This window comes from Dendrobates tinctorius, unplaced genomic scaffold, assembly GCF_039654945.1.
Source record: "Dendrobates tinctorius isolate UK_male_01 unplaced genomic scaffold, ASM3965494v1 ptg000051l, whole genome shotgun sequence".
NCBI lineage: Eukaryota > Metazoa > Chordata > Amphibia > Anura > Dendrobatidae > Dendrobates > Dendrobates tinctorius.
The window spans coordinates 787,386-859,474 of NW_027361719.1; positions in this window are offsets into that span (position 1 = coordinate 787,386).

Sequence of the window (72,089 nt, forward strand, 5' to 3'; positions counted from 1 at the left end):
CGGAGGCAGGTATTTGTGTGAACTGCAAACAGTGAGTAAAGCTTTGGAACCGCATACTCTAGGTCCGCCAGTTATTCCAGCACCGCTACACCTGGGTACCAGCATCTATACCATTCTGTGCCTCTCCTCATCCATTGCACCTACACTGCCCTTGGACTACAGCTCCACCTGTGGGGAGCTACACCATCTTTGCTACACCACACCATCAGTCCCAGTGGATCTGCATGCAGCGTTGGCTCAACATCTTACTTGCCAAACACCACAGGTGGCGTCACGAACTATCCAAATAAACTATTACACCATTAACATCACCGCCATTGATATTGGGCGCCCAGGGCCACGGACTGGGTCACCGCTGTTGTGACACACATTCCCCTGACACCGGCCCGGTACCGAGTACCCCGCTGCCCTGGGTGTGAGGGGCGACCCAATTTTGGCATCACGAACAGGATAATGAGACCCGCTGCCATCGGGTTCTGTGTGCCTTGGATTTACAACTTTTGAAAATGTGCAAGAGACCAAATTTAATAGACTGTGACATGAATCTCAAAGATGGCCGCTGGCGCGAAGAAGAAGGGCGTGAAGAGATGGGAGGTCCTAAGAAAAGACCGCGAAGAGTCTTGGGCCTTCCCTGCCTGAATTACTATATGACAGATGCATGGCCCACCCCCCGAGGGGTTCGTATACTGGCTTGGTATGGAGGCGCTGGAAGAAGACGCCGCCCCCAGAAGGAGGGGCAGAGGAAGCCAGTGGCGAGCAGAAGGGTGGAGCAAGAAGAAGAACACCAGAACGCCATTTTGGAGAGTGAGGGAAGGAGGCCTGCGGAGCGCGGGGAAGAACAAACCCCCGGCGCCATGGTTGACGAACCCTGAAACTTGCATGAGTTGCCGGCAGCTACAGGATGAGATAACGGAACTGACTACTTGTCTGCAGCTAAGAAGAGAAGCGCTGGAGAGGCTGAGACGGCAGCGCGCCCAGGCGGGACCTACCAGTGAGGTACCCAGTTCACCAGTACTCGCTGCTACACCGGACTGCCCCCGGACGGCGCTGACCTACACATCCACCCTGACCGTGCGATTGAGCACCACCTGCCCGGAGAAATTATCGGAGGACCCGGGAGTGGAAGCGGAGCTCCTGCATGGACCTGACGCGGCTGCACCGGTCCCCACCGAGACCCCTGCGGATCCAGAGTCCGCACCTGCTCCTTCATCACCTGCACCGGAGCAGAGGCCGCATCGCCGGGAGACCTCAGGTATGTCCGGCGCCCCTTCACCCGAGAAGACCCGGGGTTGCCCCACCGTTGCAGTGGCTGGCCAGGTTGTACTAGACCTGGTCTGGGACCGGGAAGCCAGTCCCCGAGGAGAGACACTGGAACCCCCAACGGTGGTACCGCAGGCCACAGTAGGCAAAAGCAGGTCCCGGGAGGAGCAGAATGAGGCCTATTGCCGAGCCACCATTAAACAGCTGGCAGCTGAGTACCGGGAGAGGGAGCAGAGGAGATTGGCTGTGCTGGGCCCGGATTTGAGCAGGAAAGAGAGGGCCCGTGCTGGGCATTACAGTTCCCAGGATGTCGCAGGATGGGGGCAGGTCCTTAACGTCAATCAAGAACGGGGGTTCGGATTTATTGCAGACCCCAAGAGGATAAGTGAATTATTCTTTAACCGGAGGGACGTCGAATCTCACTTGCACAAAGGACACCCTGATAGAAACCTGCAGCCTGGGGAGTATGTCACCTTTACCCGCCATGAGGGGCTCAGAGGATGGTACGCCCTGAATGTACGACGTATCCCTACAGAGTTTATTGAGCGGTACCTGCCAAAGAGACCTGTAATGCTCCTCCACCTACAGTTACCACCCAAGCTGCTCAGGTGCCTAGGAATCCAACCATTACCACATCAATTCCAACCCGGCAGCCTAAAAAGAAGATCTCTGGCTTGACACCGTGGAAAGAGGACTACCTAATTGTCAATGATTATCTCGAATATGGTGATGGTTCAGCTTCCAGAACCCCAGCAGGGGATCACCATTAGAAGAAAAATACTTTTCCAAATCTCGCTACCCAGGAGGGTTTGTTGCACCAGTTGTGCCTTTGTCTTTTTGTTCATCATGTTGCCCAGTTTTTTGATTGGCAGCGTTGTTTTTGAAATGGAACTGTAGAGATCATAGACGCTGATTGGTCTAAAACTTTATTGTACATAGTTTGCACCTCTTTAGGTGCCCTTTCTTGGTTTTACATATAGGACCCCTTTTGTGAAGATAATGGTTACACAAAGACACTTTGCGAAGATGATGTTTTTGAATGGACAATTTTTGAAGAATGATGTATACCTCAAGGGACACTGCAAGAAATCCCAGCTGGGAGCAGTGTTCAGCACTTTGCAAGAATCTTTAAATGTTTTATGATGACGTATTTGATAATGTTGTGTCTTATGAAAAGTAAATGTCTTTTATAGCATGTTTGATACAGAAAATTAGAAAAGTTTTGAGATAGAATGTGAGAATTGAATAAAGAGTAAAGAATTGAAAGTGACAGGTGACAGGCCAAGTACAGATGGTCAGTGTCTTGTGTCCAGTAGAAAAAGAGAGAAAGAATAATTGCACTTTGAACTAGGAATTGCACTTAAAGAAAATTTTTGATACTAAAATAGGAAGCTAGCCTGTTTGTAACGTTTAAGAAATGTGCCTCCTACATTAGGAAGATTAGATAAGTATTGCTAAACAGCATTTAAAATTTTTGTGTGTTCCTGTATTGTACCTTTTGTTGTCTTGCACCCCGCAGATGCGCTGTGTTTAACGGGGGGGTATGTGGCGCCCCTGAGGCTTCAGTTGCCACAGAGGTACTGCACCTTCTCCTAAGGTGTGGTGTTATGAATGAGTCACCGAAGGAGGAAAAAACAAAAATACAAGCTAACTCCAGAAAACCGGAGAGGTTGGTAGCTATCGGATTGCAGACCCCTGATCCTATCCACAACAACTAACAGTAGCTGTGGGGGGTTCCTACGATGCCCTAGACCCCTCGATCACAGACAGAGAACTAATTAGGCCTAAAGAAAGAAAGGGGAAATCTAAACTGCCCCAGAGCAGACCCCAAAGCAATAGGCAGCCCCCAACATACGATGACGGTGAAGCAAGATGAAAACACTAACACAGATAGAAAGATAGGTTGAACAAACGATGGGGCCCAAGCTAACTAAAAAGGACAGGATAGAAAAGCTGCTGTCTGCAAGCCACAAAAAACCCTACCAAAAAATGTCCCAACAGTCTGATAGGAAAAACAGGCCCTGAAGTCGCTAGGACTTCAAAAAGACTATATCAGCACTCAGGTAAATTCTGAAGACAGAGCAAAGAGACAAAAATGGAACTCAGCACACCTCCGACCGAGGATGGCTGAACTCCAAAAAACAAGGTAAACAAAACAAAACTAATAAGTTCAATAGCAGAGCAAAAACTTATCTTTGAGAAGCAGGAATCAGACTGGTCTCCAAGAATCCAGCAGAGAAATCACCAGCGACTCAGAAGGGTGTCGGCTGCCTTATATCCAGTCAGCAGTTCCTGTTACCCAGTCATCATCTACCAGATCAGGTGTTTGATAATCAGCCTCACTACCTTCCTTCACCAGAAGAGGGAGTTCATCAGACATCGACGGTGAAGGGGAAAATGAACTCACAACAGTGTGGTACCCCACCATCCAGGTAAGGTGGGAACTCCCTTTTGCATTCAAACACCTGCACCCCACACACAGGATAGTTCAGCAGGGACCCATCCATGCTTTATGCTGGAAAGGTCATAGGGTGCCTTTTGTGGTCCCTGACTTCGTAACACGGGAGGTGCTGGGGAGGCGGGTGGAGTTAGATATAAAAGAGAGGGAAGGTGTAGGATTTGAGGTCAGTCAGACGGGGAGTCTGAGAGAGGAAGTCACTCAGACAGGAGTGAGGATCCCTGGAAGAGGGATGGAGGAAGGAGTGCTGCAGCTGGCTCAGTGAACTGAGCCAGCTGGCACGGGAAAGGAACAGAAGGAAAGAGACGTAGACTGGAGACTACAGATTCCATAAGAGAGATAGAACAGATCGGAACGAAGGAGAATAGAAGGACGGTGGGAAGCAGGTTGAGAAAGAGAGAACCCTTCCAGTCCGGAGCGCAAAGGCCGGCGCCCAGTCCCCGAGGTTGATTGGATCTTTACATCCGGCAACAGACACTGGAGGAGTAATGAGCCACTAACGCCTTACTCCCATCATAGACTTGGGACACAACAGCAACTGAATAGAGAGCCAGGATGCAGAGAGGAGTCCCCGAAGCAGGCTACAGCTGTCTGTCATACAAGTAGAGACTAGGAACACCTAGAGAGAGGCATTCCAGGGTAACTAAGTACTGGAGTGCTTCGCACCTAAAGGCACATTGGAGGAGTCGTTCAGTAAGGTACATATTGGCGACGTGTGGAGGGGAGAATCCTATCCTGCCTGGAGGTTGGCTGGGGCCCTGACCTGCAGAACACAGTGCGGAGGCAGGCATTTGTGTTACCTGCAAATAGTGAGTAAAGTTTTGGAAACGCATACTCTGGTGTCCTCCAGTTATTCCAGCACCGCTACACCTGTGTACCAGCATCTATACCATTCTGCGCCTCTCCTCATCCATTGCACCTACACTGCCCTTGGACTACAGCTCCACCTGTGGGGAGCTACACCATCTTTGCTGCACCGCACCATCAGTCCCAGTGGATCTGCATGCAGCATTGGCTCAACATCTTACTTGCCAAACACCACGGGTGGCGTCACAAACTATCCAAATAAACTATTGCACCATTTCCAGCACCGCCATTGATATTGGGCGCCCAGGGCCACGGACCGGGTCACAGCTGCTGTGACACACATTCCCCTGACACCGGCCCAGTACCGAGTATGCCCTGGGTGTGAGGGGCGACCCAATTTAATGCTTGATTTCTGTTGTTCGGTAGACGTGGTCTGTGGGTTATGAAGGGAAGAGGTGCGACCCAGCTGTTGGTCTCATCTTTTACAAGTCCCTTGTCCGTTACCTCTAAGAACAACTTATCCTCTACCGACATTGCTACTTGGTTGTCTTGCTTAGTTCTCTGGAAGACTGTGCACCCCAACTGTGCCATGAGTTATTCAGGATTCTGGACAGATGGTGCAGGGGTTAATAGGGAGAGCCTCTCTTTGACACCAGGGGATGGTTTTTATAGCCTTAGGTGAGCACCCCTCCCTGTCGTTTATACTCCTAACTAGAGTGTGCCCGACTGTTGTGAGTTAATTTTCCCCTTCGTCACTGAGGTCTGGTGAACTCCCTATTCTGGTAAGGGAAGGTAATGAGCCTGATTATCAGGCACCTGAGCCTAATGAGGATGACTGGCTGAGTGGAGTCACGGACTGGATAGAAGGCTGCCGACGCCCTTCTGCCCTGCGAGTGATTTCTCTGTGGACTTCTAGGACACCAGTCTGATTCCTGCTCCTCTAAAGCTAAGTTTTCTGCTTTGCCTGTTAGCATTTGTGTTTTGTTTTTGTTTTCCTTGCTTTTCTGGATTCTGCCATTCCCTGCTGGGGTGAGCTGAATCTCCTTTTGCTGGTTGCTCTGTCTTCAGAATATTCCTGAGTACTGACATAGCTTTTTTGAAGCCTAGCGTCTTCAGGGCCTTTTTCACTGTCAGTCTGTTGGCTCTTATTTTTATAGGGTTTTTCACGGATTGCAGACAGCAGCCTTCCTGTCCTTTCCTATCTAGTTAGCTTGGGCTCTGTCTTTGCTCAGTCTATCTTTCTGTCTGTGTTAGTGTTTTCATCTTGCTTCACCGTCATTATATGTTGGGGGCTGCCTATTGCTTTGGGGTCTGCTCTGGGGCAGTTTAGATTTTCCCTTTCTTTCTTTAGGCCTATTTAATTCTCCGGCTGTGATCGAGGGGTCTAGGGCATCGTAGGAACCCCTCACGGCTACTGTTAGTTGTGTGGATAGGATCAGGGGTCTGCAATCCAATAGCTGCCAACCTCTCTGGTTTTCTGGACTTAGCTAGCATTTCTGTTTTTGCCTCCTACGGTGACTCAATCATAAAACCCGACCCTGCATCGCTAGTGCCTCTCGCCTGTTCCCTTACGTTGCTTGGTGTATGATCTGTTCTGGACTTAGTTTACGTCTCTTGGTTTCTGATTTGGTACTGTACTGCTCGACCCCTGTATGACCCTCTGCTTCCCCTGACTGCTCTCTATCATCCTGATTCTGTACTGCGTTGCCCGACCCGTGTCTGACCCTCTGCTGCACCTGACGATCCTCTGCCATTCTGAGTCTGTACTGCGTTGCTAGATTTGTGTATGACCCCCTGCTTTATCTGACTATCGCTGCTGCTCAGCCCCTGTGTGACTTAGTCTCCTGCCTGTCACCGCTGCATCCTGAGGGTAATCCCCGCCACCTCCTCTGACAAGCGGTCACATGGTGGAAGGTCCTGTGGGTACTGAGTGCCTCTCCATCGATCCTCCCCTCCCGCAGGTCCTGTGACTGTTTTCCTGATCTCAGATACTGCGCCCCTGCCCGGCCACCAAGAGTTACCTTCCCCTGGAGTCTCAGCATCTTCAGGGCCTGCTGACACTCGACTGTCAGGCCACTCCTTACAGCTACAACAGGTGAGTGTGACAAACTGATCCTCATAGCTTCCTGACACTATACTGCTGTCTTGAGTAAAGTTTATTAAATGATTGGATAGTTGGATGCTGTGTGGTAGTTCCTTGACATGGAACTCGTTGTTGCAAGGTTGAAACAGAGATGGGCGTCCTTTCTCCAATGTATTTGTTAGCATACTTGTCGCAGAAGATGGGGCGTGCATTTGTCCGAAGCATACGCTTCCTATTATGACCCATCCTAGGTCTAGCCTTTGGGCATAGGGAGCATTGTGGAGTCCATTGATATGACTTCTCACTTTATGAACCTGTAGGATATCTCTTCCCAACAGGAGTATTATCTGTGCCTGATGGTCGAGTTCCGGTATAAGGTGTGCTATGCGTTTCAAGTGAGCATGATGCATTGCCACATCTGGTATAGGGATTTCAGACCTGTTGTCTGGGATCTGATTACACTCGATGAATGTAGGTTGTGGTAGGCAGAATTGTCCGTCTAAGGACTCAATTTGGTAGTCAGTAGCTCTCCTACCTGCTGTTGTCACAGTACCTGCACATGGCTTTAATGAGTAGGGAGTGCTTGGTCCTTTGATGTTGAATAGCTCAAAGAATGTAGATCTAACCAAGGATCGATTACTTTGATCATCCAAGATAACATACAGTCTTGCAGCTTTGTCTCTATGACTCTTTGAGTACACTCTAACGAGGCATATTTTAGAACAGGACCTACTGTCTATTGTCCCTTTACAGACTTCAGTACATTGTGAAGTGATCTCTGGCTTAGCTGCATCAGTGTTCCTTTCCTCCTCGCCATGCTCACTGCCAGCTGGTGTGTTTTGTGCACTCCATGGAGCTGGGCCAGGGTGTAGGGCAGTGTTATCATCTGTGGTGCCACATTCTGTACATTTTACACCGATCTTACAATCCTTGGCGAGATGACTGGTGGATGAGCAGCACTTGTAGCAGATACCGTTCTTTTTCAGGAAGCTTCTGCGATCTGGCATAGATTTTCCCTTGAAAGCTCTGCATTTCAGGAGAGGATGAGGCTTCTGATGGAGTGGGCACTGCTTGTCAGGGTCTTGTACCTTTGGCTCTGATTGGGAGCAGCCAGTAGACCTGTAATTGGAACTTGGAGGAGAAACATTAGTCTTGTGCACTGCCACAGATGTTCTGCGTGGGTTTGCAGCTGGTGGTGGTGCGGCATATGACATTGCAAAGTCAAAGCTGAGATCATTTCTGATTGTCGCTTGTTTGTGTATAAAGTCTACAAAAACAGAGAAGGGAGGGAATGGAACACCGTGCTTGTATTTGTACGTGGAACCATGTGTAAGCCACCTCTCCTGTAGATTGTAGGGCAACTTTTGGTCTATAGGATTAACACCTTTGGCTGTATCAAGGAATGCAAGTCCTTGTAGGTCACCTTTACATTTGGCAACTAGGACTTCCTTTAGCAGGTCACCTAGTTCTCTAAGTTTCTGGAGACCTTTGCTAGATATTTTTGGAAAGTCATAGATTCTTTTGAAAAAGGCTCTCTCTATTACCTCTGCTGAGCTGTAACACTCATCCAGCCTCTTCCAGATCTCTTTGAGGCTGATTTGAGGGTGGTTTATATTAATGTCTCTGATCCTTACTGCTTGTTTGACTGATTCTTCTCCTAGGTTTTTGACTAAGAGGTCTATCTCTTCCCTGAGTTGTAGCCCCAAGTCTCTAGTGACATTTTGGAAGGAAGCGTTCCAAGCTCTGTAACCTTCAGCGTGGTCAGTGAATTTCATGAGTCCCTTGGCAACCAGATCACGTCGTGTGAAGAACTTAGCAAATTCTGTTGTGAACTGGTTGTCAGCAGAGTATACTGGTGATGGGTCACCCTGATAGTGATGTGAGGTGCGTTCATACCTGTTAGTATCCTCAGTATTGCTTCTGTCTGAATTGCGGTGTGTCAGGAAGGTGATTCATGTTGGTTACCTGGTTAGGGGCAAGGTAGTCATTAGCAGATTTGTTTTGCTCCACATTTTCCTGGAGCGGAGCCTCATGATGACTCTCACTCGCTTCACTGGATGTGTCATGTTCTTGGTTATAATTTGGATCAGAAAGTTCATTAACATACAGAGATGTACGTTGTGGCGAATCTTGCAGTGGCAGCTTCAGACTTGACATACTGCTTCGGCTATGCAGCTTAGGGTTTTGCGCGGCTTCTAGCTATTCTGCTTCAGCTAGGGTTGCGGTGGCTTCTCTTTTTGCTGCTAGGCTCTCTAAGGCGGCATCCACGCATGCCTTCTCTAACTCTGTCTTTCTCTCTTGCTCATCTCTTTCTAAGCGTAACCTTCTCTCTTGATCCTCTCTCTCTATGCGTGACCTTCTCTCTTGTTCTTATAGGCATGCTTTCTCTAATTTAAGTTGCATCTCTTCTTCAGCATAGCTTGCTCGCATTTTGGAGGCTTCAGCATTTGCATGTGCAATGGCGACCACGGGTGCAGTTTTTAGAATGGTATCACTTTTGGGTATTTTCTGTCATATAGACCCCTCAAAGTGACTTCAAATGTGATGTGGTCCCTAAAAAAAAAATGATGTTGTAAAAATGAGAAATCGCTGTTTAACTTTTAACCCTTATAACTTAATAACAAAAAAATTTGGTTCCAAAATTTTGCTAATGTAAAGTATACATGTGGAAAATGTTAATTATTAAGTTTTTTGTGTGCCATATCTCTGTGACTTAAGGGCAAGAAAATTCAAAGTTGGAAAATTGCAAAAAATTTTAAATTTTCGCCAAATTTCCATTTTTTTCACAAATAAATGCAAGTTATATCAATGAAATTTTACCACTAACCTGAAGTACAATATGTCACGACTCGAGAAAGCAATGTGAGAATCACCGGGATGCATGGAAGCGTTCCAGAGTTACCTCATAAAGGGACAGTGGTCAGAACTGTAAAAATTGGCCTGGTCATTATCGTGCAAACCACCCTCGGAGGTAAAGGGGTTAACAAATTTTGTGCAAATTGAAACTTTTGATGGAAGTTTTCAGTGGTTGTAACTTAAATGAATTTGTTCAAAGCCTTTTTAAGAGAGCTCTGACCTGTCTACTATATGCAACTTTTAAATGACTTAAATAGAAATGTAATTGTAAATGTCCAATCTGAGGCCCAAAAAATAACCTCACCCCTCTACCCCATTTTCTTGTTACTTTTACACAGGTGTTAAAAGTGGTTTAAAGGGAATCTGTCAGCAGGTTTTTGCTATGTAATCTGAGGACAGATTTCAGGGATATTTCACTTATTGGCCTACGTGTTGTAGGTTCAATGAAATGAGTGTTTTATCACCAAGAGATTATCACTGACAGGACTACAGCTCCTGTGATCCCTGGTCTGACCACGCCCCTCCGCTGATAAGCAGCTCAGTGTCAATAGACAATGTACACTGAAAGCTGTGGCGAGGGCGGAATTAGGTTTATAAGCTCTGCTACACGCTACATCTAAAATTCTGATTGTGTCTCAACTGCTGCACCCAGTAAACTGAGTGATACATCCCTGGAATGATGGTCTCAGACCCTACATTACCCTGCTGTCAGGTCAGAAAGCAAAAATCTGATGACAGATTCCCTGTAATGGTGTAAAACATTAATAAATTTGGCTTAAGCATTTATGACAATGAAATCTCACAATTTGTGCATTTATTTTTGTGCAACTGCAAGCGCAATGATAAATCTAACAAAAAATGTCCTTGTTAGTGGATAATTCAGTCTTTAAAGCCACCAAAGTCCATGTGCTACCAGTATTAAGGGTGGGAGGATTTTAACATCTCCTTTCTTATTTTCCCAGGAGAAAAAGAAACAGTATAGGTGACCTGCAATGCTAAACACAGCCTGTAAGCAACAGAGGTGCTGTTTCTGGAAAAAAAAAAAGTAGACCTTTTTTGCTAATCCTGAATAACTTCTTTTTTTTTTATCAGTCATTTAGAGAACATTGAAATGGGAACAGAAAAGTGCGAGCTTGTTTGTATGCCAACAATCTGGCAGGAAATAGTCTGTTTATTGATGAAATCATTGTTTACTGTACACAAGCCCTGCAACTGAGAAAACATGGATGCAAGTATGAAACGCCTGCAAAACATATCCAACTATTTTATGGATCTTCAGTCTTCAGCCTACAACATAGACTGAACTTGAAATGATTATATCAGTTTTTAGGGGGTCTAATCATGGTCTTTAATAAGCAGAAACATTTAAAGGGAATGTGTTCTCAGAAAATAACCTACTCAGGTTTTATCCTAAATGTAATTTTTTTTAAATTACGGTCTTTTTTTAATTATTCATGTCAGGATCTGAATTAATGAAAATAAAAATCTTGCAATATTCACACTGGCCACTTAGGGCTATTCTAGACTCATACTTCCTGTTCTTATAGGAAATCTACATGTACTTTTTTTATTTTACTTATTAAATATAGCATCATTAATTTCACAGCATTGTATAGACATTATAATCACTGTCCCCATTGGGACTCACAATCTAAATTCCCTATCAGTATGTCTTTGGAGTGTGGGAGGAAACCGGAGAACCATAATACAAGCACAGAGAGAATCATAATAATAAAAATAATTTTATTTCTGTAGCACTTTACAATTAACAAAACGCATTGAACTAGCCAGAAATGCGGAAAAATCCGCGAAATTAATGAGCATGCTGCGTTTTTTACCGCGATGCGTTTTTTCGCGGTAAAAAACGCATCAATATGCACAAAAAGTGCAAAATGCATAGAAATTAATGGGAAGCTTATTTTTAGCGGTTTTATTGGCAAAACCACTAAAAATACCGCTAAAAAAACGCTGTGTGTGAACACAGCCTTAAGCAAAGACATGTATAGACAATAAAGACATTACAGAGTAACATATAATTCACCAGTTACAGTAGGCGTGAAGGCCCTGCTTGCAAGCTTACAATCTATAAGGAAATAGGGAGGAGACACTAGATAGAATGTGCTTGTCCTATATGGTCCAGCCATCATGGTAAAAAAGGCATTTCAAATAAGCTGCATCATCCGGTCATCAGCCAGTATCTAAGTGCAGTTACCATCTGTTATTGGTTACATGGAGGATGTAGTGACAGATAAATAGGAGGGACCAGATCCTGATGAAAATTTAGAAACAGGGAAGAGGGGAGAGTTAGATAAGTGAGTGATGTGATAGGCCTGTCTAAAGAAACAAACCCCAACGCGCTTCTCACGTCTTGTATATGACTGCTTCATCGGGGGGCTTTTATTGGGAATATTTTACATAACGTTTGGGCTCACATTTATCCTGCGCTCTACACTGAGCACTTACACTGGGGTTTCCATAAAAATCTCAGCATTACATAATTCAGATGTCACACTAGATGGGTCCATTAACTATAATGAGACAACAGAGTTATTTTGGACTCTGTTTGGCCTCTGTTCACTGTGTCCTTCTTTTCATTAGTGCACAAAACTGTAGCAGACCACGCTTTTATGCACACCTAATAAAAAGGGCACCACCAAATCACAGGACAGATAGCGTCCACAGTGCCTCCATCTATTTCATTATAGGGAATCTTCTGCCGGAGGTTCCATCTGAATCACATATTTCAGAGATTTACATGGAAACCCCAGTGTAAGTGCTCAGCATAGAGCGCAGAATAAATGTGCACTGAGCCTTACTGCGATATTTGAGAGGCAGAATGAACAAATTAACAGTATGTGAAGAATTGGTTTTATTTATTTTTTATGCTGTTCCTCATGCGATATAAGTGATTAGATGCCTTTGTGATTCTGGTCTGTGCAATTACAGAGGATTTATATAGTTTTTTTATGTTCGCTTGCTGTCACACACTAAAAGAAGCTTTTTTATTGTGAAAACTAGCTTTTGCATCGCCATATTTTGAGAGCTATAATTTTTCCATAGTTCTGCCAAAAGAGTCATGTGATGTTTTTTTTTTTTTGTGAGACGAATTGATGTTTTTATGGAAGCATTTTCAGACACATTTTTTGATCGCTTTCTATTCCGGTTTTTGGGAGGCAGAATGAACAAAAACAACAATTCAGGAATTTTTTTTTTTTTTAATGCCGTTCAGCATGGTGTAAAATTGACAAAGCAGCTTTATTCTGCGGATCAGTATGATTACAGTGATATCACATTTATATAATTTTTTATGTTCTGGCACTTTTACATAATAAAAACATTTTTATTGAAAAAAGAATTATTTTTGCATCACTTTATTCTGAGAGATATAACTTTTTTATTTTTTCAATGATGAAGTTGTATAGCAGTAGTATCCACATCTTTATATAAGATTGCTTTATTTGTTTGAAAACTAGCTTTAAGTGACAGAGAATTACAGTATGTAAAAGGCTGATGTCAAAAACGCATTGCATGCGGATGTGATATGGATGCTAGTTGAGAAAAGTCACATTGCACTCACATGACACTCGTCCTACTTTTGTGGATCAACATCAGAGCAATTTTTTTTACATTTTTTTTTACCCACATGAGAGTGAGCCCTAAGAGAGCTCATGACGGAATGTATTCAGTCTTTATCAACCAATCCTGACTGACAACTGCAGTTTGTACTGACAACTCTGAGATCTCAACAGCAGCAAGGAGGATGGACACTGTGTAGCTGTCAACACACTGGTTTGGTTCAGAATGAATTAAACTTTCCCCACCTCTATGGAGCGTACTTCTTATTGTGGTCATATGGACGGATACTCCAGTCTCTGCTTTTGAGCTCTGCAGCTCCTTTAGGGTTACCTTTGGTCTCTGTGCTGCCCCTCTGATTAATGCCCTCCTTGCCCGGGTTTAGAGTTTTTGATATTGGCCCTTTCTTGGCAGATTTGTTGTGGCACCATGTTCTTTCCATTTGATGCTAATGGATTTGATGATGCTTCAGGGGATCATCAAAAATTGGGATTTTTTTTCTAACCCAACCCTGACTTGTACTTCTCAAGACTGAACCCAATAGAAAATCTTTGGGTCAATGTTGCCCAGCAAAAGCCCTGAAACTCGAAAGATCTAGAGAAGATCGGTATGTAGGAGTGGGCCAAAATCCCTGCTGCAATGTGTGCAAACTTGGTCAAGAACTACAGGAAACATCTGACCTCTGGAATTGCAAACAAAATTTTATGTACAAAATATTAAGTTCTGTTTTTTCATTATATCAATTACTTATTTCATGCAATAAAGTGCATTTAATTACCGTATATACTCGTGTATAAGCCGACCTGAGTATAAGCCGACCCCCCTAATTTTGCCACAAAAACTGGGAAAACTTTTTGATTCATGTATAAGCCTAGGGTGGCCCCATATAATGCTGCCCAAAGGTTAATAATGGCCCCATAAGATGCTCCATAGAGTAATATACCCCATATGCTGCTCCTTAAAGGTTATGGCCTCATAAGATGTTCCATAGATTATGCTCCATAGATCATGCCCCATATGCTGCCTCATAAGATGCTCCAAAGATTATGCCCCCGTAAGATGCTCCATAGACTATGTCCCATATGCTGCCCCATAAAATGCTCCATAGATTATGCCCCCATAAGATGCTCCGTAGATTATGCCCCATAAGATGCTTCATAGATTATGCCCCATAAAATGCTCCATAGATTATGCCCCATAAGATGTTCCATACATTATGCTCCATATACTGCTCCTTAAGATGCTTCCTAGACTATGCTCCATAGATTATGCCCCCATAAGATGCTCCATAGATTATGCCCCCATAAAATGTTCCATAGATTATGCCCCATAAGATGCTCCATAGATTATTCCCCCATATGCTGCTTCATAGATTATACCCCCATTAGATGTTCCATAGAATAGCCCCCATATGCTGTCGCTGCTGCTGCAAATACACAAAAGGCATACTCACCTCTAGTCGCTTGGGGCCAGGTGCCGGTGACCTCTGCAGGCGGGGACACCGGTGCGCTATGGGGAACAGGTGCCAGTGTCACCGCCTTCTCAGGGACCTGGCACCTGAGATATTCACCTGTCCCCGGTCCATCACAGGGTGCCACTCTGTCTGCCGGGTCCCTCTGTCAGTGCCGTTCAGGCAGCAGAGGGCACGGCGTGCACTAAGTACGTCACTCCGCCCTCTGACCTAAACATCACAGCCAGAGGACGCAGAGGACTGATCAGCACGCAGCAGTGGACTGGGGACAGGTGAATATCGCATATACTTACCCCCTCCTGTCACGGTCTCTGCAGCCCCTCCTGGCGTGGTCTCCGGCAGCTATTCCTTCCTTCAGCGGTCACATGGTACCACTCATTAAAGTCATAAATATGTGCATATTCTTGTCTTTAATGAGCGGTACCACGTGACCGCTGAAAGAAGGAGCCTGAGACCGTGAGAGAAGCTGGGGGGCTGCAGAGGCATGCCAGGAGGGGGTTAAGTATGATCTGACACCTCTGCTCCCCCTCTCCCGCCAACCCCCTGGCGTATATGACTCACGTATAAACCGAGAAGGGGACTTTCAGCCCCCAAAAATGGGCTGAAAATCTTAGCTTATACGCGAGTATATATGGTATTTAAAAATCATACAATGTGATTTTCTGCTTTTATTTTTAGATTCTGTCTCTCATAATTAAAATGTAGCTACGATAAAAATTACAGACCTCTCCATTCTTTGTAGGTGGCAAAACTTGCAAAATCGGCAGTGTATCAAATACTTATTTTCACAGCTGTATATATTGACAGACCATGTGACACTTAGATTGCACACAGGTGGTCTTCCTGTCACTAAGCATGTGACTCATGAAGGCAATTTCTTGCACCAGAAATTATTAGGAGCTTCATAACAAAAGGGGTGAATAAATATTCACATGCCAATTTTTAGTTATTTGATCCCATAAATGTAATTTATGCCTGTATTTTTCTCACTTCACGTCACCAACTTAGACTTTTTGGTGCTGATGCATCACACACAAATCAGATTACAAAATATTTAAACACAGGTTGTAATCTAAGAAAATAGGTAAAAAAATTTAAGGGGTTGAATACTTTCGCAAGCCACTGTATATTTAACTTGTGCAAATGTTTTGCGCCAAAACAGGGGCATCTACTACTGATCAAGAGGGAATAAAACTTCTCAAACACGTAAATTTGACAGTGACCGTCAAGTTAATTTTTATCACAATTTATATTTTGCTATGCAATTCAGTGTAGAACAAAGATACTAAAACGCATTGGATCTTTGGACCTAGAGGTTTATCTAGTTATCTGTTATCATTTTTATGCCTAATAAATTCAGTTTCCCCATTATTCTGCTGCATGTATGTATTCTCATGCACGCTATATGGAGAAAGTCAAAGCCCGAGACGTTCCTCCATTTTCAGGGTTTGTGAGTTTGGTCATATTAACAAGACTTTCTTTCTTCTTCCCTTGTCGTTCATTCTTTTGGTTTTGCCTGTGGCACATGGTGAACCACACTTAAATGTATTAAGGAAAATGTCCTTTATATCCAGATTTTTAAATTGTATCAACATCCCTCATCCTTTTTCCATTACAATAACCACTACGATATGCATGGATCACAAGTACTACACACTGGAACACACAAAACATTTCATTTTTCGAGGGCAACAATAAATGAATGTTCTTTCCAAGAAAAACAGTTTATTGTAGTCAACCAACTATATATGCCAAATGGAAATTTATTGTAAAATGTCGTTTTGATTGTTTTTTTGTTTTGTTTTTTTTTGCCATTTTCTTATTGCAATATATTTTATTGTTTTAGAAAATTCATTATTTCTGGTTCTGCTCCTTGCTGGTATAATTTGCTTTGATCTAACTTTGCCATTGATTTAGGAATACATAAAGTTGCTTACAATCTATATGTCAGAGCTGTTTTAAGATACAGTATCAACATTTCAGTTCAGTATGGATGAAACATGAATCTTGTAAAGATGATGAGTCGTCACCCCCCCTTTCTTCCAGATGCAGATTGTGTACCCAACAATTCAGCTGATGACAAGACGTGAAATGAAAGAAGCTGCGGCAAAAACGCAGTTTTGCTGCATTTATTTATTTTATTTGCTGCAGCTTTTGTGTATTTTTTTATGCAATTTTTTCCTGCGACATTTGTCTCTTGTACACGGTGGTAAAGTTTAGTGACAAAAAATAAATCTCATTGTATTTAATCAGATTTTGGCACAAAAAAACACTGCAAAATCTGATACCTGTCTTTTTGGTGTGGATTTTCAGTGTTTTTTCTCCATCTATTACTATCAATGGGTGAAAAGGGCAGAAAAAACCCTGATAGAAGTGACATGCTCTATTGTGCAAAAAACATGCAAATCGCAAAATCCTGATGTCAAAAAAACAATGTGTGTATGAGATTTCTGAAATTTCATAGACCTTGCCGGTACTGTAAAATAAAGCTGAAAATTTGCATAAAAAATGCCTAAAAAAAAACCTAGCATGAGCATAGACTAAAGTAGGCAGCGTTTTTTTTTTTACATATCTACATTTTAGATTGTAAAGTTGCGAGCTTGGCCTTCATTCCTCTTGCTTGAATTGCTGAATAGCGTACTGCTGTGTAATGTCTTCAGAGAGGAAGAGGACTTGAACTCTATTGTCACCTATTTAACAAGCCTTGCTACATGACTTAGTATGAAAGCCAAACTAGAATCTCATAAAGAAATTCGGTGTTTCAGGGTATTGCACCTCCTTAGTGCATAGCATGAGATCTGATTTGGCAGTATGAGTGGCCTCTGACTGTGGTCTAATAGTTAATGTTTCTCCTTAGGGAGAATGACTGACAGGCCTGTCATAGTGCCAAATCAAATCTTATGCTATGCAATGAGGAGGAGTAACACCTCAAAACATGTGTCTGGATATTAAGATTCATGTTTGGCTTTTATCCTGAGTCATGTGACAAGGCTCGTTAAAAGGTCAATATTAACTTGTAGGATTGCTACTTCCAATAGTTGGCACTAGAGTTGAAGTCCACTTCCAGTCTGTAGAGGTAATTTGCATATTTCTTACCCTAGTGTCAACAGCTTCATTGTGTATGGTTCACGTCATTAGCTGTTGGTTGGAACACTTACTTTCTTTTAGCTTAAAATGTCATTAGAGGCTTTGTCCGTTGCTCTGTCTTCAGGAGTGCAGTGCTCCCAGCCTCCCACCTTCCTGCTGGCCAGGAGATGTTATGCTTCTGATGACTAACAATTCAAACAAGAGGCATGGTTGAGCCTCTAACCCGAACTGTTTACTTTCCAATGCTGCAAGGAAAGGCAGCTTTGTCTATGAAGCATTGGAACAGCACAGTGGCACTGAAGCTGGCACCATCCAGCGATTTGGCCAGCTTTAGAAATGTGCTTGCAAGGGCTAAACATCATCCCAACATGTTAGGCTACTTTCACTGCACAGACCTGTGTCGGTCTGCGCACGGCCGCCGCTAAGCTCCGCCCCTGCCACGCCTCCTCCTGTTAGCTCCGCCTATGGGCGCATGACGCTGCATGCGATCTGCGCACCCTATCTTTAGCATTGGGTACGCAGGCCATGTGCAGGTATGCGTTTTCTGGCGCATGCGTCCCTTTGACGGTGCACCGACCTGCTCCAAATGCACCGTGTTGCATTTTCGTGTGCTCGGCACACTGTCAAAAGGACGTGTGCACCGGAAAATGCATGCCTGCACATGGCCTGCGCACCCAATGCTAAAGATAGGGTGCGCAGGTCGCATGCAGCGTCATTCGCCCATAGGCAGCGCTAACAGGAGGAGGCGTGGCAGGGGTGGAGCTTAGCGGCGGCCATGCACAGACCAACACAGGTCTGTGCAACGCAAGTGTGAAAGTAGCCTTAGCAAAAAATTTGATAGACTGCTATATGCATCACAGCCACATAAATTATCAACATTAGGGATCAAACACCAAAATGCTTGTATACTACTACTCAGCATTCGAATCGAGCAGGCCGCTCACTCGGACGGGCTCGACTCGAGTAACAAGTAAGAAGGAAGTCAATAGGAAACTTGAGCATTTTACTGGAAGACCCTAATAGGAGGGCTGGGGGGGGCAGGAAAATCACTGAATGGATGAAAATATAGCTTAAATGGAATGGGAACTATATGGGGAAAACGCCTGGATGCATCTCTGACTCTCAGGTTGCTGCTGGTAACAATGATGTCAGAGTATTACGCAACTCTTACGGACTGACAATAAAACATACAAAACCAAAAGTAAAATGGATTTTACAGGGAAAAATGTTAAGACTTGTATATAAGGAAAAATAAAAGAGAAAAAAAGCCTCCTTCACCCTTAATAGCCATCTCTCACCGTGGCCAATGTCTACAGTAGATGACATAGTAGAGGGGCAAGTAAAACTACACCCACCAGTAGTCACCGGTAAATGTAATTTTACTACCTTATCTGGGCATGTGTTGTGTGTGTGACATGATCAGATACATCCTGTTTAATTTATGAAGGAGGGACTCTAAAACTCACACAACCTATATGGACAGTGCAAGATCTGCCAAAAATTAGAAGGAAGAGGGACTCCGATACACCCTGTATTAGACACAAAGGAAGGCCTCATACAAATTCTGCTAAAATTGTTAGGTAGTGGGACTCCTAGACTCATGACGTTAATGCAGTAAGTGCAAGGGCTGCCAAAAATTAGGAGAGACTGTAATACGCCCTGGAAGACACGTAGATGAAGACCATAGAAAACAGTTATTTCCCATTTTTAAGGAGTGGTACTCCTAGTTTGATGGTACAGAGACACTGCGAATGGCTCATTAAATCAGTTACGGTTCCTTTGACTTGGACAACTGTGGTAGTTCTATAGCTAATACGTGCAAACAAGCGCTGACCGCCAGGGATGCGTGCATTTATCAGCCCATAACCAATCCAGGGAAACTGAGAACAGTGTCAGGATGGTCCTCAGTGACCTCACCCAGGGGCGTAAACACCACGGTCGCAGCAGTCGCAGCTGTGACCGGGCCCGCAGTGCTTAGGGGCCCGATCACGAGTTAGGGAAGTAGCAGGCTCTGGGAGCTACAGCTTCTCATTGGCTGTGCAGCTTTGTGCGTTGCGATGGCTGCTCTGTGTGCACAGGACCTGTGATGAGGTCACAGGAGGGGAGGAGTCAGGGGTCACATGATCAGAAGCCTCAGTGATGCAGGACTCTGCTGTGCTGGTTGCCATTTTGCCGGATGAGGGTAAATTTATGTGTGAGATCGGGGATGGGGGGGTGTACAGGGTGGATGTAGCAGAGCTGTGTGTGTACGAGGTGTACGGAGCGGAGCCATGTGTGTACGAGGTGTACGGAGAAGAGCTGTGTGTGTACGAGGTGAGCGGAGCCGTGTGTGTACGAGGTGTGTGGAACAGAGCAGCATGTGTATAAAGTGTTTTCAGAGCGGAGCCGCATGTGTATAAAGTGCACGGAGTGGAGCCGCATGTCTATAAAGTGTACGGAGCGGAGCCGCGTGTGTACAAAGGGTACGGAGCGGAGCTGCGTGTGTACAAAGTGTACAGAGCGGAGCCGAGTGTGTGCGATGTTTATGGAGCGGAGCCGCGTGTGTAGGAGGTGTACGGTGCGGAGCTGCGTGTGTACGAGATGACGAGGTGTACGGAGCTGAGCTGCATGTGTGCGAGGTGTACGGAGCAGAGCCGTGTGTGTACGAGGTGTACGGAGCGGAGCCGTGTGTGTACAAAGCGTATGGAGCAGAGCCGTGTGTGTATGAGGTGTACGGAGTGGAGCCGTGTGTGTACAAGGTGTATGGAGCTTAGCCACGCGTGTACGAGGTGTACGGAGCGGAGATGTGCATGTATTTTGGCATGGGGGGCCCATTTGAAAGTTCGCACCGGGGCCCATAACTTTGTAGTTACGCCACTGGCCTCACCCCTACCACTGTTGCCCCGTAAGTGTTGCGACTCTGGATAACCTTGGAGATGTTCCATTCGGGTGTCTGTACTATCAACTTTTGATGGTACTCTCTGTGTCTACCATGGGGACCATGGTCACTCAATGCAAGTAACAGCGGTTTTACTACAGAAAGGAAAATATTTAGCCCTGACAAGGACTGTTGTGTTAACGGTGGCTCAGCAGTGGTTGACAAAACTTTCCATCCACTGAATGCAGGTGACAGCAGTTTTACAACAGAAAGGAATATATTTAGCTTTAAAAAGGATTGCTATTTTAATAATGCAAGAGCAGTATACAAGTACTCAGATAGCAATATTATTATACCCTGACTATATCCCTGCTCTAAACTATGCTCTCCCTCCTATAACAACACTCCCTTAACTGCTTCCTGAACACACTGTGCCGAGCATCGCGTCACGTCATGCAATCTTATATATGACCTGATCGCGTGATGCGGCCGGCCAATCACAATAATTCCAGTAGCCAACATTGCTATGGCATTACCACGCATGGTGAGCAATTCCCACATGTTCATTGGCTGTATAACAGGCACCAAAGATGCAAGGCAGGGACTCAAGCACCCGCGATACTCGATCGAGTACCGAGCAGTGACAAGCACGCTCGCTAATGAGTAATAAATATTTCTTGACAGAGTCTTGCAAAATCATGTTGTTTTTCAGCGCCTACTCATTTCTCACCATACATTTGTCAAGCACAGATGAAAAGGTTAGGAAGAACACATCTGTATTTAGACATGGTTCTGTATTATGGATCTGTGCAGAATTGATTTGTAATATCATGTTTAAAACAAAACCATTTTGTTTCAACCGTTATCTCGTCACAACAACCCCCTTATAACTGAAACTGTCCCTTGAATCGGCCAATCTCTGAAAACTGGCTTAAAAATAGTATCAAAAACAAATCAGCTTTATTTAAAGATTAGCACACCAAAAAGAGACAAAAAACAGTGTCAATAATGCGTTAAAATCACAAGTAACCTAATTTAAATAATGGGTGCCAAAATGTTGCAGCGTTAAAAACTCACCAAAAAGCTTATACTGGAAACTTAGCCTTAGTGCTACGGAAAGTTCTGTTTGGCCATAGATTTCTTCTAGAGCATTTACTTGGCTAATATAGGGGTGTCTAGCTTAAGTACGGCATATAACATGTCATAGTCCAGTGAAAGAATCTGGGTGCACATAAAATGACCGCTTTCAGAATATCGTGGCAAAATATTATCCCGGCAAACAGGTTTTCTCCTATTTTGGAGACTACATTGGAATCCTGAACCAACTCCCTACAAGGCAGATGGCAGCAATTAAACAATAATCAACAACCATGTAAATTTATCAAGAAAAATGATTTATTATGGAATCACTTTGATGTTTGGGAAAGTTGAAAAAAATAACTCAACATTCATATTTTATGGGCATAATGAATGCCCGATTCTACAAACATTGCTGTGAAACTGGAAAAAACCAAGACAGACTGAAATGTTTTATACCTAGGTGGTCTCTAATTCTAAAATTGGAAACTTGACTTTCAATATGTTTTGTATCATAAAAGCGTATCATCCAACCCTGCGTGTAAGGATGGGGGATGTTTATTATCAAGGACGACCTGGAAACTACAGTTATATTGACTCAGTGCAAATGTCGGATGAAAAATGAAAGCTATATCAGTCATCAGAATCTATTTGCATCACATTACACTGCTGTGAAGCCAAGCTGTCAATCAGTAGGACTATTCATATCTGAGCACTTATCCAGCTGCTTCTTTCATTTAAGGATTCGGCTTCCCAGAGAAAACGGACCTAGTTCTCAATGAAATAAGCTTGGTTCCTTCTCTTGTGGCACAGATGTAACATTTCACTCTGCATGTGACGGGGTTATTACATTCTATCTGTATCAGATCTTCCACGTGCCAAGCAATAATGGTGAATTTGGAATGAGACAGAACGGTAAAGAATTGATGTCTGATGGGTTCTTGTATTGTTTGACTGCTTACAGCTGTATCCATCCCTGTGAGTGAATACATTATGAACTCATAAAGTGTAATGCAATTTGATGTGATATCTATTAAAGTTTATTAATTTATAATAAAACAATGACGCATCTTAAAGAAGTTCATATAGAAAGCTAGATATTGTGGTTGGATCAATATCAGAGGCAGGGGCATTATGTTTGTGGGTGCAGAGCATGCGACCGGGTCCAGAGAGCTGGGGGTCCCGCCGGTGTCAGAGCTATTGTCCTCTGTTGCATATCCAGTTGAAAACTAAAGCAGTGCAGAGAGCAAGTAGCTCCCTGCCCCACAATACCTATACATGCCACCATATTAGAGGCCAGCAGCTGAGGTCTGGCCATCACAGTCATCCTCATGATGTCACCGCATTTCACCACCATCGCTAGGCAATGGAGGATGAAGAAGGTGCTGCTCGTTGTGAGAGCGGGGACAGGTGAGAAAGCATGGCAGTTGCTTTTCTTTTGCTGTGTTTTTTTACTTTCTCTATAAAGCTGAGGACATTTTAACCATATAACCCTATTGAGAGCCAGATTTGTGGGACATTACAAGTGTCTAGGAGCCGTAGTTTAGGATATTATTAGTGTATAAGGGTCAGAATTTGGGATATAATCAGTATACTGGCCCACATTGGGGGACATTAGTAATGCATATGACAACAAAAGGGGACATCAATAACATCTCCCATTGTGGCCCTATCCATTAATAATATCCCTTGTTATGGCCCCATATACTAATAATATGGCACCAAACTGAAGCAATGTAAGGGGCCAAAATCAGGGATGTTACAACAGTAATGAGGCTTAAAAGTTGAACACTATTACTCTATGGCGCAGAAAAGGTGTAAGTTACTACTGTATAGGTGCTACTGGGGAGCTGGGAATAACTGCTCTATTTACGCATAAAGACAGACATTACTATTGTATGGGGGAAAGAAAGGGGAAATTTACTATTGTAAATGGGAGTGGCCGTGATGGCGTGGTCCAACGGGATTACACTGGAGATGTATCTTTAGGACGTGTCTCCATGGTAACCGCCTTATGCCCACACACGTGGCCCAATGAAAGAGTGCATTTCTAGCACAGTATCATGAAGCATCACCATGTAAACGGATCTCAGCACAGCTGATGAGTGGCCAAGTCCCAGCAGACGTCAGATGCCGGGTAACAGGATCAAAGATGGTTCACCTATGTATATATAAGGCCCAAGTGCTCAGCTTCGTTTGCCTAGACACTTATATTTATATACTAGCCATGCAGAACTCTGAAGGTCACTTCAGGGTATCCTGCCGCTGCAGGTACCAATCCCCTTCCCCCAGTATTCAAGCACACTCCCCTGAGTCCCCATTCACCAGAGACGAAATGAGTTGAGAGGAACACTAGGGGCATTGTTAGTTGGACAGGGCCACAATTCAGTACTGTCCTTGTCAGGACTGGAGATAATTCCTGGGGCACGACAGGGAGATTATTACCCATGTCCATTCTCTTCTATCTTGATATACTGTGCTTTGGACTGTCTCCATCGACATCTAAAGCATGACATACAGCCATTTATTTTTCGGCGTCGTTTTATGAGCATCTTATATGTGATTGAGGTAATTACATGCTCACTTATTGTGTGTGTCTACATTTGATCTTACTGGGCATTGTTCCCACTTTTAAATCTATAGAATAAAAGTTAGGTTCTAATTTCAGTCTTCGACTTGCTGCGTACCCTAGCTGATACACCAATAAGACTATTGCTGGCTCTATAAATACATTTTTCTCACACCAAATAAACATTGTCTGATTACAGATAAAATGCTTCTTGTATCTTTGCTTGTCATTGTATAGCAGAAACCATTAAGTAAAGTATGCGATCGCTATGTCATTGCCTGTTACTCACCCTGTGTTTTCTTGCCGCGCTCTTTTCGTATTTAATGTTCTGCATCCAATTTCTCCCTGGGAAAACAAAAACCTGGAACACTAAAGACAGATAGAATTAATGTGACAAAGATTAGTGAAAAGCATTCCTACCCCCTGAAGAGATGGCGGATGGCCTAGAATATGAGTGGAGATTAGGGAGGAAATATTCTGAGCAGGGGATCTCCATTTGAGGTTTAGGCCAGACCGTTACAGGGCGGGGATACCCACAATACCTAAAGAGAGAGGCCAGCAGGAGAGCAGCAATTGAAGGCCATGCCAAGAGCATTTTAGTGTTTCACAATCTGTGATATATAAACCAGACTGGCCTTTCCTTGTGCAAACTGATATATTACTGTCCCATAAAGTAAGAAAATGTTTAACCTCTCTTGAGTTGTGCCAACAGTCTATTCTGAAGTAAAATGAATGGGACAGACATTAACACTTGCAGCGCCATTATTTTGAGAAGTGAGCTGAATTAGATTATCATGAAATGAAATAGCATTTTTTCATGTGTGATGCTGCCCAGTAATCAATATCAGCTATAGCATGGATGCACAACTAATTTTTGGCCCAAGAGACACAATATCAGATTCAAACAAATATATCAAAAGTAAATAGCAGAAATGGAAGAAAAGTGGATGATGATCTTTTTCTCAGACATTTACAAACCCAAACATTCTCTGTCAATTTTGCGAGATGTTACCAACGTTTAAAATGAAAAATTTGGTATGCTTATGTGGCGCCCCTGAGGCTCAGTCGCCACAGAGGTACTGCACCTTCTCCTAAGGTGTAGTGCCCCACCATCCAGGTAAGGTGGGAACTCTTTTCCACGCTCCAACACTCGCACCCCACACAACAGGGTAGTTCTGCACAACCACATTGCGGCTCAGTGCTTAGAGAGTAGCAGAGCACCTCTGGTGGTTCCCTGTTTGGAACACTGGATGTGCTGGGAGGTGGGTGGAGTTGAGATATATAAAAGAGTGGGAAAGTATAGGATGACAGGTCAGTCTGACAGAAGGTCAGTCGGGTAGGAAGTCACTTGGACAGGAGTGAGGATCCCTGGAAGAAGAGATGGAGGAAGGAGTGCTGCAGCTGCCTCAGTGATCTGAGCCAGCTGGCACAGGAGAGGGAACAGAAGGAGAAAGACATAGAACTGAAACCTAAGCTTCCATAAGAGAGAGAAAGACAAGTACAGAACGAAGGAGTAAGGAGAACAGAGAGGATGTGGGTTAGAAGAGGAACCCTGCCTATAGGTTCTCAGCGCAAGGCCGGGGCCCGGTCCCCGAGGTTGTATGGACACTTATGGTTCTGCAGCAGACACCGGTGGAGTAGTTGGCTGTAAATGCACTACTCCCATCTAAGACTTGGGGCACAACAGCAACTGATTAGAGAGCCGGGGCTCAGGAGAAGGGTGTCCCCGAAGCAGGCTACAGCTGTCTGCCGTACAAGTAGAGTTCTTGGGAACATCTGACAGGAGGAACTCCAGTGTACCACGGTACTGGAGATCTTCACACCTTAAGGCGCAATAGAGGAGTCGTTCAGGAAAGGTACATGTTGGCGGAGTGTTGGAGGGGAGCTTTCCATCTTGCCTGGAGTTTGGCTGAGTCTCTGACCTGGAGGACACGGCCTGGAGGCAGGCACCCTTGTGTACCGCAGACTGTGAATAAAGATTTGGAACTACAAGCCTCGGTGTCCTCCATTCATTCTTGCGCCAACCCGCTCAGCACTGCTACATCTGGGTGCCATCCTTTACACTGCCTGCGCCTCTCCTCAACCATTACAACTACACTGCCCTGGGACCTCAGCCCTGCCTGTGGAGGGCTATACCATCACTGCTGCACCATACCATCTGTCCCAGAGGATCTGTCTGCAGCGTCGGCTTAACACCTCCCTTGCCGAGCACCACAGGTGGCGTCACAAACTATTCCATTCCATTAACTACATTCCTGTTATGAATGAGTCACCGGAGGAGGAAAAAACAAAAATGCAAGCTAAGTCCAGAAAACCAGAGAGGTTGGTAGCTAGCGGATTGCAGACCCCTGATCCTATTCACAACAACTAACAGTAGCTGTGGAGCGTTCCTACGGTGGTCCTAGATGCCTCTTCACAGCCGGAGAACTAAATAAGCCTAAAGAAAGAAAGGGGAAATCTAAACTGCCCCAGAGCAGACCCCAAAGCAATAGACAGCCCCCAATATGTATTGTCGGTGAAAACAGATGAAAACACAAACACAGACAGAAAGACAGGCACAGCAAACGATGGGTCCCAAATAACTAGATAGGAAAGGACAGAAAAGATGCTGGCTGCAATCCGCAAAAACCCTACCAAAAATTTCCCAACACGTCTGATAGGAAAAATGGCCCTGAAGTCACTAGACTTCAAAATCTCTATATCAGCACTCCGATATATTCTGAAGACAGAAAAAGAGATTTAACCGATCAGGGACAAAAATGGAAATTCAGCAGAGCCCCAGCCGGGGCTGGCAGAACACAAAACTAAGCAAATCAGACAAAATCTCATGGAACAATAACAGAGCAAAACTTAGCTTTAGAAGACAGGAACTGAACTGGAGGCCAGAGCTTAGAGCAGAGGAATCACCAGCAACCCTACAGGGCGTCGGCTGCCTTATATCCACTCAGAGATTCCGGATGTCCAATCACAATCCACCTGTTCAGGTGACAGGTTTCTCCCATCCAAAACAGTTTCACCACATCCTTTCACCAGCAGAGTGAGTTCATCGGACATCAAAGGTGAACGACAAAATGAGCTCACAACAGTACCTCCCCCTTGAGGAGGGGTCACCGAGCCCTCATCCATGCCACCAGGCCGATCAGGATGGGCCCGATGAAAAGCACAAATCAATCTTTTGGCATGAATATCAGATGCAGAGACCCAAGAATTATCCTCCTGGCCATAACCCTTCCACTTAACCAAATACTGGAGTCTCCGTCTAGCCAGACGAGAATCCAATATCTTCTCAACCTCATATTCCACATTACCTTCAACCAATACAGGGTCAGGAGGTACCACCACATGAACTACTGGCTCAACAAACCTCTTCAACAGAGACTTATGAAACACGTTATGGATCTTAAATGTAACAGGAAGAGCCAATCGAAAAGAGACCGGATTAAGAATCTCCAAAATCTTGTAAGGTCCAATAAATCTAGGTTTAAACTTTGGAGAAGCCACCTTCATAGAGATATTCTTTGATGACAACCAAACCATATCACCCACCTTAAACCAGGGACCAATGGTCCTATGCCGGTTGGAAAACCGCTGGGCCTTTTCTTGGGAGAGAGACAACTTATCCACCACTTGGCCCCAAATCTGGTGCATTCTCTCCACCACAGTGTCAACACCTGGGCAGGCAGAAGACTCCACCTGCCCTGAAGAGAATCGAGGATGAAACCCAAAGTTACAAAAAAAGGTGACATCAAAGTGTCAGAACTAGCTCTATTATTTAAAGCAAATTCGGCCAAGAGCAAAAATGAGACCCAATCATCCTGATCAGCAGAGATAAAACATCTCAAATAAGACTCCAAAGTCTGGTTTGTTTTCTCCGTCTGCCCATTGGTCTGAGGGTGAAACGCAGAGGAGAAGGACAACTGAATTCCCAGCTTGGAACAAAAGTCCTGCAAAATCTAGAGACAAACTGAACTCCTCTGTCAGATACAATGTTCTCAGGAATCCCATGCAAGCGAACAACCTGTTGCAAAAACAAGGGCACCAACTCTGAGGAAGATGGCAACTTAGGGAGTGGTACAAGATGGACCATCTTAGAGAATCTATCACAAATCACCCAAATAACAGTCATTCTCTGAGAGACAGGCAGATCAGAAATAAAATCCATTGAAATATGCGTCCATGGCCTCCTGGGCACCGGCAAAGGCATCAACAACCCACTAGAGCGAGAACAAGGTTTAGACTGGGAGCAAGTCCCACAGGACTGCACAAAATTCCTGACATCACGAGATAAGGCGGGCCACCAAAAAGACCGACTCACCAAATCTCTAGTACCAAAAATACCTGGATGACCAGCCAATGCGGAGCAATGAACTTCAGACATTACTCTCTTCCTCCACTGGTCAGGAACATACAATATTCCAATGGGACAACGCTCAGGTTTGTCCTCCTGAAACTCTTCCAGAGCATGTCTCAAATCTGGCGAGATGGCAGAAAGATCTACCCCCTCACCTAAGATGGTAGCAGGCTTGGTCACAATAGGAGAATCAGCAAAGAAACTCCTAGAGAGGGCGTCTGCTTTGACATTCTTAGTGCCCGGAAGAAAAGAGACCACAAAATCAAAACATGTGAAAAACAAGGCCCACCTAGCCTGTCTAGGATTCAAGCGTTTGGCCGACTCAAGTTAAATCAAATTCTTGTGGTCAGTGAGAACCACAACTTGATGTCTAGCTCCCTCCAACCAATGTCTCCACTCCTCAAATGCCCATTTCATGGCTAACAGTTCCCGATTCCCCACATCATAGTTGCGAAAGCACAGGGATTCATTTTAGATGTTACCGGATCTTTTTGGGACCAAACAGCTCCTGCACCAATCTCAGAAGCGTCCACCTCTACCTGAAACGGGAGTGAGACCTCAGGTTGCCGCAAAACCGGAGCAGAAGTGAACCTCCGCTTCAGCTCCTGAAAGGAAGAAACAGCCTCTGGAGACCAATTCAGCACATCAGCACCCTTCTGTTAGGGTTCTAGGTAGGAACCCAAGAGTGGACCCTCTGGGTCATGGCCCCAGAGCCCCCAAGGGCGAGCGGACCAGGTGATGACCACCCCCTATACAGGGAGCGTTAGGGGCAGGCCCAAGGGAGATGCAACCACGACAGCCGGAACCAAAGGGACGACCCGGGGGAGTATACAGGAGAGAAGGTCATAGAGCAGGAGAGTATACGAGGGAGGGTAAGGTCCCGAGGCAGGCGGAGACTGGCAGGGAAGACTGGAGTGGATCAGGACGAGTGGAAACCTATAGCTGAAATAGACGGAGGACACAAGGAGACTAGGAGACACTGGAACGGGGAACCACTGCCAGCATACAAGGTGAGGGGAACTGCCAGCATACAAGGTGAGGGGGGAGAGGCACAAGGCACAGGGAAACGACAACTACAGGGGCAGCGGTACAGGTGAGGAAGGTTGGACGGGAGGAGGGAGGAGGAACCGAGAGCAGGGAGGTCATCGGACGAGGAGGCCAGGCAGGAGGCCGAGCAAGGCTGGCAGAGGCACAGAGGGACCGAAGAGACCTGAGAGTCAGGGGGTGACGCTGCGCATAGAGAGCTTAGCGCCACAGAGGATGACAGACAGGCGTCTTACCTGTCGAGACGCCAAGTAGAAATACCCGGTGGGCGCCGCCATGATGGGGCGGAGCAACCTGGTCACGAGGTCCCAGGATGCCTGGCGGCCGGGGAAGCGTGAGCGCGCCTGCGCAGACCTCCGAAGCGCCCTGACCCTGCAAAGCCAGGCGAGGGACGGCGTGAGAGTGGACAGGGAGCGCGCCGGGAGGAGGAGGTCCCTAGGTGAGATTCGGGAGGTGTAACAGTACCCCCTCTCTTACTCCCCTCCTTCTTAAGGCGGGACAGAAACCTTCTCATGATGTGAGGAGCATTGATGTTCTCCCGGGGCTCCCATGACCTCTCCTCAGGACCGAACCCTTTCCAGTCAATAAGAAAAAAGGTCCTACCCCTGATGGTCCTCTTAGCCAAGATGTCCTTGACATCAAAGATGTCCTCAGTGGTGCTAGGTTGAGGAGCGTGGGATGAAGCTGGGTGAAAGCGATTAAATACCATAGGTTTGAGGAGCGAGATGTGGAAGGCATTGGGAATCCGCAGAGAGGGAGGTAGTTTTAACTTATAGGCCACGTCATTGATGCGACTTAAAACCTCAAAGGGACCAATATAAAGTGGACCCAACTTATAAGAGGGAATCTTAAGTCGGATGAAGCACGAGGATAGCCAGACCTTATCACCCGGATGATAAGGGGGGGCGTCAAGGCGTTTCTTTTCGGCGTACCTCTTCATCCGATTGTTAGCTCTCTCTAGGGCCCCTTTTGTCTCCTCCCAAATCTTAGAGAATTCTGAGGAGAAGGAGTCTGCTGCCGGCACCCCCGAGGCGGGGGAAATAGGAAGGGGAATGCCCGGATGCTGCCCAAAAACTACAAAAAAAGGAGACTTGGAGGAGGATTAGTTGGGGTGATTATTGTAGGCGAATTCTGCCCAAAGGAAGCAGCGAGACCCAATTGCTCTGGTGTGCATTAGAAAAATGACGAAGATAGGAGGTTAACACTTGATTGACCCTCTCCACTTGGCCGTTGGATTACGGGTGGTAGGCAGAGGAGAAATCCAGGGTTACCTTCATTAAGCCACAGAGGGCTCTCCAGAAACGAGAGGTGAACTGGACACCGCGGTCTGACACAATATGCCGGGGAAAACCATGAAGTTGGAAAATATGGTGCAAGAAGATCTTCACCAACTCGGGAGCAGAAGGCAAACCAGGCAGAGGGATGAAGTGGGCCATTTTGGAAAAATGATCTACCACCACCAAAATGGCGGTACAGCTGGAAGATGGAGGTAGATCCGTGATGGAATCCATAGCGATATGGCTCCACGGGACCGAAGGTACAGGCAACGGGTGCAAGAGACCAGAGGGCAACTGTCTTGGGACTTTATTTTGGGCACAGGAGGAACAAGAAGCGATGAACTCTAAGATGTCCTGGCGGAGCGAGGGCCACCAATAATGGCGGGAGATGAGGGACAGAGTCTTCTTGGCTCCGGCACGCCCGGCGACTTTAGAGGAGTGTCCCCAACATAGAACCCTTACTTTGTCATGGCCCAATACCAAGGTCCTGCCAGGTGGTGGATTGGCCAGAGTGAGGGGAGCTAGGGTGACGATCTTAGCTGGGTCGATGATGTGAGCAGGACTCTCCTCTTCATCGGTAGGGAGAAATGACCTTGAGAGAGCATCGGCTTTAATATTCTTATCACCCAGCCGAAAGTGGAGCTCGAAGTCGAAGCGTCCAAAGAACAAGGACCATCTGGCTTGTCGAGGATTGAGCCTTTGAGCAGATTGAATGTAGGCCAAATTCTTGTGGTCGGTAAATATGATGAAGGGATGGAGGGCTCCTTTGAGGAGGTAACGCCATTCCTCTAAAGCCAATTTTATTGCAAGTAGTTCCTTGTCTCCGATGGAATAATTGCGTTCGGGAGGAGAAAAGGTTTTAGAGAAGAATCCACATGTGACAGTTCGACATGTGGAGGTTCTTTGCAGAAGAACTGCTCCTGCTCCAACTGATGAAGCGTCGACCTCGAGAATGAAGGGCCTATCGGCATCCGGACGGTGGAGAACAGGCGCTGTAGAGAATTCTTTCTTCAGAGTTTGAAAAGCGTCTTCTGCCTCAGGGGACCAGAGATTGGGGTTTGCCCCTTTGCGTACGAGAGCAGAGAGAGGCTTGGTTAAGGTGGAGAAATGAGGGATGAATTGCCTATAATAATTGGCAAAGCCGAGAAAGCATTGAATGGCTTTGAGTCCAAGGGGACGAGGCCTGTTAAGGACAGAAGACACTTTCTCGGGATCCATCTTCAGACCAGACTTCGAGACGATGTAACCAAGAAAAGGCAGGGATGGTTGCTCGAAGACGCATTTCTCTAACTTGGCAAAAAGGTGGTTCTCTCTTAGACGTTGTAAAACTTGTCGTACAGCCCGCCGATAGGTAGAGAGATCCGGAGAAAAGATAAGGATGTCGTCTAGATACACTACGACACAGGAGTAGAGGAGATCTCGAAAAATATCGTTGACGAGCTCCTGAAATACTGCGGGTGCATTACAGAGGCCAAAAGGCATCACAAGGTACTCATAGTGGCCGTCACGGGTGTTGAATGCGGTCTTCCACTCATCCCCAGCGTGAATTCGGACCAAGTTATAGGCTCCTCGAAGATCAAGTTTGGTAAATATTTGAGCTCCCCTCAGGCGATCAAAGAGTTTGGGGATGAGGGGCAACGGGTACTTGTTTTTTATTGTAATGCTGTTTAAACCTCTGTAGTCGATGCACGGACGGAGCGAGCCGTCCTTCTTCTTGACAAAAAAGAAGCCTGCGCCCGCAGGAGAGGAAGACTTTCGTATGAAACCTTTGGCCAGATTCTTTTGAACGTACTCCGACATGGCTTGCGTCTCTGCCGGTGAGAGCGGGTAAATCCTACCCCTCGGAGGGATGGCTCCAGGGACGAGATCGATGGGTCAATCGTAGGGTCGGTGCGGCGGGAGGTTCTCAGCCTCCTTCTTGTTAAAGACGTCCGAGAAAGAACTGTAAGCAATGGGCAACCCGGGAGGAATGGAAAGGGAACGGGGACCACCCACGGGATGCACCAGCAGCAAACACCTTGCCCCACAGGACTCCCCCCAGTGCAAAATATTGCCCTTATGCCAGTCCAAGGTAGGCTCGTGTCCCCGTAACCAGGGAAGACCAAGAGGAATAGGATGAGAGATGTCCGCTAAGACATAAAAGGCTATTCTCTCCTTGTGCAGGGCCCCTACCTGAAGTTCCACCTCGTGGGTAACTAGGGTAATGACCTCTTGAAGGGATTTGTCATCCACGGAAGCGAGGATCCGTGGGGTCTCTAAAGTCTTAACCGGGACCGAAAATTTAAGGACCTCCTTGAGCCTAATAAAATTTCCTGCTGCACCGGAATCCACATAGGCTGCCAAAGAAAAAAGTTTACCACCAACGTGTAACAAGACGGGCAGAGTGAGGGGTAGAGAGGAATCACACACACCTAGGGAGGCCTCTCTTACCTGACCTAGGTGGAGGAGTTCTCCGGACGTTCCAGACCGAGGACAGGGCGATCCACGGATGGCCGGGGAAGACCCTCTCTCACGAGCACGTTCTTGAAATCGAAGATCGATACGCGTGGCCAGCGAAATCAGATCTTCTAAAACAGTGGGGGTATCACGACCAGCCAACTCATCCTAAATTCGACTCGCGAGACCTCGCCAGAAGACCCCTACCAACGCTTCATTGCTCCATCCTAAATCAGAGGACAGGGTACGGAAGCGGATGGCGTACTGACCTATGGTTTGGGACCCCTGGTGAAGGTTAAATAAAGATTCCGTGGTAGAGGCCAGACGACTCGGCTCGTCGAACACTTGACGGAACGTCTCAAAGAAAGTACTCAGCTGGGAGACCACCGGATCGTCCCACTCCCAGAGAGGATTAACTCATGCCAAAGCGTCTCCCTCAAGGTGGGAGACAATAAAAGCTACCTTGGCCTGCTCAGTGGGATATTGCTGAGGCAAGAGTTCAAAGTGGAGGCGGCACTGGTTCAGGAAGCCCAGACACAGCTTGGGGTCCCGGTTGTAACGAGGTGGCTTAGCAAGGCGGGGTGGTGGGTGAGGAGCCAAAGCTGGGGCGGGAGATGCGGCGGACAACTGCAGGGAGAGTAGGTGGTCGTCTACAGAGGCCATATAACTGAAGATATGGGTCTGGGTATCTCTCTGCTGAAAAAACTCTTGCTGCAGTCCAGCCAATTGGGAAGTGTTCCCAGGATCAGAGGCCTGGAGCACGGAGAGATGGGAGTCCATAGACTTCAAGAAAGCCATAGTACGGGTTTGAGTCTCTCGTAAGTAGACTAGTTCTTTCTGAGCTGCAGCGGCTCCAGCGGGGTCCATGGTCTGTCTGTTCTGTTAGGGTTCTAGGTAGGAACCCGAGAGTGGACCCTCTGGGTCGTGGCCCCAGAGCCCCCAAGGGCGAGCGGACCAGGTGATGACCACCCCCTATACAGGGAGCGTTAGGGGCTGGCCCAAGGGAGATGGAACCACGACAGCCGGAACCAAAGGGACGACCCGGGGAGTATACAGGAGAGAAGGTCATAGAGCAGGAGAGTATACGAGGGAGGGTAAGGTCCCGAGGCAGGCGGAGACTGGCAGGGAAGACTGGAGTGGATCAGGACGAGCGGAAACCTATAGCTGAAATAGACGGAGGACACAAGGAGACTAGGAGACACTGGAACGGGGAACCACTGCCAGCATACAAGGTGAGGGGAACTGCCAGCATACAAGGTGAGGGGGAGAGGCACAAGGCACAGGGAAACGACAACTACAGGGGCAGCGGTACAGGAGAGGAAGGTAGGACGGGAGGACGGAGGAGGAACCGAGAGCAGCGAGACACAGGACGAGGAGGCCAAGCAGGAGGCCGAGCAAGGCTGGCAGAGGCACAGAGGGAGCGAAGAGACCTGAGAGTCAGGGGGTGACGCTGCGTATAGAGAGCTTAGTGCGACAGAGGATGACAGACAGGTGTCTTACCTGTTGAGACGCCAAGTAGAAATACCCGGTGGGCGCCGCCATGATGGGGCAGAGCCACCTTGTCACGAGGTCCCAGGATGCCTGGCGGCCGGGGAAGCATGAGCGCGCCTGCGCAGACCTCCGAAGCGCTGTGACCCTGCAAAGCCAGGCAAGGGACGGCGTGAGAGTGGACAGGGAGCGCGCCGGGAGGAGGAGGTCCCTAGGTGAGATTCGGGAGGTGTAACACCTTCTTAGTCAAATCAGTCAATGGTTTGGCAATACCAGAAAAATAAGCTATAAATTTACGATAAAAATTAGCAAAACCCAAAAACTTCTGAAGGGCCTTCAAAGAAGTGGGCTGAACCCAATCATAAATGGCCTGTACATTGGCCGGGTCCATTTCAATAGTTGACGGAGACAAAATAAATCCCAAAAATGAAATCCTCTGTACACCAAAAAGGCATTTCGACCCCTTAACATACAGGGAATTCTCCCTCAAAATCCGGAACACAATCCGAACATGTTCCACATGAGAGTCCCAATCTCTGGAAAAGATCAAAATATCATCCAGATAGATGATCAAAAATTTATCCACAAAGTCCCAAAAAATATCATTCATGAAGCACTGGAAGACAGAAGGGGCATTAGTGAGCCCAAAAGGCATCACCAGGTACTCAAAATGTCCCTCTGGAGTATTAAACGCCGTCTTCCATTCATCCCCATGCTTAATGCGAATAAGATTATACGCCCCCCTGAGGTCAAGCTTGGTAAACCAGCAAGCACCTTTAACTCTGGAGAATAGATCAGAAATCAGGGGTAACGGATACTGAGATTTACCAGTAATTTTGCTGAGGGAACGATAGTCAATACAAGGCCTTAATGAACCATCTTTCTTGGCCACGAAAAAAAACCCAGCACCCAAGGGTGAAGAGGATGGTCTAATATGACCCTTCTCCAACGACTCCTTAATATAAGATCGCATAGCCTCATGCTCGGGTACAGATAAATTGAAAAGTCGACCCTTGGGAAATTTACACCCAGGGCTCAGCTCAATTGCACAGTCATAACTCCTATGAGGAGGCAAAGACGCAGACTTATTCTCACTAAATACATCATAAAAATCAGCCAAATAGTCAGGAACATCATGCGACTGGGGAGAGGTGGAGAAAACAGGAGTGTCACTAAGAGCACACTGACAACCCCAACTCACCACAGACACAGATTTCCAATCCAAAACTGGATTATGGATTTGCAACCAGGGAAACCCCAGAACAATGGTATCATGCAAATTATGCAACACCAAAAATCTGCAATTTTCTTGATGGTCTGGGGCGACCCGCATTACCACCTGGGTCCAAAACTGAGGTTTATTCTTTGCCAAAGGAGTAGGATCAATACCCCTCAAAGGGATAGGCGTCCGCAGAGGTGTCATAGGAAACCCACAACGATTAGCAAAATCCAAGTCCATCAGGTTCAGAGCCGATCCTGAATCCACAAAAGCCTTAGCGGAAAATGTGGACAGGGAGCAGATCAGAGTAATTGCCAGAAGAAACTTAGGTTGTACACCACCCACAGCAAATGTGTGTGCAAAACGTTTCTCTCGTTTAGGGCAGACAGAAATATTATGAGAGGCATCTCCACAGAAAAAACACAGCTTATTACGCCTTCTGAACTGCTGACGTTGCGCCATAGACAAAACTCTATCACACTGCATAGGTTCAGACTTTTGTTCAACAGGTGGCAACATTTCTCGTGTAATTTTACGTTCACGTAAACGCCGATCAACCTGAATGGCTAATGACATAGAATCAAGACCAGAGGGAACAGGAAATCCCACCATAGTATCTTTTACGGTTTCTGACAAACCCTTCCGAAAGAGAGCTGCCAAGGCACCATCATTCCAGGTAGTAATGACCGCCCACTTTCGGAATTTTTGACAGTACAGCTCTGCAGAATCCTGACCCTGGCTCAATGCCAACAGGGCTTTTTCAGCTTGATCAATAGCATTAGGTTCATCATACAACAACCCCAAGGCTTGAAAAAATGCGTCCACATTAGTTAGAATAGGATCATCAGGTGACAAAGAAAACGCCCAATCCTGGGGATCGCCGCGCAGCAAAGAGATGACAATTTTAACCTGCTGCGCAGAGCTCCCCGATGAGCTAGGCTTCAAGGCAAGAAATAATTTACAATTATTCTTAAAATTCAAAAATTTAGACCGATCCCCAAAAAACACATCAGGAGTAGGGATCTTTGGTTCAGCAGCATGTGAATGAGCAAGATAGGCGGAAATTCCCCAGACTTCAGCAGCAAGCTGCTCCACACGATCAGACAATTGCTTAATCTCCATTAAGAAAAAATTCCTCCTACGGCCCCAGAGAAAAAGAGGAAAAAATATACATTAAAAAAAAAATTCTGACACTTTTTTTTTTTTTTACAATTCTTTCCTGCTATTGAGTACCCTAGAATCTGCGGTATGGCTGGTGATTCTGTTATGAATGAGTCACCGGAGGAGGAAAAAACAAAAATGCAAGCTAAGTCCAGAAAACCGGAGAGGTTGGTAGCCAGCGGATTGCAGACCCCTGATCCTATTCACAACAACTAACAGTAGCCGTGGAGCGTTCCTACGGTGGTCCTAGATGCCTCTTCACAGCCGGAGAACTAAATAAACCTAAAGAAAGAAAGGGGAAATCTAAACTGCCCCAGAGCAGACCCCAAAGCAATAGACAGCCCCCAACATGTATTGTCGGTGAAAACAGATGAAAACACAAACACAGACAGAAAGACAGGCAGAGCAAATGATGGGGCCCAACTAACTAGATAGGAAAGGACAGAAAAGATGCTGGCTGCAATCCGCAAAAACCCTACCAAAAATGTCCCAACACGTCTGATAGGAAAAACGGCCCTGAAGTCACTAGACTTCAAAATCCCTATATGAGCACTCCAATATATTCTGAAGAGAGAGCAAAAGAGATTTAACCAATCAGGGACAAAAATGGAAATTCAGCAGAGCCCCAGCCGTGGCTGGCAGAACACAAAACTAAGCAAATCAGACAAAATCTCATGGAACAATAACAGAGCAAAACTTAGCTTTAGAAGACAGGAACTGAACTGGAGGCCAGAGCTCAGAGCAGAGAAATCACCAGCAACCCTACAGGGCATCAACTGCCTTATATCCACTCAGAGATTCCGGATGTCCAATCGCAGTCCACCTGTTCAGGTGACAGGTTTCTCCCATCCAAATCAGTTTCACCACCTCCTTTCACCAGCAGAGGGAGTTCATCGGACATCAAAGGTGAACGAGAAAATGAGCTTACAACACTTCTCCTAAGGTGTAGTGCCCCACCATCCAGGTAAGGAGGGAACTCCTTTCCACGCTCCAACACTTGCACCTCACACAACAGGGTAGTTCTGCACAACCACATTGTGGCTCAGTGCTTAGAGAGTAGCAGAGCACCTCTGGTGGTTCCCTGCTTGGAACACTGTATGTGCTGGGAGGTGGGTGGAGTTGAGATATATAAAAGAGTGGGAAAGTATAGGATGACAGGTCAGTCTGACAGAAGGTCAGTCGGGTAGGAAGTCACTTGGACAGGAGTGAGGATCCCTGGAAGAAGGGATGGAGGAAGGAGTGCAGCAGTTGCCTCAGTGATCTGAGCCAGCTGGCACAGGAAAGGGAACAGAAAGGAGAAAGACGTAGAACTGAAACCTAAGCTTCCATAAGAGAAAGACAAATACGGAATGAAGGAGTAAGGAGAACAGAGAAGATGTGGGTTAGAAGAGGAACCCTGTCTATAGGTTCTCAGCGCAAGGCCGGGGCCCGGTCCCCGAGGTTGTATGGACATTTATGGTTCTGCAGCAGACACCGGTGGAGTAGTTGGCTGTAAATGCACTACTCCCATCTAAGACTTGGGGCACAACAGCAACTGATTAGAGAGCTGGGGCTCAGGAGAAGGGAGTCCCCGAAGCAGGCTACAGCTGTCTGCCGTACAAGTAGAGTTCCTGGGAACATCTGACAGGAGGAACTCCAGTGTACCACAGTACTGGAGATCTTCACACCTTAAGGCGCAATAGAGGAATCGTTCAGGAAAGGTACATGTTGGCGGAGTGTTGGAGGGGAGCTTTCCATCTTGCTTGGAGGTTGGCTGAGTCTCTGACCCGGAGGACACGGCCCGGAGGCAGGCACCCTTGTGTACCGCAGACTGTGAGTAAAGCTTTGGAACTACAAGCCCCGGTGTCCTCCATTCATTCTTGCGTCAACCTGCTCAGCACTACTACATCTGGGTGCCATCCTTTACACTGCCTGCGCCTCTCCTCAACCATTACAACTACACTGCCCTGGGACCTCAGCCCTGCCTGTGGAGGGCTATACCATCACTGCTGCACCATACCATCTGTCCCAGAGGATCTGTCTGCAGCGTCGGCTTAACACCTCCCTTGCCGAGCACCACAGGTGGCGTCACAAACTATTCCGTTCCATTAACTACATTCCCCCATTACTTGGGCGCCCAGGGCCACGGACCGGGTCACCGCTGCTGTGACACATTCCCCTGACACCGGCCCGGTACCGGGTACCCCAAAGCCCTGGGAGGGCGACCCACTTAGACTTTGGTGAATGCATCCATAGTTGGCACTTTTGTGTATGATTTCATTAAGACCCTTCCATTTTTGTTGTCCAGATTGCAGAACCTTCTCAGCAAAAATTGGCTTATTGGCAATTATGGTTTAAGCGAGATTTTACTACTTCTTCTGTTACTATAATGAAATAATAGCCTGGTTACTGCATGGGCAGAACCTTTACCTCATTCCATTATCAATATGCCCCAAAGATAGCCAAACATCATTAGTACTTACATGTCCTGACTCCCAGCTTGTGCTCCACTCACCACTGACATGGTAATAACATGTGAGCTGCTAATACATACAGACAAATATGTCTGTGACCAGATAGCTGCGGGTGACACAGACTGGCATTTCAGGCTGCATGTGGCCCCAAACTTCTGGTTGTACACCCTTGCCTTATACCTTATCTGAGGCAATGTCTTGGATTTGCACAAAGAGTAAATTCAGCTCACCTTTGTAACGAATCCCGATATGTCCAGGATGTTGGAGCACGGATTTGTGTCCCTGCCAAATGCTTTCACACAGTTTACTCAGTTTAAACTGAGTCTAAGAACACTCAACGTGTTTCGAAACGCGCTCAGTTAAGTCAGGCACTCTTCCTCTGGTATATCCGTTTTTTTTGCATGTATGACAGCCTTCCCTTTTTTTAATGGATATGAATAAAGAAACCTGATTTTAAATTTTGGAGCTGGATTTTGCTCTTCTCTTCATGTGCACAATGTCTTGGATTTGCAGCACAGTCAAACAACCACTTGTGACCAGCTGTTTGCTCCAACAAAACATGTTTTTATTACCTGCGGATTTTCGGCATCTAATAAAATTCTATGGGGAAAATATGCACATAAAACTAGGTGTACCCGCAAGAGAATTTGACATTTTGCGGATTTCAAACACACAACGCTGAGTTAAAAAAAAGCCCAGCGGGCATGACATTTCTATAAATCCCATCCACTTTGCTTTAGCTGAAGGTTTCTGCATCTTATATCAAAATATCATCGTAGAAACTTCACCTTAAAGATCTGGCCTGGGACCGTAGAGACAAGACCAGTCTGGCACTCCCCCATTGCTGGCTTCTCCCAGTGCCAATCCAGGCGATTGACAAGACTCTCGCTGTGAGGTGGGTGGTGCTGAACAACTGAAGCAAACAACGTCTCTGAAATTAAGGGTAGGCATGTGTTTTATATGTCCTTGACTAGTGGAGGCGGAATAATGGCTGATCTCATTTTGTTACCTGTGCAGGATTTACTATTATTGTTATCAAGGTTCTGAGGGTCATGGAACGAGTGCTGTGATGTGTAGCAAAATCTCCTACCATATTATAGGCCCTTTCTAATCTTAGCTATGGGGTCCACACTATTTTAAGTGATATATAATAGATGCAACCAATGTAATAATGTTCTCAGTAGTAACATTATTTACCACCCACATTCTGTGAAGAAATATACTATCACGAGCTACTCAACTTGTGACACCACATTTGTGGTGTAACTTTTAAAATGCCCGTGTGGGCTACTATATATTGGCGAAACCACTCAGGCTATCAAAGGCAGGGTCTCAAAGCATAAATCGACCATCAGATGTAAAAATATGCTGCTCCCCCTACCAGGGGCGGACACAGACTGCAGAGGGCCCCTGTGTAGGAAATCTTCCCGGCCCCCCCCCCAAATACTGCAACAAATTTAAAGGGAACCTGTCACCCCCCGCAGGCGTTTTTAAGTAAAAGAGCCACCTTGTGCAGCACTAATGCTGCATATTGTCAAGGTGGCTTTTTTATTTAGGGTACCTTGCACCGCAGAAATAATCGTTTTTAAAATTGGTCAGACATACCTGATATTTGTCAGGGGGGCAGGTTTTTCCTCATATCCATCACTCATGTATTCCACCATTGTGTCTCTGCCTCCAAATCTTTATTTTCAAATCATGGTACCTGCGCTGTACTATGTCTTCTTGGTTACCGTCGCCCGTCCTCTGTCATGACGTTGGCGGCCAGAGATCCGGCCCTGCAGTCGCTTATAGTTTATTCACACTGCGGGGCTGGGAATCTCAGGCGCAGATAACTACTGCACATGCCCAAGATTCCTGCCCCACAGTGTGAATAAACCATAAGGACGGACAGAGGATGGGCGACGGCACGGGACTATGGGATGGAGGATAATCATTATAATTTGTTATAACTAACCACCGCTAGTTACTATGCCCGGGCAATGCCAGGCTCTTCAGGTAATATATTTATAAACTACATAGAATGAATTGAATTACAATGCAAAGAAGCAGTGTTATCACTCACCAGTCTGCAAATGTTGGCTGTAATCCTGCTGTATGGAGGCAGAATGGGGTTTTAGGCCTGTAGTATAATGATCCCTGGCTTTAACTTATCAGCTTCCGCATATATACAGTGGGGAAAAAAAGTATTTAGTCAGTCAGCAATAGTGCAAGTTCCACCACTTAAAAAGATGAGAGGCGTCTGTAATTTACATCATAGGTAGACCTCAACTATGGGAGACAAATTGAGAAAAAAAAATCCAGAAAATCACATTGTCTGTTTTTTTTTTCATTTTATTTGCATATTATGGTGGAAAATAAGTATTTGGTCAGAAACAAAATTTAATCTCAATACTTTGTGATATATCCTTTGTTGGCAATGACAGAGGTCAAACGTTTTCTGTAAGTCTTCACAAGGTTGCCACACACTGTTGTTGGTATGTTGGCCCATTCCTCCATGCAGATCTCCTCTAGAGCAGTGATGTTTTTGGCTTTTCGCTTGGCAACACGGACTTTCAACTCCCTCCAAAGGTTTTCTATAGGGTTGAGATCTGGAGACTGGCTAGGCCACTCCAGGACCTTGAAATGCTTCTTACGAAGCCACTCCTTCGTTGCCCTGGCAGTGTGCTTTGGATCATTGTCATGTTGAAAGACCCAGCCACATTTCATCTTCAATGCCCTTGCTGATGGAAGGAGGTTTGCACTCAAAATCTCACGATACATGGCCCCATTCATTCTTTCATGTACCCGGATCAGTCGTCCTGGCCCCTTTGCAGAGAAACAGCCCCAAAGCATGATGTTTCCACCACCATGCTTTACAATAGGTATGGTGTTTGATGGATGCAACTCAGTATTCTTTTTCCTCCAAACACGACAAGTTGTGTTTCTACCAAACAGTTCCAGTTTGGTTTCATCAGACCATAGGACATTCTCCCAAAACTCCTCTGGATCATCCAAATGCTCTCTAGCTAACTTCAGAAGGGGCCCGGACATGTACAGGCTTAAGCAGTGGGACACGTCTGGCACTGCAGGATCTGAGTCCATGGTGGCGTAGTGTGTTACTTATGGTAGGCCTTGTTACATTGGTCCCAGCTCTCTGCAGTTCATTCACTAGGTCCCCCCGCGTGGTTCTGGGATTTTTGCTCACCGTTCTTGTGATCATTCTGACCCCACGGGGTGGGATTTTGCGTGGAGCACCAGATCGAGGGAGATTATCAGTGGTCTTGTATGTCTTCCAGTTTCTAATTATTGCTCCCACAGTTGATTTCTTCACTCCAAGCTGGTTGGCTATTGCAGATTCAGTCTTCCCAGCCTGGTGCAGGGCTACAATTTTGTTTCTGGTGTCCTTTGATAGCTCTTTGGTCTTCACCATAGTGGAGTTTGGAGTCAGACTGTTTGAGGGTGTGCACAGGTGTCTTTTTATACTGATAACAAGTTTAAACAGGTGCCATTACTACAGGTAATGAGTGGAGGAAAGAGGAGACTCTTAAAGAAGAAGTTACAGGTCTGTGAGAGCCAGAAATCTTGATTGCTTGTTTCTGACCAAATACTTATTTTCCACCATAATATGCAAATAAAATGAAAAAAAAACAGACAATGTGATTTTCTGGATTTTTTTTTCTCAGTTTGTCTCCCATAGTTAAGGTCTACCTATGATGTAAATTACAGACGCCTCTCATCTTTTTAAGTGGTGGAACTTGCACTATTGCTGACTGACTAAATACTTTTTTTCCCCACTGTATATATAGGGTAAGTAAGAGTCTTCACCATAGCGTATAGCATCAATCTGTCAAAGGACACTGTCCGCAGTGTTGGAGGAGGACACGATGATGGATCTGAAGCATTCCCTGAAGTGCCTCCATGGTTCCATCACAATCTCCTCCCGAAATTACCTCATTTCCGGTCAGCTTCCAGCACGTCACTTCCGGTGGAACGTCACGTGCAAATTTTAAAGTGCTCCTTGGGGCTCCGCCGTGTACACTTGTGTCCGCGGGAAAAGTAAGCTCCCAGCCGGGGCAGTGAGGCAGATTCTCTCTCAAAATCGGGACTGTCCCGCTGGGAGGCATGAATGCTCCCCACCATACACCTTGTACACGTATGGCTCCACACACCACATACACACACGGTTCCGCTTTTTATGCCTCATACACACACGGCTCCACTCAGTACACACATGGCTCCGCTCCGTAAAGCTCGTACACATGCGGCTCTGCTCTGTACACCTTGTACACACGTGGCCACACTCCGTAAACCTTGTACACACATGGCTCCGCTCCGTAAACCTTGTACACTTGCGGCTTTGCTCCATACACCTTGTACACACGCAGTTCCGCTCCGTACATCTCGCACACATGCGGCTCCGCTCCGTACACACACGGCTCCTCTCCGTACACCTCATACACACACAGCTCCGCTCCGTACATGGCTCTGCTCCTTACACCTCGCACACGTGCGGCTCCGCTCCGTACACCTCATACACACACGCGTCTCCGCTCCGTACACCTTGTACACACACGACTCCGCTCCGTACACCTCGTACACACACACGGCTCCAATCCGTACACCTCGTACACACACAGCTCCGCTCCTTACACCTCGCACACACACGGCTCTGCTACATCCACCCTATAAACTCCCCTGACCCCACACATAAATTTACTTCCCCTCATCCAGCACGATGACAACCAGCACTGCAGAGTCCTGCGTAAAACAAGGGCTAGAGCTGTGCATAGAACCAGTGATGAGGTCACAGGAGGGGAGGAGTCAGGGGTCACATGATCAGGGGGCCCTGACTCCTTCCCTCCTGTGACTTCATCAATTACAACAAGCCTCTTGCATGACCACAGCACCAGCATGCAGAAGAGGCTAAATTGTAGGTGCTGCGGGTAGAGTAGCGCATAATACCGCGGCCCCCTGCTGCCTGCCATTTGAGCAGCTGGCTCAACTCAAATCATTATAGCTGCGCCCCTGCATGTGGTGCTGGAGGCTGGAGGGGCCCCCTCTCCCCCGGGGCCCCTGTTCAATGCACGGGCTGCACGGGCGGTAGGTCCGCCCCTGCCCCCTACCATATCACTTCATAACTAATGGAGATAATGTCTCTCAATTAAAATTCCAAGTCATAGAGCATATACCAATCCCAAGATGTGGAGGAGACTGCATACAAATGCTTAAAAAAAGGGAGGCTTTTTGAATCCACGAGTTACAGACCTTATCCCCTAAAGGTCTAAATAGGGAATATGATCTATCATTTGTGTGACTTGGGTTTCATTGTATTGCTGCTGATCGTTGTATTTCTTGAGCTCCATATTTTGTATGATCAAATTTGCTGTATTTATTAGCTGTTAATTATTTGTATGCTAATCTGTCCTATTTAAATATTGTGATATACAGTACTTTTCTCTGTTTTTTGGGATGTATTAACTTGTGATTATACTTTATTAATACAATGTATTCTCCATTTCTGAGATGTCTATATTGATCTCATCTCGCAATTCCCTACCTGAACCGCTCCCTTGGACTGACCTAAAATCCTCCCCCTACTCGACTGCCTTATTATCCTTCTTCTACTCCATGGTTGGGTAACTTTCCATAAGTCATGTTATATTTGCATCATAAACAGTTATACCTTTTTGGCATTAATACTGTAGGGGGTATATCAGGTGGTTATGTCAAATATTTTATTAACATTTGATCATAACGCTGAGAGCAAAACAATCACTGGTTATCGTTTAGGTGCCCCATAGAAGCCTAATACGAGGTCTGCAGGCTCTACCATTAATAGGACGCATGTCAACATCATTATCATTATCTCCCCTTCACATGTGTTGTCCACAGTGGAAGGCACACACTACCGGTATGTAGAAGGCAAGCTCACGTCACTTCCGGTTGCACGTTTCCAGTTAGCGCGGATGGATATCCCGCTTCCGATCTGTCATAGTCCTGTCAGCGCCGGTATGCAGCCACTGCGGAGCAAGGACTCACCCACACTGCAGAGAGGCCCGGGGTCAGACACGGCCAGATAGTTCAAGCAAACAGGACCTGGAGAAGCTAAAGTCAGTGAGCAGTGAAGGACCTACCGTCATGTGACCGCAAGGGGGCGGGGCTTAGCGTCCTGCTGACAGAGATAGACAAAATACTATACAGGAATACTCAAAGTCAGACAAACCAGGTCAAACACAGAGATAACAATAAAGTACCAGGGATGAGACAGAACGGATAGTCGGGGACAGGCAGTGGTCAAAGCCAAACAGACATAGAAGGTACCAAGCAGAATCCAACAAGCAGTATCCAGAGAACAGACCGAGTCGTGTACAGAGTATCAGATAAACAAGAACACAGCACCAACACACTCAGGGGTCACCACACAATGCTAAGGGCGAAAGTATAACTGACGGGGATGGGAGCATCCTGAGGCTATAAGAAGCTTTCCCAGAACCAGGGAGAGGCCGCTATCATAAGTCCCAGGTGTGCAGGTAAGCCTGTACTGGGATCACAACCTTTAACCCCAGAAATGCCAGTCATCCGCACTGGTTCCAGACATTAACCCCACATGTGCGAGTCAAACCCGCACTGAGATCATGACGCGATCTTTTTACATACCAAACACGAGCGCTCTCCCATCCAACAAGTGGTGGATACAACACCTTGGAACTGGAAGCCTCCTCACCACACACCACCGTAAGCTACTGTATCCCCTATTTCTATCTCTCTATATACACTGCTCAAAAAAATAAAGAGAACACTAAAATACCACATCCTAGATATCTCTGAATGAAATATTCCAGTTGCAAATTTTTATTCATTGCACAGTGGAATGTGTTCAGAACAATAAAACATAACAATTATCAATGTAAATCAAAATGAATATCCCATGGAGGTCTGGATTTGGAATGATACTCAAAAAAAAGTGGAAAATCAAATTACAGGCTGATCCAACTTCAGTGAAAATGCCTCATGACAAGGAAAAGATGCTCAGTATTTTGTGGGGCCTCCACGTGCCTGTATGACCTCCCTACTGTACAACGCCTGGGCATGCTCCTGATGAGGCAGCAGATGGTCTCCTGAGGTATCTCCTCCCAGACCTGGACTAAAGCATCTGCCAACTCCTGGACAGTCTATGGTGCAACATGACATTGGTGGATGGAGCGAGACATGATGTCCAAGATGTGCTCCATCGGATTCAAGGCTGGGGAACGGGCGGGCCAGTCCATAGCTTCAATGTCTTCATCTTGCAGGAACTGCGGACACACTCTTTGTCCTATATTTTTACAGCGGTGGACACCTTAAAAACCTGTCCCATAACCATTTAACTGAAAAGTGCTACACTAACAGCCTACTACAAATGGTATATTACAACACTAGGTATAGATTTTATAACTTTACATACATTATACTGTAATCTACCTCCATTTATGATGAACATACAGTATTTCATTATACTTTTCATTTTCTGTTGATTTTCTATATTCTTTTAGGGCTCTTATGACCACATATAAGGCACAAAGTCCATTCCATTCATTACTGACTATTTGCTACAGGTGCAGCTTCATTAGCCTAAGCTTTTAATTTCAAAGAGTATTTCGACATACAGTAATGTAGCGCTATCATTCAGGTAGGGGATACTCGCTTGGCAGCCCAAATAACCACATCCGGCGCAGGTTTTCCATAAAAACAATCACAGTCCATGCGGTTTATTTAGGCATCATAAACCATGACCAGCAACATAAAGTTCATATTAACAGCATAGCGTCCATGACAGAGCTTCACTCTGTTATCTCTGTGGTCACACAGGTTGTGCCATGTCCAGCACACAGGCTCTCTTAGCCACACAGTTGTATCCCCTCTAAGGGATTACCTCATGGCTGCTTCTCCATACTGCAGACATTCATTCCCTCCAGGGAACTATCAGGCACGTGCAGCCATTAACACAGCGTTCACTTGCTGTCAGGAAAACAGCCCCATCTCTCTCAGACGGGACCTTCCAAAATGGACCAACCAGGTCCCAGCATTCACTCCATGTGACCTACCCTGGCCACCTTATATGGTCCGTAGCCACGCCCAACGAGTCACATGGCTATGACCTCATCACAGGTCCTTCAACCACTCATACACACTTTACAATAGCGTTCTTAAACACACCCCCTGGGTGGGTATGTAGGTAACTGATTCTGCCCATCTCACCAGCTACCTGGAGACTTCTCCCTGACACATTGGAACAAAAGATCAGTTCTGCTGATCAGCACATAAGCAAGCCTCCATCCCAAGGCCACCCACCTTGAGATACATAACGATCCTTTAGCACCCTGCTCCTGTTACCACTCTGGGCAAGGCTATCCGTTCGTCCTGAGACACCCACACAGCGCCCCCTAGCGGACACAGTGGTCACTACACCACAATACTTACAACCATATTTACCATTAAAGGCTTCTGATTAGACAGCACCAGCTGTACATCTTTCTTCCTTCTATAGCAGTCGAGTAGGTATCTTGGTCCCTATCCCAATTGTCCCTTAATCCTTCCCCTATCCTCGTATAACACCAATAATTGTATAAAGTATATTCTGCATTGAGAGAAATGACTATTTTGTTTCTCTTTTTTGTTTATTCCTTATTTCATGATGCATGACATGTATATATATATTTTTCTTGTTTGTTTCCTTGGTTCAATTTTTCTGTATTATAACAGACTGATGAAGGTCTATGTATGACCGAAACGTTTTGTCATAGTATGCGGACTGCATTAAAGTTTCTCCTGGATTCACTATGAAGTTGAGTGCCAAGTTTCATTTTATTTAATCACACTAGTTTAAGTGTGATGCTGTCTGAGCTGTAAGCCACCAGATGAAAGGTGGCCATGGAAATCTATTCTGACTTCATAACTAGACTGGAAGTATGGGGATATTGAGACAGTGTTTTTATGGATGTCTGTATTGAGCTAGTACTCATACCAAGAAGTTCATCAGATAGCTTCAACTCGACTGCAGAGGAAAGTATGAAGATTCCAGAAGAAGTTTGTTCTGAGGCTGAATTCTTGTATTATGCACAATAGCAACAGCAGTAGCTGCATCAACTTCAGTGAGTAAAGACCATTCTGAATCAAGTATGTACAGAGACGAACGATGACTGATGGCTGACAAACACTAACTGGGGAAGAAGGGTGGGTTTACATACATCAGAGCTGGACTATAGGAGGAGAGACATGACAAACCTCTAAAAGGGACAAACATGATTGTACATAGCAGTATAACAACAAGAATACAAGGATAATACAGTACTGGATGTTTCCTAAGTCATGGGACATGACAAAATACTTGATAATTTGTATTTTTCCATTCTTTATTACCAATTCTGCATGGAGTAGGCTTTAGGTATCATTGCTATAATTGTTTACATTCAGTACCATATAGGTAACTTATACAGTATGGGACTCATTAAAAGACAAGGTGGGGAAGCTCTGGTTTTGTTCATCTCTCTACCCCCACTGGCAGTGTGAATATCTACATGTGGCTCCCCAGATGCAGTTGCACCATTTGATTATAGTCATGGGGCCTCTTCACCTTAATTGACAACCATTCTGCATGTCCTCTTCTCTACTTTGGCATCACATTTTAGAGCGCATGGTCAACACTATATATTTGATATCTAAGTAACACCATGAACTGGTGGAGCGCCCCACAGGGCCTTAGATTACCCGGTACCGGGCCGGTCAGGTTCTTTAAAGGGGATGTCACGGTGGCAGTGACCCAGTCCGTGGCCCTGGGCGTTCAGTAAAAAAAATAGAGGAAAATTATGTGGTGTTTGGTCATGATGCCACCCGTGGTGTTCGACAAAGGGTGGCTGATGCTGCGGTTTTGGTCCACTGGGGCTGTTGGTGACGCAGCAAGGATGGTTCAGCTCCCCACGGGTAGAGCAGGGCCCCTGGGCAAATATATTTGATTGTTTAGATGGTGGTGATCGTTGGGGTGCAGAGGAAAAGTGAAGGACACAGAGAGGTACAGTTTTCTTTACCTTTTACTTGAATGTAAATGCAATCTTGGGTGCCACATACAGATGATGGATTGAGTCTGGCTCGCCTGGAGGTGCAGGGGACCCACCCTGCCAGGTGGAGTTGGAGACCTTCCTTCTGCGCTCTGTTTTCGGGTCCCTGCTGCTTGTAGCTAAGCTGCGGCCCTCTCCTGCATGATGATTTCTAACCTGTATGGCTGACAGCATGAGCCTATATCACGGGCACTGTCCTTTTCACTGTCAGCCCCGGGCTCTTGATCTGCTGCCATGCCTTCAGGTGTTTAGTGTTTCCAAGGAACTTGCAGTTCCCTGCACTCCAGATTTGGCTGTCAGGGCATAAGCTCCTGCCCAGTCTAGGACTCTAGCGTCCCTTTTATCAGCGCTTCACTCTGGGGTCAGTTATATGCAATTTTAGTTCCCCCAGAGCCCCTTGTCTCTGCTCCTGTCCCTTCCCTCTCCACAGACCAACTCCCACTGTCCCTAACTGTCTTGTCATGAGCTCCAACTTCTCCCGTTTCCATGAGAACTCTCTTGTTTACTCTCTCCGCTGTCTTCTTACTGACTCACTAATCCCACCTGCTGGCCAGAATTTATAAGGAAGCTCCCCTTTCTGACCTGCAGCAGGAATTGTCATGTACACTGTGTTACCAGGCATGGGGACCCCCTCCAGCCTCCAAGCATGACATCAGAAGAAGGGAGGCAATGTCACTATGGCAACCGGACTCTGGGGTGCCACATTCCCCACAGTGAATTTCAGTACTCCCAGACTGAGGTAACATAACAAGAACTGTTAATAACAACAATAAATGAAAATCTTCAAACTCTTAAAAATGTATAAATTATTGAAACCAAAAAAAAAGAAACAATATCACAGTTACTGCAGCGACCAGTCCTTACGCTGCCATCCAGGAATTGTCTTTGTCCTTGTACCTGAGGTTTGGTTGGTGGGAACCGCCTTAGCCCACTTTGTGTGTCGTCCCTGGGCATAGCTACAGGGCACTCTGTAGATGGGTCTGGTTTTTCAGCCATGTCAGGCCTGTTTCACACTTGCTTTTTTTTGCAGCGCGTTTTTCCCGCAAAAAAACGCATTGAAAAACGCATACAAAAGCATACAACTGCTGCGTTTTTTTCAAGCATTTTTATGAGCATGCATGAAAAAAACGCAGCGTTTTTATGCGTTTGTATGCGTTTTTAGTGCGTTTTTACCGCGTTTGCGTTTTTTTCCAACATTAGGTGGCCCCTCACACTAACCCAAACCATGACTTTACTAACCCTAACCCTGACCCTAACCCTAACCCTAACCCTAACCCTGACCCTAACCCTAACCCTTAACCAAACCATACTTAACCCTAACCCTGACCCTAACCCTTAACCAAACCATACTTAACCCTAACCCAAACCCTAACTAACCTTAACCCTAACCCTAACCCTGACCCTAACCCTAACCCTAACCCGGACCCTAACCCTAACCCTAACCCTAACCCTAACCCTGACCCTAACCCTTAACCAAACCATACTTAACCTTAACCCTAACCCTAACCCTGACCCTAACCCTAACCCTAACCCTGACCCTAACCCTTAACCAAACCATACTTAACCCTAACCCTGACCCTAACCCTGACCCTAACCCTAACCCTAACCCTGACTCTAACCCTTAACCAAACCATACTTAACCTTAACCCTAACCCTAACCCTGACCCTTACCCTAACCCTAACCCTGACCCTAACCCTTAACCAAACCATACTTAACCCTAACCCTGACCCTAACCCTGACCCTAACCCTTAACCAAACCATACTTAACCCTAACCCTGACCCTAACCCTGACCCTAACCCTAACCCTAACCCTAACCCTGACCCTAACCCTTAACCAAACCATACTTAACCTTAACCCTAACCCTAACCCTAAACCTGACCCTAACCCTTAACCAAACTATACTTAACCCTAACCCTGACCCTAACCCTAACCCTGACCCTGACCCTAACCCTAACCCTGACCCTAACCCTTAACCAAACCATACTTAACCCTAACCCTGACCCTAACCCTGACCCTAACCCTTAACCAAACCATACTTAACCCTAACCCTGACCCTAACCCTGACCCTAACCCTAACCCTAACCCTGACCCTAACCCTTAACCAAACCATACTTAACCTTAACCCTAACCCTAACCCTGACCCTAACCCTAACCCTAACCCTGACCCTAACCCTTAACCAAACCATACTTAACCCTAACCCTGACCCTAACCCTGACCCTAACCCTTAACCAAACCATACTTAACCCTAACCCTGACCCTAACCCTGACCCTAACCCTAACCCTGACCCTAACCCTTAACCAAACCATACTTAACCTTAACCCTAACCCTAACCCTGACCCTAACCCTAACCCTAACCCTAACCCTGACCCTAACCCTTAACCAAACCATACTTAACCCTAACCCTGACCCTAACCCTGACCCTAACCCTAACCCTAACCCTGACCCTAACCCTTAACCAAACCATACTTAACCTTAACCCTAACCCTAACCCTGACTAGAGTTGAGCGATACCGTCCGATACTTCAAAGTATCGTATCGGATGGTATCGGCCGATCTTTAAAAAAAGTATCGGTATCGCCGATTCCGATACCGGAAGTCCCATTCAAGTCTATGGGACTTCCGGTATCGGAATAAGAAAAACCCTTTCCTGCCCTTGTACAGCCTCTCTGGGGTCTGTACGGGCCTTTCGGGGGGCTGTGCCGGCCTGCCAGGGGGTCTGTGCAGGCTCCGGTGGTCTGTGCCGGCCTGCCGGTGGTCTGTGCAGGCTCCGGGGGGCTGTGCCGGCCTGCCGGGGGGCTGTGCCGGCCTGCCGGGGGGCTGTGCAGGCTCCGGGGGGCTGTGCCGGCCTGCCGGGGGGCTGTGCCGGCCTGCCGGTGGTCTGTGCAGGCTCCGGGGGTCTGTGCAGGCATCGTCCGATGGGACTACAAGTCCCATCGGGCGATGCCTGCTACCATGACAGTGATTGACACATTAGCCAATGATGGGACAGTAGTAGTCCCATCATCCGGCTAATGTGTTAAATGTAAAAAAAAAAAAAAAAATTTACATGCTACCTACATACAACATGCATACTACATACATGCTACATTCATACTACATACTACATACATACTACATTCATACTACATAAATACTACATGCAACATACATACTACATATATACTACATGCATGCTACATACATACTGCATGCTACATACATACCACATATATACTACATATATACTACATGCATGCTACATACATACTACATGCTACATGCATGCTACATGCTACATACATAACACATATATACTACATGCATGCTACATACATACTACATGCTACATACTACATATATACTACATGCATGCTACATACTACATGCTACATACATACTACATATATACTACATGCATGCTACATACATACTGCATGCTACATGCATGCTACATACATACTACATACATACTACATGCTACATACATACTACTTATATACTACATGCATGCTACATACTACATGCTACATACATACTACATACATACTACATGCTACATACATACCACATATATACTACATACATACAATACATTCATACAATACATACATAGACATACAGTACATATAACATAGAGTAACATACTTACCAATACTTGTCACATTGTTCCCCGAAGCCATTGTCTTTTCCGGGATAAATATTAACATAACAAACCACAAAAATACTCACCCACGATCCGAAGCAGTCCACGAGTGTGTCCCACGACGATCTTGGGTAGAGAACTGCAGCATCAGCTGTTGCTGCCGTTCTCTACGGGCTGCAGGAATCCAATGACGGAAGGTAGGTATCCTTCCGCACTGTATTCCTCCGCCACTTAAAAAAAAAAAAAGTCCCTAGTCTCACTTTATGCCATTGCTGTGTGGGAATTTCCCACGCAGCAATGGCATAAAGTGAGACTAGGGACTTTTTTTTTTTTAAGTGGCGGAGGAATACAGTGCGGAAGGATACCTACCTTCCGTCATTGGATTCCTGCAGCCCGTAGAGAACGGCAGCATCATCTGATGCTGCCGTTCTCTACCCAAGATCGTCGTGGGACACACTCGTGGACTGCTTCGGATCGTGGGTGAGTATTTTTGTGGTTTGTTATGTTAATATTTATCCCGGAAAAGACAATGGCTTCGGGGAACAATGTGACAAGTATTGGTAAGTATGTTACTCTATGTTATATGTACTGTATGTCTATGTATGTATTGTATGAATGTATTGTATGTATGTAGTATATATGTGGTATGTATGTAGCATGTAGTATGTATGTAGTATGTATGTAGCATGCATGTAGCATGTAGTATGTATGTAGCATGCATGTAGTATATATGTAGTATGTATGTAGCATGCATGTAGTATATATGTAGTATGTATGTAGCATGTAGTATGTATGTAGTATGTATGTAGTATGTATGTGGTATGTATGTAGCATGTAGTATGTATGTAGCATGCATGTAGTATATATGTAGTATGTATGTAGTATGTATGTAGTATGTATGTGGTATGTATGTAGCATGTAGTATGTATGTAGCATGCATGTAGTATATATGTAGTATGTATGTAGCATGTAGTATGTATGTAGTATGTATGTAGTATGTATGTGGTATGTATGTAGCATGTAGTATGTATGTAGCATGCATGTAGTATATATGTAGTATGTAGTATGTATGTAGTATGTATGTGGTATGTATGTAGCATGTAGTATGTATGTAGCATGCATGTAGTATGTATGTAGCATGCATGTAGTATGTATGTAGCATGCATGTAGTATGTATGTAGTATGTATGTAGCATGCAGTATGTATGTAGCATGTATGTAGTATGTATGTAGCATGTAGTATGTATGTAGCATGCATGTAGTATATATGTAGTATGTATGTAGTATGTATGTATGTATGTAGTATGTATGTAGTATGTATGTAGCATGCAGTATGTATGTAGCATGTATGTAGTATGTATGTAGCATGTAGTATGTATGTAGCATGCATGTAGCATGTATGTAGTATGTATGTAGCATGTAGTATGTATGTAGCATGTAGTATGTATGTAGCATGCATGTAGTATGTATGTAGTATTTTTTTTTTTTTTTTTTTTTAACATTTAACACATTAGCCGGATGATGGGACTACTACTGTCCCATCATTGGCTAATGTGTCAATCACTGTCATGGTAGCAGGCATCGCCCGATGGGACTTGTAGTCCCATCGGACGATGCTTGCACAGACCCCCGGACATCAGCACAGCCCCCCGGCAGGCCGGCACAGCCCCCCGGCAGGCCGGTACAGACCCCCACAGGGTGCACAGACCACCGGCAGGCCGGCACAGCCCCCCGGCAGGCCGGTACAGACCCCCACAGGGTGCACAGACCACCGGCAGGCCGGCACAGCCCCCCGGCAGGCCGGTACAGACCCCGGGCAGTCCACACAGCCCCCCGGCAGGCCGGCACAGCCCCCCGGCAGGCCGGCAGAGACCCCCGGAAGGCCCGAAATGACGGCGCATCATGATGCGCACACACCGCGCATCATGATGACGTCAGGCCGTCAATCAACTGAACTTCCGATTCCGATGCCGAATTCCGATATTGAAAAAATATCGGAAGTCGGTATCGGAATTCCGATACAGCAAGTATCGGCCGATACCCGATACTTGCGGTATCGGAATGCTCAACACTAACCCTGACCCTAACCCTAACCCTAACCCTAACCCTGACCCTAACCCTTAACCAAACCATACTTAACCCTAACCCTGACCCTAACCCTGACCCTAACCCTAACCCTAACCCTGACCCTAACCCTTAACCAAACCATACTTAACCCTAACCCTGACCCTAACCCTAACCCTAACCCTGACCCCAACCCTTAACCAAACCATACTTAACCCTAACCCTAACCCTAACCCTGACCCTAACCCTAACCCTAACCCTGACCCTAACCCTTAACCAAACCATACTTAACCCTAACCCTAACCCTGACCCTAACCCTAACCCTAACCCTAACCCTGACCCTAACCCTTAACCAAACCATACTTAACCCTAACCCTGACCCTAACCCTAACCCTAACCCTGACCCTAACCCTAACCCTAAACCCCCTTAACTAACCCTAACTTTACCCAAACCCCTAAATTCCATTGTCTAAACTAATGGTAAAAAAAAAAACGCATGTGCAAAAAAACGCATACATAAGCATGCCAATGCGCACATATGCTCACCATAGACTTATAATGGGTGTCTTGCTGTAAAAAAACGCATTGCGCGCGCATGCGTTTTTTTGAGGCAAATCGGACGCACAAAAAATGCAACAAGTTGCATTTTGTGCGCCCGAGCGCATACCGCAAAAAAACGCATGCGCGGTAAAACGCGTACAAACGCATGTGTATGCGCACATAAGCGCATCCCATGCAAAGTATAGGAAAAAAACGCATGCGCTATTTAGCGCTAAATTACCGCGAAAAAAAACGCAAATTTCAAACCAGCCTCAATGGCTTATTTTCAAGGCCAAGTTGGGGTAACTATTTACAAATAAAGTCCTGACCACAGTCATGTGGCCCAATTGTCTTTCAACTGGTTATTATGAATATTTAAAAAGTTCATACAGTAAGTCTCTGTAGGCTCTCATGCTTAACATTTACAACTATACATTCTTATAAACTTATTTACATTATGTATTCTCTATAACGGACAGGGATCTGACCTGTGGTACTACGAGTGGATCTACGCAGTGCAGGTATCTTCGATGACCTGACCTGTACTCTAGTGTCTACTGCTGATGCAGAGTGCACTAGTCACTACGCTATAAGTGGACCTGTGTAGTATTGGTATTCTGGACTGCCTTCTCCTGACTCTTAGACCATGAGACTGACAAATTCACCGCTAGCAGGGGACAGATTTCTGCATTCCACTGCAAATGTGGCATCTGTTACTGGAGCTATTTCATTAAGAATCTCTGCATCATCCGGTGCAGTAGGCTGGTGAAAAGTTAGGACTGGTACTACGATAGCCTGATTCACTTAGTATGGATCTTCTCTTCCACCTCTACTGTGTGCCATGGAGTGTCTTGGACTTCCTCTTTGTCTTTTAATTGATCAGGGCACACTTTCAGATGATCTCTTGAGACTGCCTCTGAGGTTTCTCCTCCATCCTTGTTGATGAGGGATACCTTGGTATTATTAAATAATACAAAATCCCAATGGCAGAGATTATAATCAATAGTGGTCCATAAGAAGTAACCAAACCACCAAATGGCATTAGCCGAAGGAAAACTCCATAAAGCTTGAAGACAAGCAGAAAAAAGGGAGTCTATATCCTCAAATAAAATCACCACGTAACTTTATTCTTCATCACAAAACATATATTTAAAAGTGGACAACTAGTTACAACCATAAGTATGGTAGAGTGTCACAAAAAGAGACTAGGGTGCAATATAAATGCGGCATTACTAACAGTAATGAGTCTTAGCATGTAAATAGCCAGTGCAAATTATATACAAAAGGCCTCATATGTCCAGATTAGCGCAGGCGCAGTGATCCCCCAGTGAGGTGTATACTACTAAGTAATCCCTCGCCAATCAGTCTGTAGGTCATAACCCCATGATTACTGCTTACCCATAGCTGTCAGGTACACTGCATGTCACGCCCCGATGCGTGTTTCATGTGGGCTTCTTCTGGGGCTATTGCGGTATTTACTGTCTCCAGGTCCTCCTTATATACACTTAACCCAGGTGCCAGGTAAACCGCTAATGAGCGGCGCATGTTTACGGGTAGGAAACCGGATGTGACGTTTGTGTTATTAAAGTCTGAAGGTATAACGGTGTATGGCTCTGCCTCCCACTGGTCATCTAATTTGTGAACTTGTCTCTTTCTTTTGAGTAATTGTTCTCCTGGTGTCAAGGGAACTGCAGGGGCGTGTTGATTGTAATTCCTTTCCTGCCTCTGTCTTGCCTGGGACAAACTTTTCTCCACACATTCTTGCACTTTGCGGTATTGTTGCTGCCGCTTCGTATCCCAGTGTGCATCTGGTGATGTCATCTCAGATGTTAAGACTCTCATGTCCAAATCAATGGGTAACTTGCCAGGTCTTCCCCTTGCGCAGGGGAGCGTGTCACACACTGGGATGAGCACATCCGCCCCAACGCACGTTTCTGACCTTCCTTCTTCAAGGGGCCTGACTCTGCTGATGACAGCCTGCCTCTTTATAGCACCCGGTCATAGCGTGTTGACCGCGTGACCGGAAGTGATGCACTCCGTTGTCAGGACACCAGCGACGCAAGCCAGTGTCGACGTCATGCAGGGGGAGGAGCCAGGGACAGGCTCTGCCACCGCATAGAGACGCCGAGAGTGGGCGGACGCAGGTGGGACAAGACAACAGGCGCGTGCAAGCCGAGAGAGCTAGTCACACAAATTACTAATATAAATATGCTAACATAAAATAAAACTATCACCATAGTGACTGTATATGCGAAAGGGAATGGGAATATCCTCCATTAAACAAAATGTGTGAACTGCGGTACCATACATTATGACTAACCACACTCACATATGAGAGAAAAGCACAACCATATATACATACCGAGGGGATAGAGACAGGATAGAGCAAATAACATTATTATTAATATCTTATTTTCTTTTATTTAAATGTATATATCTGTCACTTCTTCTTCCCCTATTACTTCATTGCTAGACACAAGGCTTGATTCCTCATACGTCACAAGACATCATAGAAACCGCTGGTCAGATTATATATCTAATTCACATAGACCATCATCATGACGAAAGGATGCTGCCTCCTGCTGGTATGTAATTGCTGGACGCCTAGAGGGCTCGGTGCTGCTAGGATTTGGTTCATGCAGCACCCGGATGGCTCTATCCTTAAAGTGTACAAAGTCCAATTCAGGATTTTGTAGGGCCATTATGCGCAGCTGTGTCCTTTGATTGCTAGACTGGAGTCCCTCTATAAACTGCTCCGTTAGTAATCTATCTTCATCTTGCACGCCCTCAGGATCAACCTGCTTTACGACCCGTAGCACCTCCTGAAGGTTAAGAGCATAGTCCCGTATACTGTCCTGCACCCTTTGTTTGCACCCAAAGAATCTCATTTTTATCTCTGCTGCAGTGCGGGTGTCAAAAATGTCCTTTACTGTAGTCTGGCCAAGATTTGTTTGACAGTTCCTTTATCAGTGTCCGACCAGGACTTTACTTCCCTCTGGGCTGCACCAGTTAACTGGCCATCGAGGATACTGATTTTTTGACTCTCAGACAGGGGGTACACTTTGAACAAACTACATAGTCTTTCCTTTAAATCACTTAAGGTGTGCGACTCCCCTAAGTACTGCGGTAACCAAGCCGTTCATGATATATATATGGCATTGATAGCAGCATTATGGAGGCTGCGGCTGCGACCGCCGCTGAATCTTCACCCGAGTTGGGCATTTTCTTTCTCCCTCAGTGAACCTCAGCCAAGCTCCGTTTACCTTTACCGTTGTCAACAGCTGCTCTCTGACAGGCTGGATTGAGCTCCTCCTGGTCTCCAAATCAGATCTTCCTGCTTTTCACTTGCTCACAATAAAGCGCAGCTCCAGCTTCACTTCGCCCACTGACATCAGAGTGCGGGCAGGGCTTTGCGTCGTGCTCTCTTTATGGCTCCGCCCATGATGACATGCTCCTCTCTGCTTGCACGCACTGTGTGATGCAGTTATTGCGGTGATTTGAAAGCTCATTAAAGTCTCTAGCACACAATTTAATAAAGTCTCTGGCAAACAGTATCCAGCTTTGCCGGGCTCCTAGTACCCAGCTTTGTTAGGCTCGATAATCCTGTTTGTGACGCCAAGTTTGGAATGCCTCACAGGGCCTTAGGTTAACCATACCAGGCGGGTCAGGTTCTTTAAAGGGGATGTCACGGTGGCAGTGACCCGGTCCGTGGCCCTGGGTGTAAAAAAATAGAGGAAAATTATGTGGTGTTTGGTCGTGACGCCACCCGTGGTTTTCGGCAATGGGCGGCCGATGCTGCGGTTTCGGTCCACTGGGGCTGTTGGTGACGCAGCAAAGATGGTTCAGCTCCCCACAGGTAGAGCATGGCCCCAGGGCAAATATATTTGATTGTTCAGATGGTGGTGAATGTTGAGGGGGAGAGGAAAAGTGAAGGACACAGAGAGGTGCGGTTTTCTTTACCTTTTACTTGAACGTAAATGCAATCTAGGGTACCACCTACAGATGACGGATTGAGTCCGGCTCGCCTGGAGGCATTCAAGGGGACCCACCCTGCCAGGTGGGGTTGGGGACCTTCCACCTGCGCTGTTTTTGGGTTCCTGCTGCATGTAGCTAAGGTGCGGCCCTCTCCTTGCATGAAGATTGTAACCTGTATGGCTGACAGCGTGAGCCTATATCACGGGCACTGTCCTTTTCACTGTCAGCCCCGGGCTCTTGGTCTGCTGCCGTGCCTTCAGGTGATTAGTGTGGCCAAGGAACTTACAGTTCCCTGCACTCCAGGTTCGGCTGTCAGGGCATAAGCTCCTGCTCAGCCAAGGACTCTGGCATCCCTTTTATCAGCACTTCCCTATGGGATCAGCTATACGCAATTTTAGTTCCACCAGAGCCTCTTGTCTCTGCTCCTGTCCCTTCCCTCTCCACAGACCAACTCCCACTGTCCCTAACTGTCTTGTCATGACCTCTAACTGCTCCCATTTCCATGACAACTCTCTTGTTTACTCTCTCAGCTGTCTTCTTACTGACTCACTAACCCCACCTGCTGGCCAGAATTTATAAGGAAGCTCCCCTTTCTGGCCTGCAGCAGGAATTGTCATGTACACTGTGTTACCTGGCATGGGGATCCCCCTCCTGCCTCCAGGCATGACATCACCCCTTAGAAGGGAGGCAATGTCACTATGGCAACCAGACTCTGGGGTGCCACAACTGGCAGGCAGGTATAGAATAACCATTGTGAGCCTGATAACAATCAAGCGATTCTTTGAAATTTCTGAATATTCTTTAAATAGAATGAAAGAACAATGCTATTTTTATAGCGGAGTATTTTCCTTCCAGCGTAGGTATTTTAGTTTCTTGTTTTACTGCTCTGTGAATATTTTCTCATAAAGCACTGGGGCTGCTTACCAGGTCAAGGTATGTAACTTCTCTTTAGCTCAGAGAAAGATCTGACTCACATATGTAACTGCATAGATTGAAATCATAGAATATGTATTTATATAAGCTGTACACCCTATCACCCTATGTATTCCCTGTCAGAAGTATGAATTATGGCTGCAGAAGCTAATGGAGAGGCCGCATTCCTCTGCCAGAATGGGTTTTTTTTCTGTTCGATTTTCCACACATTACCATAAATAATAATAACAATCTGTGGCAAGGTTTACTTATGCACTTAACCCCTAAAGCTTTTACCTCCTCCTTTTCTAGTACAGTCATACGAATGAAACTATATTTCATGCAGAAAATAGTAATATACTATCATTTCTAATATGGCTTCTGGTGGGATTTTTTGTTGTTGCTAAAAATGGGTTTAGATCCTTTTATAGCAAAGCATGGATATCTTTAGAAAAACCTGCTTTGTTCTCATTGGAACTTATTCCACTCGTGGCACAAAATCTAGGATGGTCACATAAGGCTATAAAGTATAATAGGCATAATAATATACAAAGTGGGGCCCTGGCCAAAAGGTTAGAGTGGGGCCATAGTGCATCATCACACTGAAACATTTAGGTTGAATTCATTTACACGCTCTGAGTTCAGACCGTTAAACGGGTGCAATCAACAATATTGAAGTTGTTCTGCGCTTGTTTAACAACCTTTTTACACAAATTAACGAAGAATCATAGAATCATAGAATCGTAGAGTTGGAAGGGACCTCCTGGGCCATCTGGTCCAACCCCCTGCTCAAAGCAGGATTCGCTAAATCATCCCAGTCAGATGTCTGTCCAGCCTCTGTTTGAAGACTTCCATTGAAGGAGAACTCACCACTTCTCGTGGCAGCCTGTTCCACTCATTGATCACTCTAACTGTCAAAAAGTTTTTTCTAATATCTAATCTGTGTCTCCTCCCATTCAGTTTCATCCCATTGCTTCTAGTCTTTCCTTGTGCAAATGAGAATAAAGTTGATCCTTCTACAATGTGACAGCCCTTTAGATATTTGTAGACAGCTATTAAGTCTCCTCTCAGTCTTCTCTTTTGCAAACTAGACATTCCCAAATCCTGCAACCTTTCCTCATAAGACAGGGTTTGCAGACCGGTCACCATTCTGGTCGCTCTTTTCTGAACTTGCTCCAGTTTGTTGATGTCTTTTTTAAAATGTGGTGCCCAAAACTGGACACAATATTCCAGATGAGGTCTGACCAAAGAGGAGTAGAGGGAAATAATGACTTCACGTGATCTAGACTGTATGCTTCTGTTAATACATCCTAGAATTTCATTTGCCTTTTTTGCTGCTGCATCACACTGTTGACTCATATTCAGTCTGTGATCTATTAGTATACCCAAGTCTTTTTCACATGTGCTGTCACTTAGCCCTATTCCTCCCATTCTATATATGCTTTTTCCATTTTTATTGCCCAGATGTAGTACTTTGCATTTCTCCCTGTTAAAAACCATTCTGTTTGTTGCTGCCCACTTCTCCAGTTTATTTAAATCTTTTTGAATCCTCTCTCTCTCTTCTCTAGTATTAGCTATCCCTCCTAGCTTTGTGTCATCAGCAAATTTAATCAGTTTACCCTCAATGCCTTCATCTAAATCGTTGATAAAGATGTTGAACAATACAGGGCCCAGGACAGAGCCCTGTGGTACCCCACTTGAGACATTCTTCCAACTGGATGTGCAGCCATTTACGACCACTCTTTGGGTCCGATCACTAAGCCAGTTATGAATCCACCTAACAGTTGCCTTGTCCATACCATACTTAATCATTTTTTCAATAAGGATTGTATGAGAGACTTTGTCAAATGCTTTGCTGAAGTCAAGATATACTATATCTACAGCATTTCCTTGATCCACCCAATCAGTGATACCGTCATAGAAGGAAATTAAGTTAGTCTGACATGACTTATTAGTTACAAACCCATGCTGACTCTGTTTAATCACTTCATTCTTATCCAGGTATTGACATACATGTTGTTTAATAATTTGTTCAAAGATCTTTCCTGGTATAGAAGTCAGACTCACCGGCCTATAGTTACCTGGGTCCACCTACAATCCCAAGTAGGTCAATCTGTCCCCGTACCATATTTTGCTATCAGCAGCATATCTGCAGCTTAACCCCTTCCTGCCATCCGACGTACTATCCCGTCCACGGTACCCGGGCCCGTATGACTATCACAGCTGAAACCCGGCACTATGTGTCAGGGGCGGTCACGGACCGCCCCCGACACGTTAACCCCTTGCACACCGCGATCAAACATGATCGCGGTGTACCGGGAGTTAAAGGGAAGCATCGGCAGGGAGGGGGCTCCCTCCATGCTTCCCTGAGCCCCCCACGGCAGCGCAATGTGCAGCGCTGCTGCGGGGGGCTTCTATCCTCCAGGCCCCCGAATCCAAGATGGCGACGGGGGCCTTCGGGGACCTGAGGAAGCTGGCTTCCTCAGTGCCTGCAAAGCGCAGGCAAGAGGAAGTCTGCTTCAATGCCTGTGACAGATTGCTGATCTGTCACAGTGATCTGTGATGTGACAGATCAGCGATCTGTCACAGGACAGTGATGTCCCACCTGGGACTATGTAATAAAGTAAAAAAAAAAGTAAAAAAAAATGTAAAAATAAATAAAAAAAAATCGCCAAATAAATTAGTAAAAAAAAAAAAAAATATTCCCCAATAAATCCATTTTTTGAAAATAATAAAAAAAAAACAATAAAAGTACACATATTAGGTATCGCCGCGTCCGTAATGACCCGCCCTATAAAACTGTCCCATTAGTTAACCCTTTTAGCGAACCCCTTAAAAAATAAAAATAAAAAACGAAGCAAAAAATAATGATTTATTATCATACCACCAAACAAAAAGTGTAATAACGCGCAATCAAAAAGACGCATATAAATATCCATGGTACCGCTGAAAACGTCATCTTGTCCAGCAAAAAACGAGCAAACACACAGCATCATCAGCGAAAAAATAAAAAAGTTATAGCTCACAGAATAAAGCGATGCAAAAATAATTATTTTTTATATAAAATAGTTTTCATTGCATAAAACCGACAAAAACATAAAAAAACGACCTAAATGAGGTATCGCTGTAACCGTACTGACCCGAAGAATAAAACCACTTTATCAATTTTACCGCACGCGGAACGGTGTAAACGCACCCCCCAAAAGATATTCATGAAACGCTGGTTTTTGTTCATTCTGCGTCCCAAAAATAGGAATAAAAAGCGATCAAAAAATGTCACGTGCCCGAAAATGGTACCAGTAAAAACGTCAACTCGTCCCGCAAAAAATAAGACCTCACATGACTCGTTGGGTCAAAATACGGAAAAATTATAGCTCTCAAAATGTGGTGATGCAAAAACTATTTTACAATAAAAAGCGTCTTTTAGCGTGTGACAGCTGCCAAAAATAAAAACCGCCATAAATAGTAAATCAAACCCCCCGTTATCACCCCCTTAGTTAGGGAAAAATAATAAAACTAAAAAAAAAGTATTTATCTCCATTTTCCCGTTAGGGTAAGGCCGTGTGCACACGCTGCGGATTAGGTGCGGATTCATCCGCGCGGATTTTGTAAAATCCGCAGGTGAAACCGCAGGTCAAAAGACCTGCGGTTTTACCTGCAGATTGCTCTGCGGTTTTGTCCTGCGGTTTTTCATCTCCTCAATAGAGGAGATGGCAAACCGCAGGAGAATCCGCAGAAAGAATTGACATGTCAATTCTTTCTGCGGATTGAAAACCGCAGATAATCCGCGCGGAAAATTCCGCACCGTCTGCACTGCGGTTTTTGATTCCCATAGGGAATCATGGTACTGGGGTCCGCAGCAGCCAAAACCGCTGCGGAACCGCAGCAAAATCCGCAGCGTGTGCACACAGCCTTAGGGTTAGGGCTAGGGTTAGGGCTAGGGTTAGGGCTAGGGCTAGGGTTAGGGCTAGGGTTAGGGCTAGGGCTAGGGCTAGGGTTAGGGCTAGGGCTAGGGTTAGGGCTCAGATTAGGGTTAGGGGTGTGTTGGGGTTAGGATTGGAGTTATAATTGGGGGTTTCCACTGTTTGGGCACATCAGGGGCTCTCCAAATGCAACATGGCGTCTGATCTCAATTCCAGCCAATTCTGAGTTGAAAAAGTCAAATGGTGCTCCTTCCCTTCCAAGCTCTGCCATGCGCCCAAACAGTGTTTTACCCCCACATGTAGGGTATCAGCCTACTCAGGACAAATTGCAAAACAATTTTTGGGGTCCAATTTCTCCTGTTACCCTTAGGAAAATAAAAAAATTGGGGGCAAAAATATCATTTTTGTGGAAAAAAATGATTTTTTTATTTTCACGTCCGAGTGTTATAAACTTCTGTGAAGCACTTGGGGGTTCAAAGTGCTCACCACACATCTAGATAAGTTCCGTGGGGGGTCTAGTGTCCAAAATGGGGTCACTTGTGGGGAGTTTCAATAGTTTAGGTACATCAGGGGCTCTCCAAACGCACATGACACCCGCAGACCATTCCATCAAAGTCTGCATTCCAAAACGTCACTGCTTCCCTTCCGAGCCCCGACGTGTGTCCATACAGTAGTTTTCTCCCACATATGGGGTGTCAGCGTACTCAGGCCAAATTGGACAACAACATTTGGGGTCCAATTTCTCCTGTTACCCTTGGGAAAATGAAAAAATTGGGGACTAATTGATCATGTTTCTGGAAAAAATACGATTTTTTTATTTTCATGCCCTGGCATTATAAACTTCTGTGAAGCCCTTGGGGGTTCAAAGTGCTCACCTCACATCTAGATAAGTTCCTTAGTGGGTCTAGTTTTCAAAATGGGGTCATTTGTGGGGGGTTTCCACTGTTTAGGTTCATTAGGGGCTCTCCAAAGGCAACATGACACCCGCAGACCATTTCATCAAAGTCTGCATACCAAAACGTCACTACTTCCCTTCCGAGCCCCGACGTGTGCCCATACAGTAGTTTTCACCCACATATGGGGTATCAGCATACTCAGGACAAATTGGACAACAACTTTTGGGGTCCAATTTCTCCTGGTACCCTTGGGAAAATAAAAAAATGGTGACTAAAAGATCATGTTTGTGGAAAAAATACGAATTTTTTATTTTCACGCCCGGGCGTTATAAACTTCTGTGAAGCACTGGAGGGTTCAAAGTGCTGACCACACATCTAGATAAGTTCCTTGGGGGGTCTAGTTTACAAAATGGTGTCATTTGTGGGGGGTTTCCACTGTTTAGGTACATTAGGGGCTCTCCAAAGGCAACATGACACCCGCAGACCATTCCATCAAAGTCTGCATTCCAAAACGTCACTACTTCCCTTCCGAGCCCCGACGTGTGCCCATACAGTAGTTTTCTCCCACATATGGGGTATCAGCATACTCAGGACAAATTGGACAACAACTTTTGGGGTCCAATTTCTCCTGGTACCCTTGGGAAAATAAAAAAATGGTGACTAAAAGATCATGTTTGTGGAAAAAATACGAATTATTTATTTTCACGCCCGGGCATTATAAACTTCTGTGAAGCACTGAGGGGGTCAAAGTGCTCACCACACATCTAGATAAGTTCCTTAGGGGGTCTAGTTTCCAAAATGGTGTCATTTGTGGGGGGTTTCCACTGTTTTGGTACATCAGGAGTTTTCCAAACGCGACATGGTGTCCGATCTCAATTCCAGCCAAAAACGTCAAATGGCGCTGCTTCCCTTCCGAGCTCTGCCATGCGCCCAAATAGTGGTTTACCCCCACATGTGGGGTATCAGCGTACTCAGAACAAATTGCACAATAACTTTTATGGTCCTGTTACCCTTGGAAAAATAAGAATTGAGGGTGAAAAGATCATTTTTGTGGAAAAAATATGATTTTTTAATTGTATGGCTTTATGTTATAAACTTCTGTGAAGCCCATGGGGGTTCAAAGTTCTCACCACACATCTAGATAAGTTCCTTAGGGGGTCTAGTTTCCAAAATGGTGTCATTTGTGGGGGATTTCCACTGTTTTGGTACATCAAGGGTTTTCCAAACGCGACATGGTGTCCGATCTCAATTCCAGCCAAAAACGTCAAATGGCGCTGCTTCCCTTCCGAGCTCTGCCATGCGCCCAAATAGTGGTTTACCCCCACATGTGGGGTATCAGCGTACTCAGGACAAATTGCACAATAACTTTTAAGGTCCTGTTACCCTTGGAAAAATAAGAATTGAGGGTGAAAAGATCATTTTTGTGGAAAAAATATGATTTTTTAATTGTACCGCTGTACGTTATAAACTTCTGTAAAGCCCTTGTGGGTTCAAAGTTCTCACCACATATCTAGATAAGTTCCTTGGGGGGTCTAGTTTCCAAAATGGGGTCACTTGTAGGGGGTTTCCACTGTTTAGGTACATCAGGGACTCTCCAAACGTGACATGGCGTCCGATCTGAATTCCAGCCAATTTTGCATTGAAAAAGTCAAACGGCGCTCCTTCCATTCTGAGCTCTGCCATGCGCCGAAACAGTCGTTCCCCCCCACAAATCAGGTATCAGCGTACTCAGGACAAATTGCACAATAACTTTTGCAGTCCAATTTCTCCTGTTACCCTTGGTAAAATAAAAAAAATTGAACCTGAAGTATTTTATTTGTGAAAAAAAGTTAGATGTTCATTTCTTTTTAAATATTCAAAAAAATTCCTGTGACGCACCTAATGGGTTAATAAACTTCTTGAATGTGGTTTTGAGCACCTTAAGGGGTTCAGTTTTTAGAATGGTGTCACTTTTGGGTATTTTCTATCATATAGACCCCTCAAAGTGGCTTCAAATGTGATGTGGTCCTAAAAATAAAATGGTGTTGTAAAAATGAGAAATCGCTGGTCAACTTTTAACCCTTATAACTTCCTAACAAAAAAAAATTTTGGTTCCAAAATTGTGCTGATGTAAAGTAAACATGTGGGAAATGTTACTTATCAAGTTTTTTGTGTGCCGTATCTCTGTGATTTAAGGGCATAAAAATTCAAAGTTGGAAAATTGCGAAATTTTCAAAATTTTTGCCAAATTTCCATTTTTTTCACAAATAAACGCAAGTTATTTGAATGAAATTTTACCACTAACATGAAGTACAATATGTCACGAGAAAACAATGTCAGAATCACTGGGATCAATGGAAGCGTTCCAGAGTTATGACCTCATAAAGGTACAGTGGTCAGAATTGTAAAAATTGGCCCGGTCATGAACGTGCAAACCACCCTTGGGGGTGAAGGGGTTAAACGGTGTGATGTGCTGCTAAGAACAATGATTTTTGTTCCACCATAATCATCCAGTCACCCAAAGAATGAGCAGCATTTTGCTCGTTTGTTGGGTGATTGCCAAATTGATTATACCTATGAACTCTTGTCTGTGCAGCCAGATTTATAATGCATGCAATATATACACACAATATGTGACACAAACACTGTATGTTACACACATACACATAGCACACATTCATGTATACACAGAGCTCATACATATACACAGAGCACATACACACATATGTTTACACAGAGAATATACACACGTATGGATAGAGCACATACATACAGATGTATACTGAGTACATACATGCATACACAGAACACCTACAAACATGTATACACATAGCAAATACATAAAGACACATGCATGCACAGAGCACCTACATAGCTATAGACATTTGTGTACATATGCACCTTCATACAGATGTAAGGAGATAGACCGGACCGTGGGTACCTTTATGCCAGGTCCGGAACTAGAAAGGCTGTATCCTTTGTTCCCGTGGGAAGCCTGAGTGGGGCGGACCTTCCCCTGCTGTTTGGGGGAAGCCTGAGAGAGGCGGACATTCCCCTGCTGCAGGAGGGAAGGAGGAGAGATGGAGCTTCCTGCTCACCCAGGAGAGCCGGGAAAGCGCACGCAGCAGCAGGGGGATAAAAAGGAGAAGCGTTCCAAAAAGGTCTGTCTGTCTACCTCCAGAAACGGTAGACTATGAAGAGGAAGAAGGTCCTGAGACATTACCTTTGGCAGCTCTAGAATATGAAGAGGCGAGTCTGGTTACACTCCAAACTGGATCCAAGGGTTCCGTCCGTGAAGACCCACCTGAAAGGGAAGAAGAGGTGTCTAGTCGAATGATCCACCGAATCCTGTCATGTCCCTGCCTGTTATGGGAACCCTGTAATCACAGAATTGCCCAATAATTGCACATTCCCAATTATGGGTAATATACCACCAACAGATAATTATCACTTTATGGTAACCAAAAAATTGAAAAGAAAAATTTGGCACCACACAATGGCATATAGTTAATAAAACCACATTTTTATTGATACAAAACATAAAAAATAAGGTGTATGTAATAAGAAAGGTGTCAAACAATTGACAAAGGGACTAAAAAAGTCCATGGAAAATCCTGCCACAGCAATTTGTCTTAAATATTTCAGTGCACCCAATAATATAATGAAAAAGGAACAAGAACACACACAACGTGTATTATAATAAATATCCTAGTCTATGACTGACAAACTAAGGGCACTAATAGTACCAATCCATTATCATATGAATGCCCTAACGGTACTACCCACAGGGCGGATGAACAAATAAAGGGTTAATTACCTGGAGGAGAACCCTGGACGTCCCTTGAGCCCACGTTATGGGAACCCGTAGAAAGGGAACAAGTGTCAAGTGTTCCCAGTGCGCCCACTTCCACGATTCCCATTTGTGAAGAGGAAGAACCACTGGCTTTGCTCTCTGAAGTGGAAAGTTCGCTGCCAGACAGCCCCGGAGATCTTGACCAGTTGGAAGAGGTGAAGCAGCCGGGTGAGGCAAAGAATGTAGCTGAAAAGCAATGGGAAGTGACGCCCGCAGTACCCAGCGAGGACGACGAAAGGTCCAGTCTGCATGGTCTTAATTCATCCGATTTCAGTCCTGACCGGAGTGTGCCTGTCAAAGAGAGGGGGAGCTTTGGAGAAGAATTCCCAGTACTTAGTCCACACATTGAGGAGTCTGCGCAAGAAGTTCCTTAAGGTTTACGAAGAAGACAAGGAAAACGATGAACCGGCTGCTGGCAACAAAGCTAAGAAAAGGAAAAAGAAGAAGAAAGGTGTGAAAGTGACTGATGTTGCAGAGATATTGGATGAGACTGAAGATGTTAGAAAAGTGACTAAAGTCCCTACCACTTCACTCGAAGATTGGAGTGACCTCTACAAGCCTTACTGGGAGAAGATGGAGCCAGAAAGGCAGGAGGAGTTGTGAAAATTGTGGGCAGCCGTAGGCCCTCAGGTGAGCATCCTGGTATACAACGAATTCTCGCCCGTGGAAGGGTGAGTTAAAAGAGAGGGGGAATGGAAGGAGATAGATTGGACCGCGGGTACCTGCATGCCGGGTCCGGAACTAGAAAGGCTGCATCCTTTGTTCCTGGGGGGGAAGCCTGAGTGGGACAGACCTTACCCTGCTGCAGGAGGGAAGGAGGAGAGATACAGAGCTTCCTGATCACGCAGGAGAGCCGGGAAAGCACGCACAGCAGCAGGGGGATAAAAGGAAGAATTGCGCCAAAAAGGTCAGTCAGGCGCCGGCGCAGAGGAGTGCGGAGGACAGCGCAGAGAGCAGCACGCAAAGCAGAGAACAGCACGCTCTGCTTCCTCAACCAGAAAGTACCAGTGTGGCGACGGGCTGTATAGAAGAAGCCCCTGTCGCCTGCAGAGTGGAGCTGTGCCAGCAGAGCGGAGCCATGCAGAGCCGTGCCAGCAGAGCAGAGCTAAGCCGAGTTCCATACCCAGCGTGATAGTCAGTACCGCACAAGCTCTGCCCAAGAGTGACCGCATACTTGACAGACCCCTGCATACAGGTCCACAGTTTGTGGACGACCGACTGTCCGCTGCCTGCTACCCTCCATGCTAGGAGGTGACCCTAGTGAAGGCTGAGACTGCATTGTGAGTGTGAAGCACAGAGAGAGAGACAGACAGCTAGGACAGAGCCTCGCTATCAAGGACTTGTGTACGCCATGGAGCGAATTCCCCTACCGGCGGTTCCCCACAATAAACTCAGTACCGTGCTAGATACGTTTGAGCATGGGAAATCTTCCTGCCTCCCAGAGACGTCGCCGAAACGTCCCGTGCCGCTGTTATCGGTGCCACCGTTGGATCCCCGCCTGTTACAGACCTCACTGAGACGTCACGTGCCGCTGTTGTCGGTGTCACCGTTGGAATCCTGAGGCGCTGCACTCAAGAAGACTACAGACTGATAAGTTTCACCTCTTTATTACTGAACTTTCGTTCGTCCCTGATCTAACCTGCCACTCTCCCAGTTCTGCCCCCATTCCTTATCATCACCCTACAATCCCTCACTCCTTGCATGGAGTACTGTTGTGAATTCTCTCTCTGGCTTCCCTATGATGATTACTGAAGGTATTGGAGCTGGTGAAATTGACAGAGGGGTTGCGAGTTCTCTTTCTGGACTCCCTCTGGTGGTTACTGGAGGTAGTGGAGCTGATCTGATTGACAGAGGCTTGCCACCTGATAATGAGGAAGACGATTGGAGATCTGGGGTTTCTGATTGGGATTTAAGACAGCCGACTCCCTCTATCCCTGCTGGTGATTTTCTTCCTGTGCCCTCTGAGGTCTGATGTTTCCTGCTCTTTCCCTGCAGTGTTCAGCTAAGTGGATCATTTGTTATTCTGTTTGCATTTGATCTGGTTTTGTTTATCTCTGCTTTGTGTCGGTCAGTCAGCTCCGGCTGGGGCTGTGCTGAATCACCGCCCATATGTTACTGCATGTGCCAGTTTGTTTTGTCCCCTGTTATATTGGTCTCTTTTTGCTTTGCTTTCAGAATATACCAGAGTGCTATATAGTGGGGGCGAAGTCGTGCGACTTCAGTGTTTTTTGTGCATCAGACGTGTTGGACTTTTTGCAGGATTTTTTGCATGATTGCAGACAGTGTCTTTCCTTTCCTGTCCTGTCTAGTCAGTGTGGGCCCCATCGTTTGCTCAGTCTATTTCTCTGTCTGCGTTTGTGTTTTTATTTTGTCTCACCGACAATATATGTTTAGGGGCTAGCTATTCCTTTGGGGTCTGCTCTGGGGCAGTTTAGATTTCCCCTTTCTTGCTTTAGGCTTAGTTAGCTCTCTGGCTGGCTGTGCCGAGGCTTCTAGGATCATCGTAGGCACACTCCATGGCTACTGCTAGTTGTGTGGACAGGATCAGGGGTCTGCATCCGCTTTGTCATGACTGCAGCCGCAGACGCGGCCCAGCAGGCGCCTCCATGCCGATGGCGAGGGGCGGGCATCCCCCGGGGACGCAATATGGTCCCTCTATACCACAGAGGGGGACCCGGGCCTACCCGAACTAGGGAAGGGCAGCGACTGGGATTCTGTG